Source organism: Oratosquilla oratoria, chromosome 33 (assembly GCF_046742065.1).
Source record: "Oratosquilla oratoria isolate Oo_2021 chromosome 33, ASM4674206v1, whole genome shotgun sequence".
Lineage (NCBI taxonomy): Eukaryota > Metazoa > Arthropoda > Malacostraca > Stomatopoda > Squillidae > Oratosquilla > Oratosquilla oratoria.
Window position 1 is genome coordinate 5,648,773 of NC_134809.1, and position 62,768 is coordinate 5,711,540.

A 62,768-nucleotide genomic window follows, 5' to 3' on the forward strand; every position below is an offset into this window, starting at 1 on the left:
TTTGTATTATGAAATAAATAATAGCTTACATTTGCTGCCACTGTGCGCATGCGCACATCGTAGGTAGAAAATACAACATTGGCGTCTTAACCTTGAAAGGTCGACAAAAGTTCATGGCAGACTTAGACAAATTAGTGTTAGACGTGACTCTGAGGTTACGTAATTCCCACAGAATATTACCAGGCCTTCGTCAATTCTTTCGTGTTTGCAAGGCCAGTATTAGAAATGCAAGAAATAGTAATAACACGAATAAAAGAAGAATGTGCTACCAGGAATAACATGAACTGCAAACTTTATTATTCTAAACATAATATATAACTGTTTCGTTAGCGAAAATCAGCGTTATTGTCCTAGGAGACAATATCATGCTAAAAAGTTTAGCATTCTTTTCGGAGAGGAGAATGATACGTGATTCTGATGATAATAATATTAATGATTTCATGACCACGAGTTTTACTTACGGGAACACCCAGGAACTGTTCTTGTGCATTCCATCTCTGAAGAAACATTTGATTATAGTCAGCGCAAGGAGAATTGGCCGATAAGGCGTGGCTAGGATATTTCCCGGTGTTGCCACATATGGGCATCCATGGCGAGAACGTGCGTGTGGATGCAATGTTTTCTGAATGCAGTGTGAGGGGGGCGGGGCCAGAGATTAGATGTAGTGGCAACGTCGCTCTCGCATGCACATATGCCATATCTACACTTAAAGAAACGAAACCTTTGTATAGAAAACATTGCTTTGATTTTTATCTCAGTGGTGGTGTGTGACAAAAAATTATAATATAATCATATGAGGCAACATTATAAAATTATAAAATAGAATTATATAATAAAATAAAACTATAAAATAATTATATATGGCACCACAGGGGAACTCCCAGTGGTCCGCCCTAACGGCCAGATCTCAGTGCATAGGGTATAGTTTGTTTTGATGTTTACTTGCGATTGAGTTCCAGAGTTACACTAACACAAATATTTAATAGGAAAATTACGTTGTACAATAGCTCCTAACCCAGCGTTTCTCAACATTTTTACTATTGCGTAACCTTTAAAATAAATTGCATGTTTCAAGGAACCCTTGCAAAAAAAAAAAAAAAAAAAAAAAAAATATATATATATATATATATATATATATATATATATATACCATATCTTTCTCATTTTATTTTCATCGTAATAATAAGTTAGATATGATGTCTATATTACATTATCACAATAGCCAAGAATATGTCGTGCGTGTTTAATTATATTGCGTATATGAAATTAAATAAAAAATCAAAAGTGCATTAGCTTATCTCACTTGTTCCCGCGAAACCCTTAGGGTCTTTTTGCGGAGCCTTAGGGTCACAAGGAACCCTGGTTGGGAAACGCAGTTCTAACCTAACCACTTCATAGAAAAAATCTTTCAAATGAAAAATTAATAATAATAATAATAATAATAAAAAATAAATAAAATAAAATAAAATAAAATAAAAATAAGTTTGCAATCTGTCACGTTGTACTATGAAAACAGACCATCCTACACTGACTTCTTTAGTTCTAATATACATCGAGGAGCCCACCTTCATGGTGATGAATTATGTTGAGTGAATTTGTGTGCGTATATGTCGGTGTGTATATTTGAATGAAATTATTGATTAAATTTGCTCAATTTTGATTTTATTTATTTATTCACTTGTATATTTTTTAATGAATAAAACAAGTAAGTATAATTATAACTGAACACAGGAGTTTGAAGCGAAGTCCAATGTTATATTGCGATATTTAAAGATGCTGTAACAGTATTTAAAGATACATCTAAACATACAGAATACATAGCAACAGGAGAGTATCTTGTGGTATGGTCCGATAGATAAGGCGCTTGGTACGAAAAAAGTACAGTTTAGATGTATAAGTGAATAAAATTAGTAAATAAAGTTAAGTGAATGAAATTAAGTGAATAAAATCAATTGGACCGCTACGCCATAGTGATTGCCGGCCGTTCCCGAAGCAGAAATGTAATCTAGCCCCAGTAATAACTATCCTTCTGAACTTATGTCCCTATCGTCTGGTGAACGTCGGAAGCCACACTCTGACATTTCTTTAACTATGGTGTTGATGTATGTGATACTGTGTTGCGTATACGGTCTCCTGCCTGTATATCAAGTAACCTCGTCTTAGAAAATGACGCGTTATACTCGAATTAACGCGAATCTTACCTCCAGTCGGTTTCCTATCCACCCGAGCAATGCTTTCGTCTGTCTAACCCCCTTGTATGTCATCACCTATCATAATCAAATTACTCAGATCGGGGGTTTCTAATTATCTATAATTCCGGTGTTATGGGACTACCCCATTTTCACACTAAAAATGCGGAATTTTTGTCACTAAACTAATCCATAGTTCCGTCTCTACGAACTCGAACTAGCCGATACCCACAGCTTGGGACACGCCATCCTTTCCCGCTAAAACGTGGAGGGTGTAGTAGGGGTGGAAAAGGTGGTCTAGTTACCAAAGAGGAAGAGTCACGTAGTAGTGCTGGGCAAATACCGCTAATTTCAGTACCGGAATTACCGGTAAACAACAATGCCGTTACCGGTATTACCGGTACTTTACCGGTAAAAGACTCGTGAGGTAGTAGTGACGTCCCAAGTTCGAGTCGCCTTTATGACTTAAATCTTTAAACAAATTTCATCCTACTATGGTGTGTACTGTAGTCACAACTCAATTTTTGTAACGTCGTCACTATAAAAATCCTGCCTGCATCACGAACGGGCGAAGGAAGCACTAACCTACCCTACATGCCTACCGGTGCTATAGGCAAAATGTAAAGGGAAATATACAGTATATACATGTGTGTGTGTATACATATACATATATATATACATATGTATACACACACACACACACACACACACACACACACACACACACACACACACACACACACACACACTTCAGCGAATGGACGGCTTGGATGACGTTCTGAAGAAAACTGAAGTCTGTGGATCCCAACGCAAAGAGAAGTGCCTAGTGTTTTTACAGGGTGGGGGGGAAATTGCTCGTGGAGTAGTGGGAAAGTAGGGAAAGAGGAAAAGGGGAGGGATTACTGAGGGAAATGGAAGGAAATGAGGAGGGAGTAGACTTGGCCCAGCCAGACAAGCGAAAGGTAAACAAAAGACTGAGTGATGATGAAATGTCTAATAAAAATGTAAAGATTAGAAGTATAGAGAGGAGCACTACAGTAGAAAGTGACGAGAATATGTTCCAGGGATTTAAAGAGGGTGGGGGGGACACAACCCCTCCCCCCCGACTGATAAGACTAGAGGAGAGAGTTGATAAGGTGATCGAGGACTTGGAACGTAAGTTAGGTAATGTTGACTCCATTTTCCAAAGAATTGAAAGGTTGGAACAACTAGAGAAGGCAAACAGAAACTTAACTGAAGAAATAGAGGACCTAAAAAGACAGTTAGGAAATGTAAAGGAGGAGAATGAGAAATTGAAGAAGAATAGTAATGAAAACAGAGAGAAAATAGCTACAGAAGCTAAAAATTGGAGAACAACCCAAGAAGGGAATAAGGTCTCATTCACTGACATAGTCAAACAGCAATTGAAAGAACATAATGAAGACTCAGTTATTAAAGTGATGAGACAGAAGGAGAATATAGTAAGAGAATTAGCTGACAAAAAGAAATGTATAATTATATTAGGAATGGAAGAGAAACATAACCCAGATAGAACCGCAAGAATCAAGGAGGAAAATGAAAGAGTAAGCAGTTTATTAAAATTAGTCCAGGAAGATGAACCAGAAATTATAAAGGAAATTGAGGAAAAATTCAGACTCGGAAAATATAGTACAGATAAGACCAGACCAATTAAGATTAAATTCAGGTCACAAACAACGGCAGAGAAAATTCTATCCAAAACAGGGAAACTAGCAACAAATGATCAATATAAAAAGGTATGGATAAAAAGAGAATTGAATAAGGAGGAAAGAGAGGCAGAAAAGCAGAAAAGACTTGAAGCTAAGGCAAAAAACGAGGAAAGAACGGAGTCAGAGAAAGAGAGATTCTATTGGAGAGTAGTGAACATGAAAATAAAGCAGTTCGACATACAAAAGAAAAACATAAGGGAAACAGAGAACACAATGGAAGTGGCAGAAAACTAAGAGCGTCTTACACAAATATAGATGGATTGATAACAGGATTGAATGAACTGAATGATTATTTGAAAGAAAAAGAACCGGACATAATGGGAATTGTAGAAACAAAATTAAAAGGCCCACTACCACCCAACAGTGTAGGACATGATGCATACAATTATTGGATTAGAAACAGAGAGAAAAAACAAGGTGGTGGAGTTATGTTCCTGACTAAGAAGGATATAAACGTGAAAGGTGTCATATATGGAAAGAATACAGTAGAGATGATTATGATAGAAGTGGAAGACCGAGATAAGAAGAGAAGAAAATTTGTGATCAATTATGTGCCTCCGAAAACAGCCTCATGGGAGGAGAGTGAACATAAAAGTATGTTAGAGGACACAAAGATAGCATTAACTAAAATAATGGAAGACGAGGAAGAATAGTTATGATGGGCGACTTTAATTGCAAAGAAATCTGCTGGGAAGAAATGACAGTAAAGAGTGGTGATGACTCATGGGGAAATGCTCTACTTGAGATGATTACTGACCATTCAATGACACAATGGATACAAGAGAACACTAGGTATAGAAATGAAGAAGAACCATCGAGGCTAGACTTAATAATTACATCTGAACCTAGAATAGTGGACAAGATTGAATATAAAACACCAATAGGTAAAAGTGACCACATATTGATTGAACTGGAACTTAATGAAGAAAAATATATGAAAATAAATGAACAATATAGAAAAGGAAGAATGATGTATGAAAAAACAAACTTTGATAAAATAAGAGAATTCTTTCAACAAGAAAACTGGGAAGAAATATACAAAGAAGAAACATCAGTGGAAGAGAAATGGAATATTTTGACAAAAATTTACAAAAAAGGAGTGGAAAAGTATGTCCCAAGACAAAAACAAGAAATAGAATATGTAAAATGCTGGTACAACAAAAGTTGTAGGGAGTTAAAAGACAAAAGAGACAAAGCCTGGACCAGATGGAAAAAAGACAGAAGACCTGAAAAATGGAAAATATATACTGGTTATAGAAATGAATATGTACAAAAGTGCAGAGAGGAAAAAAGAAAATATGAAAAAGATGTTATAGAAAAGTGTAAAGATCAACCAAAACTATTCTACAGATTTGTAAACAATAAACTGAAAAACAAACAAGACTTGGAGAAATTAAGACAAGGAGGAGTTGAATACACTGAGGAAATGGAAATGGCAGAAATTATGAACAAACATTTTAAATCAGTGTTTACAAGGGAAAATATACAACCTGAAGAGATTGAGTGGAAAGAAAAAGTCCCCCCTATGGAAGAAATAGAAGTAACAAAGAATGAAATATTGACACACTTGGGTAATTTTGATGTCAGAAAATCGCATGGGCCAGATGAAATAGCAAACTGGATTCTGAAAGAATGCAGGAATGAACTGGCAGACAAAATACATAGCATAATAAGCAGTTCCTTAAAAGAAGGAAAAGTTCCAGAAGATTGGAAAAAAGCAAATATAGTACCTATATATAACGGAGGAAATAAAGAAGAACCTACCAACTATAGACCAGTCTCTCTAACAAGTACAATAGCAAAAATATGTGAAAGAATTATCAAAAGTAGATGGGTAAAATACTTGGAAAAAAACAACGTACTAAATCCAAGACAATTTGGATTCAGACAAGGACGATCATGCGTCACCAATTTAATATGTTTCTATTCAAGGCTAATAGATATAATACAAGAAAGAGATGGATGGGCTGATTGTGCATTTCTAGACCTAAAAAAAGCTTTTGACAAAGTACCACATAAGAAGTTGCTTAAGAAATTAGAAACTGAAGGAGGTATACAAGGTAAATTGCTAAATTGGATGGAAGACTTTTTGCAAGAAAGAAAAATGAGAGTAGTGATAAGAGATCAGCACTCAAAATGGAATGAAGTAATAAGCGGTGTCCCGCAGGGAACAGTTCTGGCCCCAATAATGTTTGCTATATATATTAATGATATGGCTGAAGGAATTGAAAGCTATATGAGCTTCTTTGCAGATGATGCAAAACTACTGAAAAGAGTGAAAACTGAAGAGGATTGTGAATCACTACAGAGAGATATAAATAAAGTACAAGAATGGAGTAGGAAGTGGGAGATGGAGTTCAATACAAAAAAGTGTAGTATAATGGAGTTTGGAAAAAGCAAAAACAGAATAACAGGATCATATAATTTGGGAGAAGAAGGAATAAAAAAAGTAGAAAATGAGAAAGACCTGGGCGTCATTGTTATGAATAATATGTCACCTGAGAAACATATAAATAAGATTTTTGGAGAAACTTATAATTTAATAAGAACAATCAAAGTGGCATTTACATACCTGGATGAAGAAATGGTGAGGAAAATCCTAATCACCCTGATAAGACCAAGATTGGAATATGCAGCAACGATATGGTCACCAAGTACAAAAAAATGTATAAAAAAAACTTGAAAGAATACAAAGAGCAATTACAAAACTGGCACCAACACTCTCAAAACTATCATATGAAGAGAGACTAGAAAAACTTAAACTACAGACACTAGAGCAAAGAAGAGAGAGAGGAGATTTGATAGCTATTTACAGAATCATGAAAGGCATAGAAATTACTGATAGAGAGAATCTGATAAAATGGGATGACAGAAATACAAGAGGACACGGAAAGAAAATAAAAAAAGACAGCTATAGAAGAGATTTGAAAAAGAACAGCTTTCCTCACAGAGTAATAGACAGTTGGAACAAGTTAGATGAGAAAGTGGTGTGTGCAAAAACAATACATGAATTTAAAAATAGTTTAGATAAAATGAGATATGAAGACGGGACCCCACGAGCATAGCTCCCCTTCCCGTAAAATACAACTAGGTAAATACAACTAGGTAAATACACACACACACACACACACACACACACACACACACACACACACACACACACACACACACACACACACACACACACACACACACACACACTTTCAACGAACGGACGGCTTGAAGAACGTTCTGAAGAAAAGTGCAGATTGTGGATCCCAACGCAAAGAGAAGTGCCTTTTTGTATTTGCAGGGTGGGGGGAAATTGCTCGTGGGGTAGTGGGAAAGTAAGGAAAGAGGAGAGGGGAAGGGATTGCTGGGGAAATGGAAGGTAATGAGGAGGTGGAGGACTTGGCCCTAACGGGCCGCCGAAAGGTGGACAAGCGACCGCAAGACGAGCTGGAGGATGACGACATGTCTAATAGGAATGTGAAGATTAGAAGTATAGATAGGAGCAATACAGTAGAAAGTGATGAGAATATTTTCAAGGGATTTAAAGAGGGTGGGGGGGACACAACCCCCCCCCCCCCCCGACTGACAAGACTAGAAGAGAAGGTCGATAAGATGAACGAGGACTTGGAGCGTAGGTTCGGTAATGTTGACAGTATGATACGAAGAATTGAAAAATTGGAAGAACTAGAGAGGGCGAACAAAAACTTAACTAAGGAAATTGAAGAATTAAAACAACAGTTACAAGAAGTAAAATATGAGAATAAAGTCTTAAAGGAGAATAATATGGAGAACAAGGAGGGTTGGAAAAAAAATCATGAAAATAGCAAGGTTGCATTCACTGACATAATCAGACAGCAAATGAATGAACAAACTGAAAACTCAGTTATTAAAGTGATGAGACAGAAGGAGAATATAGTAAGAGACTTAGCAGACAAAAAGAAATGTATAATTATATTAGGAATGGAAGAGAAACATAACCCAGATAGAACCACAAGAATCAAAGAGGAAAATGAAAAAGTAAGAAATTTACTAGAATTAGTTCAGGAAGATGAACCAGAAATAATGAAACAAATCGAAGAGAAATTCAGGCTCGGGAAATATAGTACAGACAAGACCAGACCAATCAAGATTAAATTCAGGTCACAAACTACGGCTGAGAATATCTTATCCAAAACAGGGAAACTAGCAACAAGTGAACAATATAAAAAGGTATGGATAAAAAGGGAAATGAATAAAGAGGAAAGAGAGGAAGAAAACAGAAAAGACTTGAAGCAAAGGAAAAAAACGAGATAAGAACGGAGTCAGAAAAAGAGAGATTCTATTGGAGAGTAGTGAATATGAAACTGAAGAAAGTCGACATACAAGAGAAAAACAAAAGGGAAACAGAGAACACAATGGAAGTGGCAGAAAACTAAGAGTGTCTTACACAAATATAGATGGATTAATAACAGGATTGAATGAACTGAATGATTACTTGAAAGAAAAAGAACCAGACATAATGGGAATTGTAGAAACAAAATTAAAAGGTCCACTACCACCCAACAGTGTAGGACATGATGCATATAATTATTGGATTAGAAACAGAGTGAAAAAGGAAGGGGGTGGAGTTATGTTCCTAACTAAGAAGGATATAAACGTGAAGGGTGTCACATATGGAAAGAATACAGTAGAAATGATAATGATGGAAGTAGAAGACAGAGATAAGAAGAACAGAAAGTTTGTGATAAATTATGTGCCCCCAAAAACAACCTCATGGGAAGAGAGTGAACATAAAAGTATGTTAGAGGACACAAAGATAACATTAAACAAGATAATGGAAGAGGGAGGAAAAATAGTTATGATGGGCGACTTTAATTGCAAAGAAATCTGCTGGGAAGAAATGACAGTAAAGGGTGGAGACGGCTCATGGGGTAACGCTCTACTCGAGATGGTTACTGACCATACAATGACACAATGGATACAGGAGAACACTAGGTATAGAAATGAAGAAGAGCCATCGAAACTAGACCTAGTAATTACATCCGAACCTAGAATAGTGGACAAAATTGAATATAAAACACCAATAAGTAAAAGTGACCACATACTGATTGAACTGGAACTTAATGAAGAAAAATATATGAAAAGAAATGAACAATACAGAAAAGGAAGAATGATGTATGAAAAAACAAACTTTGATAAAATAAGAGAATTCTTTCAAAAGGAAAACTGGGAAGAAATATACAAAGAAGAAACAACAGTAGAAGAGAAATGGAATATTTTGACAAAAATTTACAAAAAAGGAGTGGAAAAGTATGTCCCAAGACAAAAACAAGAAAAAGAATATGTAAAATGCTGGTACAACAAAAGCTGTAGGGAGTTAAAAGACAATAGAGACAAAGCCTGGACCAGATGGAAAAAAGACAGAAGACCTGAAAAATGGAAAATATATACCTGCTATAGAAATGAATATGTACAAACATGCAGAGAAGAAAAGAGAAAATATGAAAAAGATATCATAGAAAAGTGTAAAGATCAACCGAAACTATTCTACAGATTTGTAAACAATAAACTGAAAAACAAACAAGACTTGGAGAAATTAAGACAGGAGGGAGTTGAATACACTGAGGAAATGGAAATGGCGGAAATTATGAACAAACATTTTAAATCAGTGTTTACAAGGGAGAACATACAACCTGAAGAAAACGAATGGAAAGAGAAAGTCCCCCCTATGGAAGAAATAAAAGTAACAAAGAATGAAATATTAACACACTTGAGTAATCTTGATGTCAGAAAATCGCATGGACCAGATGAAATAGCAAACTGGATACTAAAAGAATGCAGGAATGAACTGGCAGACAAAATACATAGCATACTAAATAGTTCCTTGAAAGAAGGAAAAGTTCCAGAAGATTGGAAAAAAGCAAACATAGTACCTATATACAAAGGAGGAAATAAAGAAGAACCTACCAACTATAGACCAGTCTCTCTAACAAGTACAATAGCAAAACTTTGTGAAAGAATTATCAAAAGTAGATGGGTAAAATATTTAGAAAAAAACAAAGTGTTAAATCCAAGGCAATTTGGATTCAGACAAGGACGATCATGCGTCACCAATTTAATATGTTTCTATTCAAGACTAATAGATATAATACAGGAAAGAGATGGATGGGCAGACTGTGCATTTTTAGATCTAAAGAAAGCTTTCGACAAAGTACCACATAAGAAGTTGCTTAAGAAATTAGAAACTGAAGGAGGAATACAGGGCAAGCTACTAAATTGGATGGAGGACTTTTTGCAAGAAAGAAAAATGAGAGTAGTGATAAGAAATCAGCACTCAAAATGGGATGAAGTAATAAGCGGTGTTCCGCAGGGAACAGTTCTGGCCCCAATAATGTTTGCTATATATATTAATGATATGGATGAAGGAATTGAAAGCTATATGAGCTTCTTTGCAGATGATGCAAAACTACTGAAAAGAGTGAAAACTGAAGAGGATTGTGAATCACTACAGAGAGATCTAAATAAAGTACAAGAATGGAGTAGGAAATGGGAGATGGAGTTCAATACAAAAAAGTGTAGTATAATGGAATTTGGAAAAAGCAAAAACAGAATAACAGGATCATATAAATTGGGAGAAGAAGGAATAAAAAAAGTAGAAAATGAGAAGGACCTGGGAGTCATTGTTATGAATAATATGTCACCTGAGAAACATATAAATAAGATTTTCGGAGAGACTTATACTCTAATAAGAACGATCAAAGTTGCATTTACATACCTGGATGAAGAAATGGTGAAGAAAATCCTAATCACCCTGATAAGACCAAGATTGGAATATGCAGCAACGATATGGTCACCAAGTACAAAAAAATGTATAAAAAAACTTGAAAGAATACAAAGAGCAATTACAAAACTGGCACCGACACTCTCAAAACTATCATATGAAGAGAGACTAGAAAAACTTGAACTACAGACACTAGAGCAAAGAAGAGAGAGAGGAGATTTGATAGCTATTTACAGAATCATGAAAGGCATAGAAATTACTGATAGAGAGAATCTGATAAAATGGGATGACAGAAATACAAGAGGACACGGAAAGAAAATAAAAAAAGACAGCTATAGAAGAGATTTGAAAAAGAACAGCTTTCCTCACAGAGTAATAGACAGTTGGAACAAGTTAGATGAGAAAGTGGTGTGTGCAAAAACAACACATGAATTTAAAAATAGTTTAGATAAAATGAGATATGAAGACGGGACCCCACGAGCATAGCTCCCCTTCCCGTAAAATACAACTAGGTAAATACAACTAGGTAAATACACATACACCTGTCCAGGGCTGAAATAATTTCAGTATCGCTGCGCTCCGAGTCGTTACCCCAACTCTCGTGGGCGGGGAGTTGGGGGGTGCATGTAAGGTCACAGCATTACCCATAGATCGGTCATACGAGCTCTGAGCTCTCTTCCGAGAGGGAAATAGCTGTCGATCACGAGCCCAGCGCGTGATCCAAAGACCAAGGTGAATACTCAAGGATATATTAGATTTCATTGTCAGCATTATTCTTATTTCCTCAATTATTTTTTCATACAAATTAGTTCATATTCATATCTAGAAACCGAAGCATATTGGCATTTTCATCACTTAGCGGAATTTTTCGATGAAACTTTCACAATTAATATAGTTTCGTATGCTGATCACAGAAATAACATTAATTATATTGATAAATTAAAAAAGTGCCAAAAAATTGTTTTAGTGGTAAAAAATTACCGAGACCTTAGCGGTACATACTTGCTTAATGGTAAAAGTTTAACCGGTAAAATTAGCGGGCCCGTCAGTACCGCCAAGCCGATACCCGCTTACCGAGACCTTAGCGGTACTCCCCTTAAAGGTATTTTACCGGTAAAGTTAGCGGCACACTGGGCCCGTCAATACCGCCAAGCTGAGACGCGCTTACCGAGACCTTAGCGGTACACCCTTTAACGGCATCTTACCGGTAAAGTTAGCGGCACACTGGGCCCGTCATGCCGCCAGTATCGCCCAGCCGAGACGCGCTTACCGAGACCTAAGCGGTTCACCCCTTAATGGTATTTTACCGGTAAAGTTAACGGCACACTAGGCCCGTGCCGTCACTGTGCCGCTAACTTACCGCTCTCTGAGTGTTATGGTATAGCTTATCATGTTATCGGTTAACGGAACCTTACCGATACCAGAATTTTTACCTGTAAAGTACAGTTAAGGTTGTTGCCGGTAAAACCGGTAACTTTACCGGTATCTGACCACCACTATTACGTAGGCAGAGAGGGAAAGAGGAAGTGGGGGTGATGTGTCTAATTGCAACTCCAATTTCCTAGATTCCTGATATGTCCCCTAAACCTGTATATATACTTAACCTAATAATAACATAATAAATACCCTGCACTACAGGTGTAGCGAACCACGCACAAATACTTTTGTCTTTCTTTCTTTGCACCAAAGAATGTTTGTGTGCATACAGGGAGAGAGATTGAGATGATGGTGTTATACAAACTGAGAGTAACTCTTGAACAAAAATGGTTTTATTCCCATGTTTTCTAAACTGGACCTAAGCTGAAAATGAGTAACATTCATACTTTTGACATTATAATTGATACTAATTTGTGCTATGTTGGCAAAAGATATTGTTTTTTTTTTTATATAAATTTATCACGTTCAAGGAGCGTTTACCTTAGTATAAACCTATTTCTCGTACCATAAACTGTCGGAATTATTTATATACAGTTGAACACCCGCCAAAATGAGGGTATTACAAAAGAATTACACCCAAATGATCATCTCCAGGCAAATATTTACAAACATCAAGGGCTAATATTGTCGATGAGGTATCAAAGGGGCTACCATGGGACACTCAGGACAATAGATCGGCCAGCTGTTGGCACAAGGGGCATCGCGCAGTCTGCACGATGGATACCCCGGTGCGTCTCAGCTCCCACCCAGAGCCCTTGCATGCCTAAGTTCTGCCCTGGGGCAAAGTTCTCAATGACGCCCCTCCCCTCCCCCCCCCTTCCCCCGTCACCACTTCCTATCTCCCCCATTCCTTACTGCCTATTATAGCTACTGACTTTGGCTTGCGAAATAAATTCCCTGAAGAAAAAAAAAAAAAAAAAAAAAAAAAATATAAAATTATATATATATATATATATATATATATATATAAAGTTAAGGCTGCATCTCAAAGAAGAACTCTGCAACTTCGGGCTTTACGGCAATCTTCGTCATTGCAAGAACTTAAGAACAGATCGCAGTAACATCAATGGTATGAAACTGGTCATCAAAATTGGTGTATTTACAGTCCGTACATTTAGCTAGAATACCTAATAACGTAGGTGAAATTACATTCCTTATTTCCCTTTCGAAATTGAACATTAGAATCAGGCCATAGACCTTTCCTTAACGTACTTATTTTTTCCTAAAAAATAAATGATGATGATGATGATGATGATGATGATGATGATGATGATGATGATGATGATGATAATAATGATAATAATAATAATGGTAATAATAATAATAATAATAATACTAATAATAATAATAACAATTGACTTTACCAACCCTAAATTCTTTTATGATATTACCACCAGCCGTTAAAACCAATGTGCTAAATGAAACTATACCTCAACAATTGAACGTTGCATTCTCGCTCTTGTTGACCAGGCTGGCCAGCTAGATTGACAAATCGTATTACACCAACACTAACAGCATCTACACTTCCAGCTACAGAAGAACCTACAAATAATGACCCAGTTACAGACCCACGGGGCTGAGTTAATCGGTAACAGCATCAAGATAGCGACGTTTTGTTGTCGGGATGATTGTGAGAACAGGGAGCGTAGGACGCGCTCACGTTACGATTATGTGCGTGGTGACTACCTCTGGAGTTGTCCCTGGCTGTCAGGCATGTTTGTGTCGCTTGCTTATTACTTACTTACTTCTTACTTCTGCTCTCAGGTAGGCTTTCAGCCTGTCAGGCGGGCCAGTACACTTCTTCATTTAGCCCTATCAAAGCTTTCTTCTTCCCTTAAATCCTCTATTTTTCCTAATCCATTTGCCTCTATGATTTCTTCAACTTCATCTCTCCAACTTTTCTTCGATCTACCTTCTGGTCTCCAATTCCATCTTTTCTTTGCAATTCTCTCTTTATCCATTGTCTCCACGTGCCCAAGCCATCTTGGTTGCGCCTTTTCTATTTTGCTTCTATATGATGGTTCTCCAATAATTTCTCTTCTTTCATCATTTATCTATTTATTCATTTATTTGTTTGCTTATTAATTTATTTACCTGTCTATTTATTCATTTAGTCGTTTATTTGTTTCTTTATCCATTTATTTATTTATTTTCGTATTTATACATTTGAACATTCATGTATTTATTAATTTACTTGCCTATTTGTTCATTTGTTTATCTACGTATTAAATAGTTTATTAGTTTACTTATTTGATTATTTATGTATTTGTTAAGTTTTGTGTCCACTTTATTTTCTTACATGCCACACAAATTCATTCAGCTACTAGGTGATCCCAGGATGAAAGGAATCGAAACCTGAAGTACACACACACACACACACACACACAAAATATTAAGTTGGAACAGTACATTATAAAAGAAGAAGAAAAAGAAAAAGAAGAAGAAGAAGAAGAAGAAAAAGAAGAAGAAGAAGAAGAAGCATAGGAGACGGGAGAAAACGAGCTTTGTTCCTTCTCTGTATACTACAGTTGGAAAATTAATTTGGGTAAACACACACACATACACCATACAGCCTCGCCTTGTCTTCTCTTCCTATTTCTCAACGGAAAATCTCACTTCAAAATTTCTGAAAAGAAAAAGAAAATAGTAAATTAAGAACGAAAAAGCCATTACTATAACATAAAATGAAATTTTTCCATTGAGTAACAAGGCAAATACAGTTGATTTATAACACTGAAAATAACTTCAAATATATGTTAGAAACGCCACACAAAATATTTCATTCCAGTTGCCTTGTGATACTCGCATCTTTATATTCAATTATTATTAGGGAGGGTCGCCGATTTAATGAAGCGGCCTTGCTGTGGATGTGCTGTGTCTTGCGACACTGTTTCTGACCCAGGACAGAGGGTGAGATGCAGGGATGACCCGTCATCCGGGAGGAATCAAAATAAGAGGGAGGAAAGGGGATGGACAGAAGTGGAGTATAGTGGGATTGAATGGGTGGGAGTGGAATTTATGTTTTTTTTTTTTTTTTTGGCTACCTCCCTAGTTAGGAGAAAAATGTCTGGTATATATATCACATTGTACTATTTTTCTTATTGTACTTATATTTATATGTCTTACCTATTGGTTTCTATCATTAGTAGTTGAGAAAACATTGAACGGACAGAATAAGACATTTGAGGCTGAGAGCATTACTGTCAAAACATATTAAGATTATTGTTCCCACAATCTATTGTGAAGGAAGATGCAAATAAGAGCATAGAATAGATGTAGCGTCGTTATGACCAACAGAATAAAATGTACTTTTCCGAGATCTCGATTACTGTTCGAAATATTTACCAAATAAAAACTACCTTGTCACCAATTACAACTCCAACGTCGTAGATAGTTATGTTTAAAACACTTTCTCAAAACAAAACTAGTGGAGGCGATCGCATCGGTAATATAATTCTTACAATTATGATTACGACGGTGTTCACATGATAATGATGTGTTTATGATTATATTTATTAGGATGATAGTTAATATCAGTTATGTCATGCTGGGATACAATTGATACGATATAGCTTTGGAATGCAATTGTCTCAGCTATTACATAAATTAACCATTGCTTTTCAAAAGTATGTTCTTAGGTAGACCGACTGAACTGTATGGACTATAAAGACACCAATTTAGATAACTAGTTTCACATTATTCATTAATATTACCAATAGGAGGAGTGTACACAACTCATTTATTTATCATACTTTTGCATTGAAAGTTGACATAATACAGGATCCAGGCGGTACTATGAATTGTCATACTGATGATAAAATAAGCAAAAAGAAATTATTACTTGGCAACTCGATACCATCTAAACACAGCATTCGAGTCATAGATTATTTCCTTTGATACGTATTTCTAAATTGGTCAAACCTTATCAATTAGAATAAAAACAAAAAATATCTTGATTTGTTGAAAATACTAATAATTTTTTCTACATTTGAAAAAAATGATCAATGGATTTGAATGCATCTGAGCGCGTCTCAAATGGCTGCTTTTGTTCGGAGAGCAACGGCTACGATGTGGCTTCGTTGAGTGTTTATTTCGTTTGTTTTTATTGAAAGCTTATTCGTCTGGACTTTCAGGCGATGGCCTTGGATTATTCGGCACTTGGGGAAGGAGGAGGCGTCATGGAAAATGAGTTTCCTTGTGAGTATTACCATCAATATTGGAGTTATGCATGAAGTGAAAATAGGACTACGTCATCGACCATGTAAATGGCTGCCGAGCGGACGAACAACCAAACATGAATCCGATTGCGTTTAGTATGGATTTACTAGATAAAAATATGATCTCTATATTGTACAATACACTGCCCTATTGTATACCAAATACGTCTATATAAGCCTTAGATTCAGAAAACATGACAAGTTTTTCGATGGTATGCTGGGAATTGTGTGATATTAAGCATAAATTGTTGGAAAAGTCGAGCTGAGGGCGGGTCCGACGCCATTGTTGTGATCACACGTCTCCCGATTGCCGAACGCGGCTACGCATCACAGTGGATGCACCCACACTTTCGAACAAACTAAACACTTCGTTCGATTTCCCTTGTCTACTCTCACAAACTGTGATTGTAGTCTGCAGTCGTGAAGTTTCAAGTAGAATGCTAATAAATACATGATTACTTTTATAACTTTTTGTTTCTAATTAGTAGTTGTTATATCTGGGGGGCTATCGAATGGGAAATTAACTTTGTTGTAGGTCACTGTTAGGAATGTAGAAACACTAGCAATGCGTGAATTGATGACAACCTGTTTCATGTCAAACTAAATTGCAATTAAATCAACATTGGGTTTTAGGTAATTAGTTTAATGCAGTGTTTACCTTAACTGACAGGGTAGATGGCATATGGAATTCCCTATCCTTAACGATATTCTGTGGCAGATGGTAGTCTTTGTGGAAATAATTTAGTAGTATTCAGAAACCAATTTGAATGAAACTACTTAACTAGTTCCAATTTCGACTGATTAAGGCTGAAGCCAGTAGACTTATTCTCAGTGTTTTAGTTAAAGTGATTTATTTCCCTTGGGAGTGTAGAATATAGTTATAACCTTAATCATGGGGTACAGACACAGTAATAATTAGGAGAGGTAATGTACAGTATTTGGTATTTCAATGGGAATACAAAATTTTAGATTGATTAGTGGGCAGAATATTTAAACTGGAGCTTGAGACTGCTTATTTTAGAATTTCTCCTATTAATGAATGAAATCATCAGGGATTTAATAATAATAATAAAATCCAGAGGGAAATCTACTGTATATACTCTGGTTGATTGAGTCATGTCAGGTCATTAATAATTAATTGTTAAAGTCACATAGTCAGACCCATGGATTTCTTTTGCGATTACTATTTTTGGACAGTATGAATCGGTAATCAGGAGTAGATGGATGTTAAGAGTGCAAATAAACATCATTATTAAGTATATGCGAGGTGGTATCTACATCTTGAGGCTGGATGTGAAATAATAGATATATGAATAAATGGATTAATTGAGAGAAATATCAAGATATTATATACGAGTTTATTTAATTGCATTTTAGTTGGAAGAAAGAATTAAATAATTTGTAAGAAGTTCATCAGAACCACTCATGTGCTTCTGTAGGCATAGCAGAATTCCATACAATCAAGAAAACATAGACACTACAAACTACACCAAAAGCATCAGCGATAACAGGATGCACTCAAACCACCCCAATAGAATATCTACACAGAAACCAAAATTGTTCACATAGAACAGCACATAAAATTGGTATTTATCTAAATGTTACAAAGCCATCTGTGAGGGGCACCGTCCTAGCCTCCTGATAGGGGGGAGTGTGTGACATTAAACCGTATCATCATCATCATCTAACTGTAGTGTACAGGAAAGAAGCAAGGCTTGTTGGGTCCTGTTTCCTATTCTCTAATTTTCTAACATACCTAGGCACAAATTCATGTACAGTTCCAACTTAATCTATATACTGTACTTGGTTTCTAATTATCATATTTAGATTTGAACTCGTGTGTTAAGCTTGGGCTATATCACCCTCTAAGCTGTTCCACTTATGTACATGGTTTAATGCAAAGCAAGAACCCTCAAACTCATTCAGTCTATTTCAAAACATGAGTACAACCATCTAAAAAAAGAAAAAACCCTGGTGTCATACTGCTCAAACATCTACAACATACTTTATGTTGGAACTGTACATGAATTTGAGGCTAGGTATGTTAAAAAAATAGAGAATAGGAGATGGGTATTGGGACTCAATGAGCATTGCTCCTTTCTTGTATACTACAACTTGGTAAATACCAACTGCACCATTGAATGTATAATGAATTTGAAAGTAGGACATGGGGCATTATGAATGTTGCTCCATTCCTGTATACTATAATTAGGAAAATACCATACAACACAACCATACAAAAACACAAATTCACAGATCATAAAACAAACAATCAAAGACCTGCCACTATGCTCCTTACTCCACCAAACTCTCCCAGATATCAACTTAATAGAGAATTCCTCCCATGAATAGTAAGAGCCACACAACTGTGACTGTGTTCAGGTCAGCATTGACCTCCAAAACAATGCCAACACTGAATAAGCTGAATATATGAAAAAATGATACTCAAACATATATAATGACCTATTACCTGTAGGTAATTTTATGCATCCACATAAAAACACATTGACACCCAGATCACAAAGTAAACCTTTCAAGACAGACCATAAAACTCAATCACCCCCCTCCCCACATACATACACACTGCATGCCACTATCAGCCTTACATAAATATATTTCAATAGAAGCAAGACTTACACTAGCATGACTGCATTCAGGACACCATCCAGTACCAAGACAGTACTAACACAGAATAGGTCTGGTTAAATAAACATACTGCCTTAGATGTAACCATCACATGGAGGATATTGAGTACCCCACACTAACTGTCTTTAGAGAACAACACCATATTTCTTCCATTAGTGAGCTGTGGGACTGTCTGGTGGTCATTGATAGTTACATGGAAGCTGTGGGTTGTCTACATGGTAGATCTAAAGCAATGGTTCTCGCCATAGGGACCATGGGGTCCTGAAGGGAGCTGTGACAAGAATATAGAGGTGGGGTGTGGTCCATGACCTGCTGTTACAAATTATACGTCTATATAATGTAAGGAATCTGAATTAAAAACACCTTCTGTCACTCTGTCCTGGCAGAAGATACTTGTGATTGTCAAATTTGTAATAGAGCAAGAGGTTTCTCTTCATTAACATTTTATTTTTTTATTAATTTTTTTTTATTTTATTTTTTTTGTGGGGTGGGATTTGGGAGAAAAATGAAGTGAAGCCACACAAATGTTAGGATTTGTGAAGGGGGAATGGGGTGAAAAAGATTTAGAACCAATGTAGGACAACAGACAGTTCTATTATTGACATATATAGTATTCTGTAAGGTGATATTAAGTACTTTTTTGTAATAATGCACTGTGGGCAAATTGTGTACACTTTACAGGAAAGGTGCTGCTCTCGTAGGGTCCATCTTTTTTTTTCTCCATTACTCATACATACATACATACATATATACATACATACATACATACATATATATATATACACCAAAGGCTTTTTTTTCCCATACAAGGGAGGTAGCCAAAAAACAAAGGCATAAAATCCACTCCCACCCATTCCATCCCCATATACTCACCTCCCATTCACCTCCCTCTTATCTTGCTCTTATCTTGCTTATCTTATTATGCTCAAACATAGCTTTATTTATTTGTTCCTTATCTTTTTAACTTGTATCTTTATTTATACATTTATATCTTGGTTATTCTGTGAGTTCATACACCTATTGAAAACTTTCTTGATAGCCTTCAGTTGGGTAGTCTTTTTCAATTTGTACCTATAACCTTGTGATGCCTTCCTGACTTAATCCAAGAAGTCTTTGTCAGTTTTATATGCTCCTTTTATTAACCTAAACAGTGCAGTGATTTCGCCTCTTCTTTCTCTTTGTCATCTCTTCTTCCTTTCAATGATAACAACCAAAACCTCTAATTTCTTTTTGTATAGTTTGTCTGCTAGGACAGGGATTAGCTTAGTGCTGTTTTTTGCATTTTCACAATTTTGTGTGTATCCTTTATTTTGTACTTAGACCACATTGTTGGTCAGGTGAGGCTTTCTAATTTTTTTTCATTAACTCTGTCCTTGTGGTGAAAGTCACTTTCATCAACAGAGTGTGTCTCACTCACAATATTACTGATATTTGTAGGGTGACAGAATTTAATCATCATTCCAAAAATTTTCTTTGCTTTTTAATGTATTCACCTCCCATTGATGATCTCCATACTTTTGCCTGTTTCCAATATTTTGCATTTAAAGTAAATTTTTCCATATTTAGCTTCAGTTATATATTCTGTGAAGATCTTTTTTTTATAATAATTTTAATTTCTTTTTCTTTTCATTTACTCACCTCATGATTTTTGCATCATCTGGAAACATGTTTGTGTAGTTTATTACTCCATTGGATGAATAGCAGGTGCTTGTATATTGTGACCCAAGATTGGCATCATACTTGTCTCTCTGTTAACAGAACCTGTTAACCACTTCCATACGGTGACGCCAATGTAGGCGGCATGAGGAGCAAGTGGGTACTCGATGATGCCGACGTCGGCATCTTGATTATATTTATTGTAGTCATACCTACGTAATCTCCATTCTCTCTAAACTGGCTTCATCAATTTTCTATGGTTATCAAAATACACGGGTGAAAGAGAACAAACGATTGAGCACTGACTATATTTTTTATAATGCGATTATTATGACGCAACATTGCACGTCGGACAGCTAATGCTGCCAGACATGTGATGTGCCCCGGAGTGAAGAGGTTAACATCTTTGCCTCCATCTGGAAGTGCAACCCTGGGAAGATACTGCTCTGTCTTTGGACTGGGGTCAATATCTCTTTGTCAACTTGAATTGTATTTCCTCCACTATTTCACTTGAGGAAAGCTGACAGCTTGTGGTTGCTCCCCTTGCATTGTTATAAGCCAGTGATATAGAAATTGGATATTGATGCATAAATGCTTGGAATAACTTAGACAGTGATATAGCCCAAGTTTGAACAATACATGAATTAAAATATAAATGTGATAATTGGAAAGTGAGGCTATAGAATAAGTTGTTGTTGTTCCGAGCAGTCCCATCTTCCCAAGGAATGCTACAGCAGAAATGGGGTTTTCCCACAAATCCCTTACGGAGTGTATGTTGTGTTGTTTGCGTGTGTGATTGTGTATAATGAATTTGAAGCTAGGTATGTTAAATTGGTTAATAGGGGAGGAGACCCAACGAGTGTTGATCCCATCCTGTATACTACAATTAGGTCAATAAATACAATTAGGTAAATACATAGTCCAGTGCTTCTCGGAGAAGTCTCTGGGAGGGACCAAAGACTGAAGACCTGTGGGTCTTCAGTCGGTGAAACTCAAAGTAACAATTATTATCATCTGTAGTATTATGTGAGAGGAGAAAACTGAAAGTAAATGTGGGCAGAAGTAAGATGGTGTAATTTACAAGGGGTGATGTGTTGGGTTGGAGGCAAGTTTAAAGAGTGAGAGGTTAGTGGAAGTGGAAAGTGAGTATTTGGAGTCACACATAGCAGGTAATGGATAAGTGGAGATAGATGAATTGTAAAGTAAGAGAAACAAGTAAATGTCTGGGGGGGAGTGATTCTATTCATGACACTGAATAGAACAGAAACTGTAAAGGATTTGTGGGAAAATCCTGTTCCAGCCGTGGCATTCCTCAGGGAGATGTGGCTGCTTGGCCAGACAGTATAGGGAACAACAAAAGAGACTTGCAATTTGAAGGAGGGAGATAAACTTTGTTTACATTTTTTTCTTGCCTCAATATGTACATAAACCAAAAATCAAACATTACATGGTTATTATATAAGATCTCTCTCATTACTCTTTTTGTGAATTATCATTACCCCATGTATGCACTGTGTATTTAAAGGGATAGTTACTCTGATTTTTTTTTGCAGGGACGGAGGAGCAGGTGTACCGCTTCATTCAGATGCGTGGGCAGATGAAAGTGGCGCCCAATGACACACCTGATTATATCTTTCAGTGAGTAGTAACTTGTGTTACTTCTTTTCTGTTTTCCAGCAATGTGAAGGGATGGTTTGGTATATATTTTGACATAAGGCTCTTATAAATCTGCTTATTAATGCTAGGTACCTATCTGGTGGGACATCTCCATAGTAAAAAAATTAAGTCTATGTTGATTAGTCCTTTTTACACAACTGTAAGGATAAACCAGAATGTCATGATGGACAGGAAGATCTGGTTTGTTTTTCTATTGTGTATATTTTTTATTCATTTGTCTTTTACTATTATTTTTTCATGATCCTCCTCAGGTCTATTATTGATCAGCTGGGTCTTACTGGCCAAGTCGCCCCAGAGCATGCCAGCAAGCTTTGGAATTCGTTAATGAATAAATTTCGGGTAAGTTCCCCATATTCCTGTGTTTATACCGTTCAGACTAGCTTGACAAAGATTTGTATGGAGTGTGTATCTTAGGCAGATAGTGTCTTGTAGAATGTTTTTGTGTTGATAGTTTCTCATTACTGTTTGGTGACTTAATCAGAGCCAGACTTATGTGACTTGCATGTCTCAGAAGTGTTTCCTTATCAATTAGAAATTCCCGTACACAGTACCAATCACACTTAAAAGACTGGTCCCTCAAAAACTATTACATTCATGCTTGTCACTCTGCCAGTATGCATCCTTCTTTTAGACACACATCAAACAATTTTACCAGCCATTCCACTACTTAACCCTTTGTCAGACATTCCACATTGTCAACCTTAACTCAGGTGCCGTTCCAATTTTAATCTTTTTCAGTTATTTCCTCTTCTACTACAGTAATAAGTATATGAAAATTCTGGAATGTTTTTAAGATTATCAGAAAGTCCATTTGTAGGTAACTTGTGTATTTTGTGCAGTAGTGACATGTAATTGTTTCATTTTTAGGAACTGAATGAATGTGGAGTTGATGCAGAGGGGTTGACCTCCCAGACGTGGCCGTTCTTCGCACCAATGCAGGAAGCAGTTATGAGTCTGCCTCAGGCAGTCTTCACTATGGAAACACTGGAAGAGGATGATGACGAAGACGATGATGAAGAGGAAGAGGAGGAGGATGAGGAAGATGATGATGAAGATGAATCCAACGAAGTTAATGTGTATGACCACGACATCGGGGAAGAGGAAGATTTGGAGTTGACCCTGGGGTGTGAGGATGCAGATGAGGAAGACTCTCAAGGAGATTGTCTCATGGATGACACAGATCTTCAAAACATCACAGATACTGATATATGTAAGACCCTTTAGCATTTGTTCCGAAGAAAATCGGCCCAATAAGGGGGAAACTGATAAAAACTAAATAGGTATAGTTGAGAGATGTTGACTTGTTGACTACCGCGAAGAGAATGGAGTATAGTGTGCGAGACTTGTGGTGGAGGGCAAGGGCCCCTTACTGAGGATAAGCATTGCCCAGACCCACAGAGTGAAGATTTTAATTTAGCGGTAGAAATATTTGCGCTAAGTGAAGTATCCTATTGTAAGGAGTACCTCAGGTTTGTATCAGGGAAAAATTAATTTTCCTGCGAAAATTACATTTTTTACTTCTGGCTGAGTGGGTTAGGGCGTCATTTCTTGCGGTGAAGATTGAGGGGATGGCTGTTCAAATTGTTACTGGTGAAGTTGAACCAAGGGCATGGTTCATTAAATCCCACACTAAAAGGTCCTCTGTGAGGGGCACTGTCCTAGCCTTCTGATAGGCAAGGGGGGGGGAGTTTGTGATGTTAAACCATATCATTATCATCACTTCTTTAGTGAAAACTGAAGGTTGGGAAAAAAGATTGAGGAGAAAGGATCATTGTGTAAATGAAGTGGCCCTGCTATGGATGTATTATGTTTTGCTGCATTGGTTCAGACCGGGGCAGAGGGCTGGAGACAGGGATGACCCTTCATCGATGAGAAGCTAAAATAAGAGGGAAACAAAATTTATTAAAATTAAATTAGAGTCAGTACCCAGATTTTGTAACAAAAACAGCCTCTGAACCCATGGTTTGCTAAATTTGAGTTCCAATCTCAGTCTATTCCTCAAGCTGTATCTCCCGATACAGATAAGGTGTTGACAGGTTTTTGAGAACTGGCAGCTGCACTCTCTGTCTTGTAGGGCCACCACACTCGGGTGCCTGTCATTTATCCCTTTCTGTCTTTATAGAGGGAGGGAAGAGGGTAGGCGAAGGTGGAGTATGTAGGTGATGGAATGGGTGGGAGTGGTTTATATGCCTTTGTTTTTTGGCTACCTCCCTTGTAAGGGGGAAAGAGCCTTTAATATATATATGTATGTATGTATGTCCTTATAATCCCAGGTTTGACAATATTCTTAATTTGTTCCAGGGACTGAAGAAAGAACTTTTCGTTTTATTGAACTGAGAGGGATTAAAGAGAATGATATGGTCACCCGGAGTCCAACTCAGGTGTTTTCGTAGGTTGCACTGGTTATTGTTGATGAAGGTGTTTGTGTATATATTTGATATACTGTACAATGCATTATTGAAATTCATAATGCATAAAAGGGGCAGGGATGATTTATGTTTAAGTGTTAACTTACTAAATTTTTGTTCATGCAGGGAGATTTTGCAAGAGCTGAGGATGCAAGAATTCGCTACTCCAACCCAAGCACGGAAGAAATGGAATCAGCTGGTCAAACGTTACTTTGAGTTGAAAGTGAGGTTCACTGATTTATTTCTTCATTTTGATTACAAAGAACAAGCAATTTTGCACAGTTGATGGGTAGACTTTGGAGACATCAAATTTAAAAACGGAGTCATGGATAGGAATAAGTTCATTATTCCAAGTTCCATTGTATTTGCTTCCTACACTTGAGAAATGTGGTGTAACCCTGTAAAAGAAAAGTTTGGAGTTTGGATAACATCTTATACTTCCATAGGTTCCTGAAGAAGAAGAGCAGAGTGAGACGCCAGGGACTGGAAATGCAGGCCTGGACTTTGAGCCTCTCACCCCCAAGGCTCCACATGTGTGGCCTTTCTACTCTGTCATGCACCAGGTCATGGAGAACATTAAGGCTACTTCTCCTGAGGGAGGGACAAAGACTCGAAAATCACCAGAATTTATTTGTAAGTATTTGATTTATTAGATTTTATTTTATTCTTATTTATTTGTTTTTGAATGTAGAAAGCAGTCAGATCTGTTGTCCCAGGTTGCTCTTGCAGAAGACCCATGCTCCTAAAGTAATAGGCAATATGGCCTCCATCCAGGTCCACATATTTTTTTTTTTTTTTTTTTTTTTTTTTTTTAATAAAAAAAATTACTTTCTATATTTCTTGAGTGCATGAAGTGAGAAGTTGCCATGTAATGAAGTAGTTGGGGTCAATAAGCTCTGGCTATTAGTCCCTGCTGTAGAAGTGCTGTGTCATGCTGCATTGCTTCTAATGCAAAGCTGGTGGGGAGAAAGACCTTATCATACATACATACATGCATACATACATACATATACCAAAGGCCCTTTCTGCCTTACATGGGGGGGTAGCCAAAAAGAAAAAGGCATAGAAACCACTCCCACCCATTCCATTCTCTAAAATTAAAAGGTGTATAGACAAACTCAAAGTTAATAAAACACCAGGGCCTGATGGTTGGCATCCAAGAATCTTAAAGGAAATGAAAAATGAGATTGTTGTTCCATTAGAAATTATTTTCAAGAAATCCATCATATCCGGAGATGTCCCAAGAGAATGGAAGCTAGCTAACGTTACTCCTATATTCAAAAAAGGTGACAAAAAGAAACCAAATAACTATAGGCCTATAAGTTTGACTTCAATCGTAGGAAAAATAATGGAAACTATCATCAGAGATGCTATCGAACATCATTTAGAAAGTAACCATTTGATAAATGATAGCCAGCATGGTTTCAGATGGAAACGTTCTTGCGTGACTAACTTACTCGAATTCTACAACACAGTTATCTCGAATTATGACAAAAGAAACAATATAGATTTAGTATATCTAGACTTTGCAAAAGCTTTTGATACCGTCCCACACGAAAGACTACTTACTAAATTAGCTTTGCATGGAATAAGTGGTAGCCTATTAGGTTGGACTAGTAATTGGTTGAATGATCGAAAACAGAGAGTTGTTTTAAATGGAAAAACTTCTGGATGGAAAAGTGTTGCAAGTGGAGTTCCTCAGGGTTCCGTTCTTGGACCACTTCTATTCATAGTATATGTAAATGATATAGACCATGGACTAAAATCTACTGTTTCCAAATTTGCTGATGATACAAAACTGTGCGGAGTGGCAAATGATCACTCAAACCAATTAGATATTCAAGAAGATTTAGATCAATTATAGCAATGGTCTGAAAAGTGGCAAATGAAATTTAACACAAGTAAATGCAAGGTAAGGCACATAGGTAAAAATAACAGTAAGTACGATTACAAGTTATTTGGAAATTCGTTAACAAAAGTGGATAGTGAAAAAGATCTCGGCGTAATTATCAGTAACGACCTCAAATCATCCAAGCAGTGTATTTCAGCCTCTGAGAAAGCAAATAAGATTCTAGGACTGATTGCGCGATCTTTTGATTTCAAAAGTCCATCACTCATTAACAAGCTATATAAATCGTTAGTTCGTCCACATTTGGAATATGCTGTTTCCGTATGGTCACCGAATCTCATTAAAGACATTGATAGATTGGAAAGAGTACAACGGCGAGCCACAAAACTGATTCCAAATATAAAAAATAAATCATACGAAAATCGACTAAAACATATGAATCTGTTTTCCCTAAAAAAGCGTAGACTCAGAGGTGACTTGATACAGGTCTTTAAAATTCTAAAGGGAATTGACAACATCAAAAGTGACCAAATTTTTACATTGAATGAGAATCAGACAAGAAACAATGGTCTTAAACTCTCCGGAAATAGATTCAATTTGGAAGTAGGTAGAAACAACTTTGCCAACCGTGTAGTTAATGAATGGAATAAACTTCCTGCACAGGTAGTGCAATGTAGTTCAGTTCAAAGCTTTAAGAATCATTTAGATGAATACCTAAGTAAGATGCTGTAATGATTATAATTTATCTTATATTATTTGTTTTTGTTTTGTTATCATTTGTCTGTCTGATTTTTATTTATTATTAGTTATGTGTCGGTTTATTATTATTTACTATTTACCTGTTTGTTTATTATTTAAGTATACCTATGCATTTATTTATGTATTTTATTTGTTATTTACATTATCATAGTTTTTATTTATTATTTTATTATTAATATGATTTTTTTTTCGCATCCGACCTAGATATGGATCAGGGGGTTTCCTGTTGGCATGCTCCGCCTTTGTAATCCTTTGTAATATTCCACTCCCCTCCACCCTCCTCTCTCCCTCTTATCATATGTATATATATTAAAGAAAAACTATGTTTTACATCCCCAGGGTCAAACGAGTTGACAAGACGCTTTATCAAGATGCGAGGAGAGAAACACAGCGAGATAGCTAATAAAGGCCACAATGCTGTATATCAGTAAGTAATACTACTTTCTGTTTGTCAAGGGTGTTGCAGGTAGTTTGGATTTGGCAGATCCATTTATGTAGAAATGTCTGTATCTATCTATATACCAAGGGCTTTTTCCCCCTTACAAGGGAGGTAGCCAAGTCAAAGCCACGGACCTACTTTCACCCATTCCACTCCCATCCACCACCCTTGTTTCCCTCCCATCTTAGCTCCTCATGGATAAAAGGTCATCTCTCTCTTCTGCCCACTACTCTGGATCAGTAACACTGCAGCAAGACACAGTACATCCACAAGGCTGCTTCATTTAATTGGTGACCCCCCCCTTCTCCATCCCCTCTTGCAGAAAATAGATAAGACAGGGAGAAATCCCTTTGAGCTGCACAATATCATCCGCACATAACCACTCTCCCCTCCTTCCATCAAAATATCATCTATACACTGCCATTCTCCACTCACCCCTATCTCCTATCTTCTCTCTTCCTTGTTCAACAGACATTCCCCTCTTGTTCAAAGCCCCTTTCACTCCATTCATGCATCTTATCCTTGGTTGCCCTCAAGTTCACTCCATCTACCTCTGCTTTCCACATCTCTTTTACTAATCTTTCGTCACTCACTCTTTGCATGTGGCTGAAGCATCCCAATACTCTTTCACCAACCCTATCTCCCAAATCCCTTTCCACCCCTGCTCTCCTCCTCACCTCCTTGTTTCTCACTCTATTCAGCCTAGTAACCCCTACCATACTTCTCAGGCATTTCATCTCAAACACATTTAAACTTCTCTGCCTCTCTTAGATTCCAAGTCTGCTCCATACAGTGTTGTCAGCACAATCACCCCTTCTTATAATCTCCTCTTTATATTCATTAGTAAAAGAGGTGTGGAAGGCAGAGGTGGAGGGAGTGAACATGAGGTGGTGACCAAGGATGAGATGGATGGATGGGGTAAAAGGGGCATCAGGAAAGAGGGGGATGTCTGTTGAGGAAGGAAGGGTGAAGACAGAAGATAGGGATGAGTGGAGAATGGCTGTGTATGAATGATGCTGTGATGCATGGAAGGGAGTGGGTGGGGGATGGGAGGGTGAGGGAGTATGTGTGAATATTTTGATCCAGCTTGAAGGGATTTCTGTCCATCTTTTCTTTTTCTGCATGAGGGGACAGAGAAAGGGGTTTGCTGATTGAATGAAGCAGCCTTGCTGTGGATGTGCTGTGTCTTGCTACATTGCTTCTGACCCAGGACAGTGGGCGAGATGCAGGAATGACCTGTCATTCAGTAGGAGTCAAGAAAAAAGGGAGGGAGGGATGGTGAATAAGAGTGGAGTATGTGGGGATGAAATGGGTGGGAGTGGATTTATGCCTTTGACTTTGGCTGCCTCCCTTATAAGGGAAAAAGAAGCCCTTGGTAATGTATGTAAGTACATTCATTCCCAGAAGTCTATTTCCCATGACACATTTTGAATCCCCCAATGCATTTATTTGTTTTTCTCAATCGATACTCATCCCTTTCCTGCCACATGCAACCCCAAGTACTTAAAACTGTCCATTTCTTCCAGCCTCTCTCCTCCCCTAGTACATCTCATCACCTTATTTTTACCCACATTTACCTTCAACTTTCTCCTGTTGCATACCTTTTCAAATTCTGTTACTAACTGCCTTAATCCTTCCCTCAGACACTGCCACAAGTGTTGTGTTGTCCACAAGCAACAACTGGTTCACCTCCCACTTCTCTCCATTTTCTTTGACCATCTCCAATCCTTTGCCCATTACCCTTGCATTTACCTTCTGTACCACCACATCACATACATAGTGAACAGCCATGGTGAAATGACACAGCCCTGATGCTCTCTAGAAATATAGTATGCCTTTTTATAAGCCTATCATCATGCTAGCATAACTGGTAGGTTTTGTTCAGGCTAGTATCAGCTGAATTATAGATCTTGGACTGAAGGGTATCCTCACTAAATTAAAGGCCCTCAATCCAGGGTTTTGTTCTTGAGCCAAAATAAATCTGGCATTAAGTCAGAACACTATCTATAAAGTAAAGTTGTCTTCAGTTATGATGTATTTTTTAAATTTTATTATGTTGGTGAGCTTGTGAGGTATTTTTCTTGATGACCATAGTCTTAGAATTTTTTTTTTCTTTCCTCTGTTGGTCATATTGTACCTTTATTGTGGCATCTAAAAGCTAATTACATCTGTCTATATACCAGAGGCTTCTTCTACCTTATAAAGAGGAAAATTCTTTGTTGATATTTTACATTACCATCTTTAAATGATTAAGAATATTTGTAGAGGTTTGTTAAGCATGTTCTTTAATAAGAATGTTTGTAGAGGCTTGTTAAGTATGTTCTTTATATATATAAAATTTAGCCACTCAAAACCAACAACAAATGGTGGCCCTGCAAAATAGATATCAGAGAGAATTATTTCTTTGCTGCTACCACAGTTACATATATTTATCATTAGTGCCTGTATGAATTCACATTGTATTAAATATATATATTTTTTTTTCTCTAGGGAAATTTTGGAAAGGATAAATATAGCCACTAAAGTCAGTGTCACCATGGCTAGGAAGAAATGGAATTATCTAGTCAAACGCTATCAGGTAAAGTTGTCTCTTTTCTGTAGTATATTTAACAGTGTCATAGAGCTGAGTGAAATAGCTTGGTGGTGGCCAAATTAAATAAAGTAGCACCCTGTTAGGCAGGGAAGAAAGAGCACCAAAGATCGGAATGAATGAGGGAAATTGTGTACCTATGAAAGAATAACATTATCCAAAGGAGTATTCTCATCTGCTTTGCAATTAGTTTGATAAGGAGAGGGATCAGCAAAAATCAGCTCTGTCAGTTGACTCCGGCTGTGGAAGGGCTTTGTCTTGCTTTATTGCCTTCAACCTGAGTAGTGTGTTGGGGACATAGATGAACTTTCATCCCTGAGATGCTGTGATGGGGTTTCATGTAAAGATCAAGGACCTTGTTTGAGATTAAGTGCCTGAGAAGTATGGTAGGGGTTACTGGGCTGGATAGTTGTTGCTGTTGTTGTTATTATTTATTTATTATTATTATTACCAAAATAATAATAATAATAATTTAATGAAGTAACCTTACTGTGGATGTGCTGTGTCTTGTGACACTGCTTCTGACCCAGGGCAGTGGACAAGATGCAGGGATGACCTGTCATCCAGGAGGTGCCAAGAGAAGAGGGTGGAGGGGAGTGGAGTGTGATAGGGATGGAATGGGTGGGAGTGGTTTTTATGCCTTTGTTTTTTGGCTACCTCCCTTATAAGGGGGAAAAAGCCTTTGGTATGCATGTATGTTAGGGTGTTGTTAGTTGTTACTTGCGGTGAAGGTCGAGGTGAGGGTGGTTCGAATCCTGCTACCAGCAAAGTTGAACCAAGGGCATGGTTCATTAAATTCCACGCTACAAAGCCCTCTGTGAGGGGCACCGTCCTAGCCTCCCGATGGGGGGGGGGGGGGAATGTGTGACGTTAAACCATATTATCATCATATCATTATTATTGGCCAAGCAAGTTAGAGCATCTTTATTTGAACACAAGATTGAAGCTGAAATTATTCAAGACTGCTTGGATGAGTGTGTTTATAGCAAGGGCATGCTACATTAAATTCTTTGCTTCAAAAAGGTCCTCTAAGAAGGAGAGTTCATGACATTAAACCAAATAATTTATATAAAATAGTACATGACTGCTTTTTCAGTCATGTACTATTTTATATATATTATTTGTGAGCAAAAGTTTGACGCAGCCCGAAGGGATTTCTCCCCGTCCTCTCCTTTATATGGGAGGATGGAGAGGGGGGGTCACCGATTTAATGAAGCGGCCTTGCTGTGGATGTGCTGTGTCTTGCGACACTGCTTCTGACCCAGGGCAGTGGACAGGGTGCAGGGATGACCCGTCATCTAGGAGGTGCTAAAATGGGAGAGAGGGTGGAGGGGTGTGGAGTGTTTTCGGGGATGGAATGGTTGGGAATGTTTTTGTGCCTTTTCCTTTTTGGCTACCTCCCTAGTAAGGGGGAAAAAGCCTTGGTATATGTATGTATGTATGTATATAGTACATGACTGGTGATCTCATTACAGGATGAAGAGATGGAGGGAGGAGAACGAACATGGGCCTTCATGCGAGACATGGCACAGGTAATGAAGCATTTCCGTGGAGCTAATGCCAACAAGCTAAAGTCCAGAGCATCCCCAGAATTCCTATGTGAGTATTACAGTGAGGTAAATGTATGGGTAATGGGCAGGGGATTAGAGATGGTTAAAGAAAATGGAGAAAAATGGGAGATAAGCCAGTTATTGTTTGATGATGACACTGCACTTGTAGCAGAATCAGAGGAGGGATTAATTAAAGAAGTTGGTGATGCAGTGTGGGAAGGTGTGCGAAAGAAGGAAGTTGAAGATAAATGTGGGTGAATGTAAGATGATGAAATATACAGGGGGAAAAGATGGCAGCAAATTGGAAGTGAGTATTAAAGGGAAGAGACTGGAGGAAGTGGATAACTTTAGATATTTGGGAGCACGTGTGGTGGGAAAGGGAGGAATGGAGGTGGAGGTAAAATGTAGATTGAGAGAAGCAAGTAAATGCCTTGGTAGATTAAAAAATGTGATGAGAAACAGACATTTGGGAATGGATACTAAGAGGAGATTCTCTGAAGATGCAGAGATGATTCGTCATCCAGGAGGAGCTAAGAAAAGAGGGAAGGAGGGAGGGGTGGTAAATGGGAATGGAGTCGGTGGGGATGAAAGGGGTGGAAGTGGATTTATGCCTTTTGACATTGGCTACCTCCCTTGTAAGAGGGAAAAAGCCCAGGTATAAATCCTTCTCACCTTCTCACCCTCCTCCTATTAGACCTGATATGTCTGTCAGTTGCCACGTTTCGTTAGCTCTCTCCATTGTTGACATTCCTCGTATTTTGTATCCCTTTCAACCTCCTCCAGTGAAGGTCCACCTCTTGTGCAGGGCCTGCTGGATATTGGTTCTCCATCTCATTCTTGGGCGTCCCACAGGTCTTCTTCCTTCTGGTTTCCATAAGTAGTACTTCTTTGGATATCTTTGCTCTTCCATCTGCATAACATGTCCGTACCATCTCAGCCGTCCTCTCTCTCCACATAGTCCAGTACATTCTCAACCCCTAATGCTTCTCTTATAACTTGATTCCTTATTCGGTCCACCCTTGTACATCTGTAGATAATCCTTTGTGCTCTCATTTCTGTGGCTTCTATTTTACTCCTTGTCCTACTGGTTAATTTCCAGGTCTCACATCCGTAACACAGTACTGGTCTTAATATAGTTATATAGATAGTTTTCTTCACTTTCCTTGGTATTGCGGGATCCTTAAGAAGTGGGTATAGTGACTGCAGCTCTATATTGTACTTCCTGATTCTTTCATTTATTTCCGAAAGTATATCCCCTCCGCTGTTAAAATCAGCTCCCAGATATTTGAAGTTGTGTACTTTTCTTACTTCTTGGGTATCTATTGTAACTCCTCCATCTCCCGAAATTCTGCTCACATTCATGTATTCACATTTTCCGACATTTAACTCCATTCCCATTTCTGTCAATTGCTCAGACCATCTGTCCACAGCTTCCTGTAAGGACTCTAGATCATCAGCTATAAGTGCCACATCATCAGCATAGGCAAAAGTGACCGTGTTATCCTCCATCTGAGTTATTTCTTTCATTATATAGTCCATGTACATAATAGGTATATATATGTATGTATATTTGAGGGGATGGAGAAATGTATATTTGAGGGGATGGAGAAGGGGACGGAGAGTGGGTTGCTGATTAAGTGAAGTGGACTTGCTGTGTCTTGCTGCATTGCCTCTGATCCAAGGCAGTGGGCAGGATACAGGGATGACCCATCATCCATGAGGAGCTAAGATCAGAGTGAGGAAAGTGTGGGGGATGGGAATGGAAGGGGTGGGAGTGGGTACTTGCCTCTTGACTTGGCTACCTCCCTTATAAGGGGAAAAAGACCTTGGTGTATGTGTATACATATATATGTGGAGGTGAGGTGGCAAAATGAAAAGGCTAGAGTATGGAGTTTTATTCAGAATCAAATGTTTCGACCTCTTGGGTCCCAGTGAACAGATTTACATTTATGAACCATAATTCACTTTAATTCTAAGCCATCAACATCAAGGAATTCAATGTTGATGGCTTAGAATTAAAATGAATTGTGGTTGATAAATATATACATACATATATATACATATATATACATATATATATATATACACATACATACATATATATATATACATACATATATATACATACATATATATATATACATACATATATGGGAATGGATGCGAAGAGGAGACTGTATGAAGGAGTGATTGTGCCAACAGCACTGTATGGGGCAGAAACGTGGAACATAAGAGAAGAAGAGAGAAGGAGTTTGAATGTGTTTGAGATGAGGTGTCTGAGAAGTATGGTGGGGGTTACTAGGCTAGATAGGGTGAGAAATGAGGAGGTGAGGAGGAGAACAGGGGTGAAAAAGGATTTGGGAGATAGGGTTGATGAAAGAATATTAGGATGGTTTGGACACATGGAAAGAATGAGTGAAGAAAGACTAGTAAAAGAGGTATGGAAGGCAGATGTGGAGGGAGTGAACATGAGGGGACGTCCTAGGATGAGGTGGATGGATGGGGTGAAGGGGGCTTTGGGGAAGAGGGGAATGTCTGTTGAGGAAGGAAGGGAGAGGACGGAAGACAGAGGTGAGTGGAGAATGGTTGTATATGGATGATGTTGTGACTGCATGAGGAGGAATGGGCGGGGGGGTGAGGTAGTATGTGTGAGTAAATTTTGACGCAGCCCGAAGGGATTTCTCCCCGTCCTCTCCTTATATGCAAAGGGGGACGGAGAGGGGGGGTCGCCGATTAAATGAAGCGGCCTTGCTGTGGATGTACTGTGTCTTGCGACACTGCTTCTGACCCAGGGCGGTGGGCAGGGTGCAGGGATGACCCGTCATCCAGGAGGTGCTCAGATGAGAGGAAGGGTGGGAGGGGTGTGGAGTGTATTTAGGGATGAAATGGGTGGGAGTGTTTTTATGCCTTTCCCTTTTTGGCTACCTCCCTTGGAAGGGGGAAAAAGCCTTGGTATATGTATGTATGTATGTATATATGTAGATATAAATATATATTTGTATGCTTTGATTATACTCATGACACTATATGAAGCAGAGACTTGGAGTTTAAAGGAGACAAAAAAGAAGAATCTGGAATTATTTGAAATGAAGTGTTTGAGAAGTATGGTAGGTGTTTCAAGGATGGATAGAGTGAGAAATGTGGAGATGAGGTAGAGAAGGTGGATGGAAAGAGCTGGTGGATCATAGTGCAGAGGTGGTTTGGTTGTATGGATGAGGAAAGTCTCGAAAAAAGTGTGGATAGCAGAAGCAGATGGAATGAACATGAGAGGAAGACCAAGAATGAAATGGATACTAAAAGGTTCTCTCCTCCATGTAAAGGGGTTGGCTGAAACGGAGTCAAAATATTGGTATTCTAAATCCAGGGCCAGTATATACTAATAGAAAACTTATTCTTATCCACAGGGCCAAATGACCTCACGAGGAAGTTTGTCGAACTAAGAGTGTCACGTCACATGGACTTCTTGGAAAATGGAATACAGGCAACTTATACGTAAGTTTGGCAACCCAGTGTTCGTCCCCACAAAAATACCATGTATAATAGTAATAATTGCTGCCTTGAGTTTCACTGACTGGAAGCCTGCAACAGTCGTTGGGCCCTTCCAGACCTCTGGGAAGAAACTTCGGACTTTTTGATGTATTAGTGTGGGGCTGTTTCTGTGTCACCAACTGAAAGTAGTGGAAGGAGGGGAGTAGGCACCTAATGACAGCTGTCCATATGTGAAAAGGAAGAGGAAGTACAGTTGAAAAAGACAGAAAGAGATCTTTGGTCCAGTCCAGAGATCAATTAGCAGCCCCTCAGAGCCACACTGAACCTCTAGGTAGACATGGGATGGTGATGTGTTGTATAAAAGGGGAGCAAGTTGATGATTCTCTGTGGCGTCCATCTTACAAAACCACCACAATCTGATTCAGTGCCATAAGTCAGAATATGTAGTATATTGACATATGCTTTTCTTGTATTATGTCATTTAGAAATAATTACCGGTATATGACAGTATGCGTGAAATAATTTAAATTAGAATTTTTCTTTTTAACTGCCTTGACCATCCACTGTCTTTCTTTTGTATTTAATTTTATATTATTTTTTTTTATTTTCTTTTATGTATATATTTTTTTCCTAGGGAGATAATGGAGGAGTTGGGCCTGGAACATATTCTCAACCCCAACCAACTTAGGAAGAAGTGGAACTATCTGGTTGCCAAGTACAAGGTAATTGCTAAATTAATTATGTCATGTTAATTAGCATTGTCAGATATTGGTTTCTTAGGGGTCACACCTCATATCCTAGTCATACATACATACATACATATATACATACATACATACATACATATATCAAGGGCTTTTTCCCACCCATACCTATCCAAAAATCCATTCATTGTCTCTCCCATCTTAGTACCTCATGGATGATCTCTGCCCCCCACTGTGCTGCTCAGGTCAGAGGTGACCCAGCATGACACAGCAGACACAACAGGGCTTGACTGCTGAAACTGGTTTAACCCCACTACTTCATTACATATAAACTACCTCAACATCCACTTGAGAAATATATGAAGCAGATGAGAAGACCTATCACTTCATCCATTTATAACCACTCTCCATTCACTTCTATCATTTGCACTCTCTCTTCCTTATTTGAAAGACATTCTTCCTCCATTTTGGTACATCATGTTATTATGCAAGGCAGTGGGCGAGGTGCAGGGATGACCCAGCATCCCGGAGAAGTCAAGATAAGAGGGAGGGAGTAGGGTGAATGGGAGTGGAGTATGTGGGGATGAAATGGGTGGGAGTGGATTTTATTTTGTGTATTTTGAAGGATGTCTGTATTTTCTTGACTCATTGCTCTGAACAACCAAATAATCAAACTACACAAAATAAAACATTGAAAATAGCAGGATGCACCAAAGTCACCCCAATAGAACATATGCATACAGAAACCAAAATACATATAGAATGTCACAAGACAATGATTGTTACACAGTTTAATGCAAGAACCCACTGCCCTAATTGCCCATCTTGTTACAATAAACAATCTCAGCCAACTGATTGCAACAAAATTCTACACCAACTGTAAAGCACTCAAACATCTACAACCCACTTGTACCTCACAACACATCCATACAAAAACACGTCCATGCTCGGATCTTTTCAAGGCTTACCACCAAACTCCTTACTCTGTCAGACCCCTATGAACATCAGCCCCATAGAAATATCCCTCCCAAGAGAAGTAAGAACCACATTACAGAACTACATTAGTCTACATGCCCAGGATGTAACAATTCACCCCATACTATTCAACATGTCATGGAAGACTGTATTATACACAATCATGCATGCAAACAACACAACATATGCTCCATAAAGGATATGTGGGAAAACCCCATTTTGGCCGTGACATTCCTTGGGGAGATGGGACTGCTTGGACAGACAGTCTAGGGAACAACAACAACTACATTAGTCACCATCCAACACTAAAACAATAACATCACAGAATAGGTCAAGGGTCACCATCCAGCAATAAAACCATACCATCCCAGAATAGGTCAGGCTGTAGAAATAAACTGTCCCAGATGCAACCATCAAACAGAAGGCCCCACACTAGGCATACCCAGACAACACAATATTTCTTAAGTGACTTAAGGACCAGTCTGGTGGTTGTTGTTGGGTCCTCTGCAAGAAAGGTCTGGGGGCAGTTGATTGATTGATTAATTGATTGCTCACATATACTTTCAACATCCTCCTCTCAGTTACCCCTTCCATATGCTATCACTAACTGCTTCAGTCTATCCTCTAACTCAGTTGCAAGTGCAGTATCATCTACAAACAGCTGGCTCAACCCCCATTTCCCTCCATTATCATAAATTCCAAACCTCTGTCTGGTACTCTTGCATTTACCTCCTTTGCCACTCCATCCACTTAAAGTGACAAAAAATTGCTTACATCCTGAATTGTATAATAATTCATGACAAGTTTGGATAGAGAAACTTAGATCATATCAACATATATACACCAAAGGGCCTTTTTCTCCTTGTACACCAAACCTACACTCATCCTACACACCATCTTAGCACTTCATGGACGAAGGGTCATCCCTGCCCTCTGGCACATTGCTCAAGTGAAAGGCAGTGCTAGGAAACCCAGCACTGGAACTGCAATATAGCATATAGCAGCCAAAATAGGACATTGATTCAGTAATCTGGATATATGTCTGACACAAAACAGGATGTATGCAAGTCCTCAGTGATGATAGTTACGTATGATTACCTTGAATCTAAGAAGTACCTAGTTGTCAGATTAAATGGACAACTTCACCCACAGACTAAAAACCTAAAATATTGGTGTGGGGAGATCATGTGTAGGTTGGTGATTTGGTTTTGGACTGGGCTTAGTAACTACTGTTTCCTTCATCTTGACATATAAGAAGAGCTGACAGCTGGTGACAGCTCCCCCACCTTCTATTACTATAAGTTGGTCACAATTTTCCACATTAACTCAATACTGGCAACAGTCCAACACTTTCCTTAATATATGAAAGGGCCCAGGAATCATTGCTAATCTTTGTGGGACTGCAGATTTACAGGCAGTGAAACTTGAGACAGTACTTTTTATTATTACTGTGTTCTGCTTTTGATTCCTGTGTTTATCTACACTTGTGTCCACAGGAACTTTCTTGCACGAGCGGTCCTGATGGTAGCTGTCCAGCTCCTCATTCCTGGCCCTTCTATGATGACATGCATAAGGCACTTCAGCAGATTCCAGAGAATGCTATACATGGGAACATCAGATCTGAGCGTACCAACTTAGACAATATATGTAAGTAAAGAAGTTAAGAAGGGTATAACTGTGAAGGGGTGATTGTGCCTACAACACTGTATGGGGCAGAGACTTGGAATGTAAGGGGGAGAGAGGAAAGATTTAGATTTGTTGTGTTTGAGAAGTATGGTGGATGTGAATGGATAAAGTGAGAAATGAAGAGGTGATGTGGAGAGTGGGGCTGGAAAGGGAGCTGGTAGATAGCGTTGATGGGAGAATATTGGGTTGGATTAGGCACATGGAAAGAATGAGTGTGGAAGGCAGGATTGAATGGAGTAAACTTGATGGGAAGTCCAAGAATGGGATAGATGGATATGGTGAAGGGGGCGTTAGGTAATAAGGGGAATGTCTGTTGAGTGGGGAAGGGAGAAGGCATTAGATAGGTGTGTGTAGAGAACGGTTGTGAATGGATGGTAAATTGACATGACCCAAAGGGTTTTCTCCCTATCTTTTCTGTTTACTTGTGAGGGGATGAGGAGGGAGGATTACTATGTAAAGGAAGCATGAGGGGTAAACCAGCTTAGGCTGTTGGGCTGTACTGTGGAGATGTTTTGCTGCATTGCTTATAACCCAGGGATTGGATAGGGGGCTGGGGTGGCCTTTCATTCACGAGGAGCTAAGATATTTTTTAAAAGGAAACAAATGGATGTGGGATGTGTGGGTGTGGGATGGCTGTAGGGTGGGTGCATACCTTCGCTAGTTACCTCCCTTAGAAGCGGGAACCTTTTGCTATAATGATAAATGGACATTTGTGTATATTTTCTCAGAAGTTTAGTTTTGCAAATTAATGTTCTTTTTACAGTGAGTGTGAATAGATATTAAAGATTTTTAGACTTACCCACTCTGTTGACTTTTATTGTTTCACAGGGACAAAGGACATTACCACCCGATTCATTCAGCTCAGAGGGTCTCGGCCTCCTGATAACTCCAAGAAGGTGTCCTCCATGTTTGCGTAAGTCTTGCCACAATTCCTGGTACTCAGAAAAGTTTTACCTCTCTAAAATCTTTCATTTTTTGTTAGAAATAACCAATGCTTTTATCTTTTAGGACATTATTACATGAAAGAAATGAGGTCATAGAGGTGGTGAGAGATTGTGTCTTATGACACTGCTTCTGACTCAGGGCAGTGGGCGAGATGCAGGGATGACCTGTCATCCAGAAGGTGCCAAGATAAGAGGGAGGGAAGAGGGTGGAGGGGAGTGGAGTGTGATAGGGATGGAATGGGTGGGAGTGGTTTTTTGGCTACCTTCCTTATAAGGGGGAAAAAAGCCTTTGGCATATGTATGTATTACTTAAGGCTCATCCCCCCTCAGAAGTGAGGTAACTAGCTAAGGCATGGATCCACCCTCCTCTCGTCACTTACCCATACAACACCCATTGTTATCCTTTGAAAAAAAAAAATCTAAGCTCCTGACCCAGGCAATGGGCAAAGGGAAGGGATGGCCCCTTGTCCACAAAGAACAACACTGCCCCCTCATCTATTGAAGATATTACAGAGCAGACAAGAATAAGTCCCTTTAAGTCACATGACTTCCTCATGTATACTCATGCTAAGGTTTCTTCTTAAACTCTTTTTCACTGTCATCATTTCTTTTTCAGTACTAATCTCCACTATTGTTTCTGTTGCTCCATTCCTTCTTACTACTTCATCTGTTGGCTCATTTCCTACTGTAGCATTAAGGGCTCAAGTACCACTACATTTACATTTCATAAAATAAAATTCTCTACTCATTTGCTTAAATCAGTCTATGTTGCTTCACTCACTTTTCGCACCATCAAGGTCACATGCATTTACAAATGTCCTGATCTTATATTCCAGTCTTAGCTTTGCCCTTATCATCCATGAGGACACTTACCTGATATTTTTCTCTATTCCATCATGCACTTACCTATCTCATTGCTTATCAACAGTGCTACTCCTTTCCTCCCCTGCCTTCAGCACCCTAACCACTAAACTCTTAAATTCCAGCTCTCCCCTCCCTTTCAGTTTTGTTTCAGTCAGTGCTAACACATCCATCATTATTCACACAAACTTTCTTACACAAACTTAATACCATTTTTTTACCTTTTGCTCTGTTCTATTTATATACCAGGAGATTTTTCCCCCTTAAAGGGAGATAGCCAAGTCAAAGGGATGTACCCACTCCCCTCCACCACCCCTTCCTCCCTCACATCTTAGCTCCTCATGGATGACTGATCATCCCTGCATCTTACCCACTGCCCTGGGTCAGAAGCAATGTATCTTTGTTGGACAGTGAAAAAGAAATGCAAAAAATAGGAGTGAATGGAGATTGGTTCCAGATGGATGAAAAATGACATGGCCTAGAGGGATTATTTTTTGTCTGTTCATTGTATTTCTCAAATAGATGAAGGGTGGGGGCACCATGTAATGAAGGAATGGGGGTAAGCCAGCTCCAGTTGTTGGGCTCTGCTGTGGTGTTGCTGTGTTTTGCTGCATTGCCTGAGATCAGAGCAGTGTGACAGGGGACAGGATATGACTCTTCATCCACCATGAACTATGATGGGAGGAACAACAAATGGGTGTGGGATGGGTGTAAGTTTTGACTGCCACTCCTTTTATAATAAGGAAAAGGCCTTTTAGGATGTGTATTTATATATGTGAAGACTTTCATAAATATTCATCTCATTTCTTGTATACATAATTCTTACATTCAACTTCATGAAAATGTTTTATTTAAAAAATGTGAGGGGAATGTTGGTTGAGGAAGGACGGGAGAGGACAGAAGACAGGGGTGAATGGAGAATGGTTGTATATGGAAAATGTTGTGATGCATGAGGTGGATTGGACGGGGGAATGGGGGTGAGGTAGTGTGTGTGAGCAAAAATTTTGACGCAGCCCGAAGGGATTTCTCCCCGTCCTCTCCTTTATATGGGGGGACGGAGAGGGGGGGTCGCCGATTTAATGAAGCGGCCTTGCTGTGGATGTGCTGTGTCCTGCGTCACTGCTTCTGACCCAGGGCAGTGGACAGGGTGCAAGGATGACCCGTCATCTAGGAGGTGCTAAGATGGGAGGGAGGGTGGAGGGGTGTTGAGTGTTTTCGGGGATGAAATGGGTGGGAATGTTTTTGTGCCTTGTCCTTTTTGGCTACCCCCCTGGTAAGGGGGAAAAAAGCCTTGGTATATGTATGTATGTATGTATGTATATATATATAAATATATATATATTCTTAATATTTGAATTTATATGTATATTGCAGAGACATCATTGATGAACTTGGTTTAATGAATGTCATAACACCCAATCAAGCACGCAAGAAATGGAACTATCTCATGAGTAAATACCTGGTGAGTCATTACACAGAGTGATGTAATTTCTGGTAATATAATTTTGAATTCCTGGTAACATTTTTGGTAGTTTTTATTCATAGATGTGTTGCGAAGGATAACATAGAAAAAAATGTATCACATTTTCATAAAATGTAGATATCAAATAAATTTGTTACTACTCTAATTTCATGCACCCTTCGGCTCTTTAAAATGTTAATAGGTGCCCACTTGGTTTGAGAATGGTAAACTTGCTGTAGAGTTGGTTATACAACCCTTCTCTCACCTTTTCTACACTTCTGTCTTTACTACCAAACTCTTAGCTCTTCTCACCACCTTTCACTTTATTTCCTATTCCCTTTTCTTTTCTTTCGTAATTATCTGTCTTGCAGAACACCCTAGAACAGGGGTGAGCGGCAATTGATGCATGTACAAAACCTGGTGCACTGATGCTTTGTTTCCAGTACGTGGAACTCAGAGCTCGCCTTAAAAAGAAGAAAAAAGGGGGGGGAAAAAAATACACACACACTAATAGATCTCCAAAGTGCATACTGCACTGGGCAGCAGATTGGGGCCCATACTTGTATGGAGGCTTATAATTTTACTCTGTTGACACTTGAGAAAATGTATCAAAGATTTGGCTGATTTTGGCATCCACCCTTGCCATAGAAGCTGTTTCCACCCTCTCTTCCTGTTATTGATCCATGATATTCATCTATGGCTCATCTGATTTCCTTTCTGCTTTAAATCTATGTCCTTTTCCTGGGTACCTTCTCATGTCAACACTTCAAGCAATGAAGGAGGCACCAAAGCAGCTAGAGATTCAGCATTGAATTGTTCTGATGCTTCCACCCCTCTGCCTGCGTCAGACTGTTCACCCATTCTTTAAAACACACTACATATTTTGTGGCAAAAACACAGAGGCATTGGTAGTAATACTCAATAGACCATTGGAAGACCATCCAACTTTATGTTTATCCAATGCCCCTCTTCCTACCAACAAAACCAATATTTTGAGAGCATTTGTGTACTTAAGAAAAAGACATTTTTGTCTCACTCTTGATTTCTCAGGTCTGATAAGACACTTTGTACTTGTCCATATGGTGCTCCTCTTATTATATCCCTTATTCTTCCCACACTATAGCTCCCTTGTATACAATAAATGTATCAATTTTTAAATATCATGCTTTCATATTTACCCTGCACTTGACTATCCTGTCCACACCTACAACTGAACTCTATAGCCCCATTATAATCTTGATACTAATGTAATATTGTCCACAGGGCTAGAAACATATTATTGTCTGAAGAATACAATACAATATAATCCTTCATCTCCATTTTCATAACCTTACCTTTTCTTCTTGAACCACTACAGGACCTAAGTCATCCAGACATAAGCGAATTCACCCGCCTCTCATGGCCCTTTTACACAACCATGCAGGCTGTTGTAGGAACCCTTTCCTTGCCACAAATTCTCTCCAAGAAAGGTAAGTTGTGGTCATGTGTTCGAGTGAGAAAGAAAATCCAAATCTAATTAATTTGGTTTTTACTTTTCTTTGTTCTAATTACATGCGAGTGGATGAGGAGGGAAGGTCATCAAGTGATGTAGTGGTGGGGGTAAACCAGCTTCAGTTGTTGGGCCTTGGAGTGGAAGAACTGTGTCTTGCTGTATTGCTCTAACTAAGGCAATGGGTGGGGGCCATGAATGACTCTTCATCCACTAGGAACTAAAATAAAAATAAAAATATATGGGTACAAGATGGGTGAAGGGTGGGCGCATGCCTTATCTGCCTGTCTCCCTTATTAGGGGGAAGAGTCGTTTTAGTATATAGTTAGAATAGATATTATTTAATTTAACAAATTGATAAGTATATAGACATAGAAGGTAAGGATGTTAGGCTTTTGTGGACTCGGAGAAGGCAAATGATAAAGTTGACAGAGCAGGTTTTCGGTGTGTGTTACAAACATGGAATAGGGGGAAGAAAAACTTGCAAAAATATTGTTGAATGCAGAGGTGGAAGGAGTGAACTTGAGGAAAGATGTGGTTCTTGTATATCATCAGTAGGGGTGGTGAGAGTACAAAAATAACAAGTAACTACCCATTAATCTTCTCTTCTCTCCCTGCTAGGGTTGACAGATGAAGCTGAAGATGAAGAAGATGCTCAAAAGAAGGTTGTCAAGCGTGTTCGCCAGTACACTTGCTTTGTATGTGGAAAGACAGGGAAGATCCTCAACGACTTTTTCATCTTTGAGCACGACCAGCGCCTTCTTCATACGCAGAAAACTGTCCTGGACATCATCAACCATCTTGTTAGTCGCAAACTGCAGAACATGGAGGCAAGTACTTGCCTCTGCAGCCGTTGCACTAACCTTGTTAACGCAGCTGACTCGGTCATCCACAGACATGACAAGCTCAAAGAGGAGGTTCAGGGTCTGTATTATGCTGGTGTAGCACAGGCGAAGATGGAACAGCAGGAGCACTACGGAAGACGACCAAATGCCTCGAGCTCAGATGAGGAAGAGGAGGAGAAAGTTGCGGTGACCATGTCTCGTAGAGGAAGAAAAAGGAAGATCGTAGAAATGTCACCTGATTTCGTTTCGGATGTGAAAATAAAATCTGAACCTGAAGACGGTTTTGATAGTATAGAGTGTGATGTGGACTTTGATGATGACTCCGAAGACGAAAGGAGAAGAAAGAGAACCAGAGGAAGAGGACGTGGAAGAGGAAGGGGTAGAGGAAGAGGGAGGGGGAGAGGGAGAGGGAGGGGAAGACCGGCAGCACGATCCACATTGATTGGTAGAGGGCTTGGTGGTCAGTATCCTACTACTAATAAGAGAAAAATAGTTCCTTTTAAAGGCCCCAAGATATACAGATGCTCGGAGTGTGATTCAGAATTCAAGAAGTACACAGAGTTGATAACACATAAGAGGGAGATCCACACAGTGGTTGATAGCACAGTGTTAGAAGTAGAAGAGACAGTATTAGACAATGGTGTCATTACATATTTCAATAAAGGTAAGGCAAACAAATCGGAGACAAGTCATCCTTGTCGGGACTGTGATAAACAGTTCCTGAGGAAGGAGGACTTGTGGTACCATCAGGAACTTGCACACACGGATGGGAAGGGGAGATCGAAAACTGCCTTCAAGGACCGAACCTATGCTTGTGAGGAGTGTGGTGAAACATTCCTCTTCAAATACAAATTGAAAATGCACATCAACAGCAAACACCTTAATGATGCTGGTCAGAATGCCAACGATTTCACGTGTGGCGAGTGTGGATGCAAACTTGGGAGTCTGCCGGGACTCACCTTTCACATGCGAAAACACCACAACAAGTCACTCTCGTACCGCAAGACGACCGAGTACCTCTGTAGTGACTGTGGCTTCATGGCGCCTTCGAACAAGAAACTTCGGGAACACCAGGAGGCTCATTGTGGTGCTTCGACCAAACCCAAGGTGCAGTGCGAAGTGTGTGGGAAGACAGTGCTCAAGGTCTCTCTCAAGATGCATAAAATTAAGATGCATTCCGAGTTCAAAGAGCAGTGTGATAGGTGTGGTGAGCGTTATGCCACCAAAACTGATTTGCTACGCCACATTAATGTGGTACACCTTCGAATTCTTCTCTATAATTGTCAGTACTGTGGTGAGCGGTTTGCCACGTCTGATGCTCTAAGGTACCACCGGGTTAAAATGCATGAAAAACCGTCCTTCTATTGTCAGATCTGTGGTAAGTGTTACAAACGTGTTGGGGAGCTCAATACTCACATTAAGAGAGCACATAATGATAGGAGAAAGGCAGAAGTCTGTACATATTGTGGAAAGGAGTACTACGATCGTAGCAAGCTGCGTAACCATTTGGTAAGTAAGCACAATGTTCCTCAAGAAATGACCTATTCTGAAAACTATTTGCGTAAAAAACGGGTAGATGGGTTGCCTTTGGCAAAACACATGGAAAAGAGGGTTCTTATAGACAAAGAGATGACAGTACATGTATCACAGGCAGCTGTTGTACAACAACAGCAGCAACAACAACAGCAACAACAACACTCTCAGACACAGCCACATGGGCAGCCTCAACCACATGGGCAGCCTCAGCAACATCCACAACAGCAGCAGCCACAGCAACAGCATCCACAGCAACAGCATCACCAAGTTGTACAACAGCAACAACAGCAGCATCCTGGAATGCGTGGAGGAGTGGTGGATGAAGCAGCGGAGGCTGCAAGAAACCTTGGGGCCTATCAGGAGATCAGCACTGCCGAGGAGGATAATTCCTTGGTGGTGACAGAGATCACTGAGGCCCCAACAGCTGTGGAACAGACGGTCCTAGTGGACCCGCTTTCACAGGGTATGATGCATCACCCCCAAATGGCACATATGCAACCTCCTATGCCCATGCACCACCCCATGCACCCTCAGATGCACCATCAGGCAGCCATGTCTCGGTTAGGGGTTCTTTATCAGATGAATATGCACCATCCAGGGCCATCCCACCTCAATATGTAGTGGTAGTAGGGACCCCTCCCGTCAGGATCACGTAGGTATAGGGACCCGGACTCGCTTTGACCTATGGTTTTGGACCCCTCTCTGTGGTAGAATGTGACAGGAGGAACCCCTCATTCCAAAATGATGTGGTAGTTTAGACCTACATCCCATCAATGTACCAGCATGATAGGTACCCATCAGTAACGGTTAGGGTAATGCAGGGATTCATCTAAGAATGGCAGAATGAATGATAAAGAAGAAGGATCACCCCCTCCCCCAAAATTAGTAGAGTGTCAAGTGGGTATTTGTATCCCCTTCAGCATATTGATGTACCTGTTAGACTTTGTTCTAACCAGTGCCAAATTATTTTATTCTGCACAGGGGAAGATTCTGGCCTGAAAAAGGCCCAGATCTTCAACATGAAGTTCTCCTTGTAGCTGAATATAATTGTTATTTTAGATGGAACAAAATCTGTTAAGATTACCAGTATGTTGAAAGGGTTCTCAATCTTGCAGTGGACCCTCATCTTGCATTGACAAATTGCATTCAGTTAGTTGTCTCCTTGCTGAGTCACTTCTTTGTGTATGTATGTGAGAACATAGTGGCCAAGCAGGCCGGAGCAACACCTCTGGAAATAACCAACCAGAAGGAGAATGTTTGGAACCTATCCAGCATGTGGCAACATAAAGGGTTCATATTCTTGAATTATAACCTTCAGCTATTGTCCATGCCCATGCCATATGGGTTTTAGCATATGAAAAGGGTATGTAGGAAACTTTTTCATCGCAGTAGTTCAATTTTAAGGTTTTCTTCTTTCTAAAGATGATTTTTCAGCTTAGGGAGGGAACATGGGGAGAATGGTCTTGATTAGATGAAAACACATTGGGTACTCGGTGAACCCATCAATTGATTGTGGTATTAATCTATCTATGACAGTCTCTAATAAGGATACCACTATGCTGAAAGGGTTTTTCCTTTGTTATATTTGTTTTTTCCTTCTTTATTTTTTCTCTTCTTCCTCATCTGGGACCAGTGATGGGTACCTAGTTGTAGTTGTCCTTCAAGGCGGACAGCAGAGTTGTCCTAACAACACCCTCTCTTAGGGACTGACACTTTGTTTCCATACTGGGCCCAAGATATCTTTGTCATCTTCAGCCATATTTCATACACCTTTTCACACATGGAATGCTGATCACTGGTGACTTCTTCCCTTCTTCTACTTTCAGCTAGTAACATAGAAACAGTCCTATACAGTGAGTCTTCCTTACATGGTAATTATTTATCCGGTAATTACTACCCTCGATTCTGTTTACGGTAAGAAATATTCACAGATATGGTATCCACTCGTGTTTTGGAGGTAAAATTAGATATTTTGAAGAGGAAAGAGCAGGGAGAAGGTATGTCTGCCATAAGTCGAATCTTGGGTTCGGTATACAGTAATTTAAATTTGCGGTAAGGTTTTCAGGAACGCATATCTACTGTATAACGAGGACTCACTGTACCAGTATAACACATGCAACAGTCCAAAGTTTATTCCCATAAAGACTTGTGGGAGGGCTTTGGGATGCCAACCACCTTGGGACTGTGGGTTTTCTTATTAGTGAAACTTGAAATAACACCTTTATATTACATCCTCATCTACACTGGGCCGGGTACCTGTTAACTGGTTACCTCAGGTTAGGTAAGGAAACTATCTTCTACTAAGGGGAAACAAAATTCTGATTAGTCTCGAAAATTTGTTGTACCATAACCCACATATGTTGGAAGATAAGTTGTAGGCCAAACTTTTTAAAATTTCCATCTTGGCAGATCAGAACGGTATCAAAAGTAAAATTTGTCACACCCAACTTTTAGTTTCTTGCTATAATACTAGGCAATTCATTTTTAGAGTGGTAGTAAATTGGGGTTAAGTTGAAAAGAATTTGAGTATAGTTAGCTACTGAGATGAGATTGTAAAATTTAAATTCCTAAAGAAATGAAAATGTTTAAAAATAGCCTCTGTCCACAAATATGGCAAGGGAAATATAATGTAAGGATGAAGCCTTTATTATCTGTACTTTTTGCTCATTAAAGCATAAGTACAAAGATGTAGGTTACAAACTCTGTGTATATTTGTACATTATGCCTCAGGGGAATGGGGCACACTGTACACACTCATTTATAATCTGCATCTTTGTACTTTGAGAAAGCTTAGATTAGTGAAAAAATGTACTACTATTAAAGGTTTAGATTTAACGAAAATCAGGATCTTAATATTTGTGTAAAGTAGAATTGGAAGTGGAAGCTCGCAGGCTGAGCAGGTTAGGGCCTCGTTACTTGTGGCGAAGGTCGAGTGGATGGCGGTTCGAATCCTGCCACTGGTGAAGTTGAACCAAGGGCATGGTTCATTAAATTCCATGCTACAAAGTCCTCTGTGAGGGGCACTGTCCTAGCCCTCTGGTGAGGGGGAGTTTGTGACGTTAAACCATATCATCATCATCATCAATATTTGTGTAAATACAGGTCCTAAGGAGATGATAATGAAAGGTCGTAACCAAGATTTCAGAGACTGGGATTATCTGTATACTTGGGGATGGAGGTAAAGTTGAAGGAGACAAGGAGAGCTTGAAGGGGCAAGGAGGATGAGGGAAAGGTTTTGCTACATGGAAAGTGGGGTTGGGATTTGTTTTGGATTTATTTGGGTTTGTTTTGGATTTAATTGGGTTTAATCTTTACTAGATTATAGGATATGACATGGTGCAGCTTAAGTTTTTGTATGAAACTGGTACAGTATATCTGTACCTAGATAAATAAGTGTTTGCTTACAGGATTCACATTTTTATTTATGGTTTCCATATAGAAATATCACGGTGGAGCTTGTTAAGTTTTAGGAAGGGCATCTTGTTATCTAGTGAGGTTTAATATTACCATATATTGAGACAGCTGAGGGGTCTTCAAGCTGAAAGTTTGTCAAAGATGTTGAGTCAGGTCAGATGGGACTAGATGAGGGGTCTAATGAAGAAAAAGAATCGGAAGGGGGTTAGAAACAACCTTTGTATCCATAGCTGAAAGTCTGCTTGCACAGGAAGGGCTGAGAAGGCATAGAATGTAGTTTTGGTGCAACAGTGGTGCCATTTTAGTAAGATCTAAGGTGGGTGGGAGGGAAGATGAGGTAATGGAAAAATTACTGGTAATGAGAGTACATATGTTGTACAATTGTGTATAACTCGACAAATATGATTGCAATGTGTATATACAGTAAAAAAAATAAGTACACCTTTGTCACACCTACATTCTGTTAGAAGGGAAATTTGAATACAAAGAAGCTTTGTGTATATTGTCGTATCTATTATCCGTGCAACAATTTTTAATGTTTTATTGGATTCAGATTTGCTAACTGACAGAACATAGGTGTGGAAAGTGTGTGATTAAATTTTATTGTATATACATTTGATTAACACTTGACAAAGCAAGAAGCAATGTTGTCTTTCCGAGTACACGTATGTGTATGGAGACAAATAATGTATATACATTTACATGTATATGCATATGTGAATATATGTGCATACATTATCCTCTCAATAATTTAACATCACTGATTTGAATATAATCTTAGTTTAGTTAAATGCCCATTTGAGTTGCTATTTTTTTAAATATGAAATATAATTTAAGATGGTACAAATATTTATTGAATAATATGAGGCTTTCACACTAAAATTAAAAGGTGAAAAGGTGCTAAAACCATAAACATCATCACAGCAGTTAGAATAGGGAGGGATTTAATTTATGTATGTGAGTATATATATATATATATATATATATATATTTATATATATCCGTGTATATATATATATATATATACATATATATGTATATATATATATATATATATATATATATATTTGAATATCTAGGGAGCAGATTCTCTTGTATGCATGCGTTATTAAAGTTGACAGCATTAAGGAGGTTGTTAATCTTTGTATGGGTATTCGCAAGCTTTATAACCAGTATTCTGCCATTTGGAGGGTTTGGGCATAAACCAGATTGCCAAAATGATTCATTTAGTCAACGTTTCGAAACGTTGAATAAATTAATCATTTTGGCAATCTGGTTTATGCCCACCCTCCAAATGGCAGAGTACTGGTTAGAAAGCTTGAGAATACCCATAAGAAGATTAACAACCTCCTTAATGCTGTCGACTTTAATAACGCATGCATATATATATATATATATATATGTATATATATATATATATATAATATATATATATATATATGTATGTATATATATGTGTATATATATATATATATGTATGTATATATATGTGTATATATATATATATGTATGTATATATATGTGTATATATATATATATGTGTATATATATATGTATGTTTGTATATATATATATGTATGTATGTATATACATATATAATATATATATATATATATATATATATATATATATATATGTATACACACATACACAAAGTCAGGAGAGTTGCTTGTATCCAGGCTTAAACATGTGTCGTAGTCCAAGTACGAGAAATTGAATTGTCATGATACAAATTTAGGCTTGAGGTGTCAAGGGAACAGAAATTAGTGCCAGGATTAAGAACAAAAGTCTTGTGACTGATGAGAAGTAGGTGATTTAAAAGCCATGACCCGACTTGACAGGCTGTATCTTATGCACTATGCAGTTACCTTCATTCATAAGTGCTACAGTGGGTTGCATCTATAAAGCTGTAAGAAGAATATTTTTTAATGTTGAATGTTTGTGGTACAGTCTTGGGTCATTAAAAACTTATTTATATCCTCGGTATGTGACCCAAAGACATACCTTTGACAGCTTGGTAGAAGACATCAGCCACTGTAGTAGTTTGAATAGAGGCAACTGAACCATGCATGGTAAGAAAGGTTAAGCATGGGTTTGATTCATTTATTCCTTTTTGCAATTAACTAGCTCACAGCTATAGTGCCCTCAGGTCACCTATGTGCACCATGCCAGCCTCATCTTAGGTTTAGTAGCACCTCAGCCTATGATAATCTAATGGCATGGCTCCAGTTGACATATGTGCATATATATGTATCTTTTGCCATGTACTGTATATACATACATACATTACATTTAATGTATTTAGTTTATGTTTGGATGAAAAAAAAATGTTCAGACTAATTCATGTTTTTCCAAGTTATTGAGGAGATAATATATCCACACACACATGACACACATACACGACTCAGTGGCACAGTGCTAGCGATTGCAACCACCACTAAGGTGGTCCAAGTTCGAATCCTGCCCAGGGCTGAAATAATTTCAGTATTGGTGCGCTGTGGGTCATTACTCCAACTCTTTTGGGCGGAGAGTTGGGGGTGTGTGTGCGTGTGAGGTCACAGCATTACTCATAGATCGCTCATATATGAGCTCTGAGCTCTCTTCCGGGTGGGTAATAGCTGTCGATCATGAGTCCAACACGTGATCCAAGATCATGGTGAACCATGGTGAATGGTGAATCACACACATACATATACACCTCAAATCTCGAGCGGAAGAAAAAAGTTATACATGAGGAACTTGTGCTTATGGGAAATGGGGGTGTAGCCCGGTGCGAGTCAGAGTGCTGCTGGCCACAGCGGAGTTCCGAGTGCAGACTTCTACCTCTCTTGCAGCACCTATGCATCAGGCAAACAATTATGTACAAATTCATTGTGTGCCACTTTGTCTGGGAGGAGTTATTCTTTGTATCTAAAGGGGATGTGGGCAGGGGTGTCTTCTTTACAGGAGTGTGGCCCACAACATTAAGTTAAGGTTTGACCATTCCCATCATGTAAATGTTTGCCTGCCCACCAGACTTCACCAATTTTTTTTTTCCGTCAATGTGTGGGAACGGGTTTTCACCGAGACAACCCGATGAGGAACCATGGACCAGAAGTTTTCGATGACTTGATCTTATGGACCTTTATCAGGGGTACAGTCTTCACAAGAAACGTATAATTTTGCATCTTCCTATTTTCTGTTCATTTTGATGTACATTGATGAAGTTTTCTGTACAGATCTGTGCCCGTTTTGTTTTTCATTTTACAATAAATAAAGATCATCTGTTTCTCATACATGGTTGTGAAAATGAGGGCATTCCTGGTGTAAGTCCATTCTTTTTTCTTTGTTAGGATGTTAAAAAAAAACACCAAATGGTTATTATATTAAACAATTTCATTCTAGTTTAAATAACTGAAATATCACATGCCAATACTGAAAGGAGTAGTGACTAACATCTCTTTAAATTATTGACAGTATTGAAACTGGTGAATCCAAAGTACGGGATTCGTGTAAAAAACACAGACATCTAATAAATTATTGTCTATGCCGAAGTTTTCTTAAACATCTCCTTTCAAATATCTTATCCCATAATTCTCTTTGTCTCTTTCCTAACCTCCCTCCTTCCCTTCCTCATTCTCACTCTCCTTCCCTCATATCCACCCTCCCTCCTGAGTGAAGGTAGGACATGTCAGTAATAAAAAGAAAAAGAAGAAGAAGAAAAAAAAAAGGGGGTCTCTGAAGATTCCCCACAATGTGAGGAATGGACACAGGACAGAGTAGGCTGCAATAAACTATGTTCCCTCCCTGTCTTGCTACTCCCTATCTTCCCTCTCTCTCTTTCTCTCTCTCTATAACTCCCTCTAACTCTAACTGTACCCCCCTCTCTCTCTCTCTTTCTATCTTTTTCCCTCTCACTCTCCTCTCTCTCTCTTTCTCTCTCTCTATAACTCTAACTGTACCCCCCTCTCTCTCTCTCTCTCTCTCTCTTTCTCCCCTCTCTCTCTCCCTCCTCTCCTCCCCCTCTCTCTCTCCCTCCTCTCCCCCCCCTCTCTCTCTCTCTCTCTCTCTAACCACTCTCTCTCTAACTACCCTCTCCAGCTAACCCTCTCTCCTTAACTGCACTCTCTCTCTCTCTCTCTCTCTCTGTGAATAATGATAATAGTCAGTTTATTGAGATAAGAGTGGTGCACTGACATGGTAAAATTTGAGCCAATTCTCTTACTAAAACTGAATGATGTGTACTCTATACGGAATAGCTCTGTTCTTGTAGCGGTCAGTCCTCGGCGATCCGATGGGCATAAGTTTGTTGTTATGCCTATTGGGGTAGCGTGGTAGAGGACTGTTGGGTGGAAGATCTGTGTGTGTGCGTTTACGTAATTGTATTTAATTACAATGTGGAAGAAAGGAGCAACGCTTGTGCGGTCCTGTCTTAAATCTCCCATCTATCATACCTTTGATATCATGTATGATTCCAACCTTAGCTATATTATATATTTTCCAACAGACGGGCCAGATTAAATATATAAGGCATCTTCAAAAACATTTTAGGTGTGTAATTGCCTAACTGCAGTATACAGGAAAAGAGCAATCTATGTGGAATCCTGTCTCCTGCGCTACAAATTATCGTACCCAGCTATTAATGTATGGTTCCAGCTTTGGTGTGTGTGAGTGAGTTTACCTAGTTGTATCTTACGGGAAGGGGAGCTATGCTCGTGTGTCCCGTCTTTGTATCTCGCATTGTCCAGTTTGCTATTAAATTCGTGTATAGTTTTTGCACACACTTGTTTTATCCAGTTTGTTCCAGATATCCACCACCCTGTGTAGATTTTTTTTCAGGTCTCTTCTACAGTTTCTTATCATGTCCCCTTGTATTTCTCTTGTCCCAATTTATTAAGTCCTCTCTATCAAGGACTTCCGTTGAATTATATCGTGCGTGTGTGCGCGCGCGCGTGAGTAGGAAAGGCTCTCTCCTTTCAAAACCCCGGAAGCCGTAGCCGGCCCGGAAGTCCAAGTGACCGGCGCCATTGCCCGAGGAAACTGCAAGGTGCCCCCGTCCGGCTGCCTCGCAGCTTCACCTGCAGCTGAGTCTACCTGTTGTACGGAGAGCGAAGATTGCTTGGAATTAATATATGGTTGATAGTAACGCACACACACGTATATGTATGTAGATATGTACGTGTATATGACTATTTTTTATGTTTTAGTACCGTTGTTATTTCTCCTGCGATTGATATTACTATCATCACTATTGTACTTTTGTTATTGTTATTGTAGTTCATTTTATCGTAGCGAAAATTGGTAGAAGTAAAAATCTTGTCGAAGTGCGTATACTGGGCATTATATATATATATATATATATATATATATATATATATATATATATATATATATATATATATATATATATATATATATATACACGTGTGTGTGTAAATATGAAAGGTAGAAAATATAACTTCAGGATCGATATTCATGATAATACCGGCTGTGTTGAGTGGGACATTACTATTACTGCTGCACCTATTACTGTCATTGCAACTTCTACTGTTGCAACTGTTGATGTTGCAATATTCGAAGTTCAAGAAGGAACATACATATATATATATATATATATATATATATATATATATATATATATATATATATATATATATATATATATATATATATAATGTGTGTTTCGATGGAACAGACATTATGTATAAAATTGGTAAATATCTAGTTTATTTTTCATCTTTCTAAGCTTCTCTGACCAACTATAAGGTTGTGAAGAATTTCTCTAAACTTCATCGAGGAAGTTGTAAGTGTAAAACAGGATTTTATTTTCTATCAATTTTCCAGCTGCAGGATATGGTTGAGTGTATCGTACATTAGGGTTCAAGGGTTCTTTTGTAGAAATATACTTAAATCATGATCATTGGTAATGGTTGTTTTATAGTGAGGATTTGAGTTTGCGTATACATGAACAGTGAGCGTGGCTATGGTAGAGCCTGTTATTATCTATTTTTCTACAAAACATTGTATTTGTAACATTTAGTCTAACACTCTCTCCTTAAAACAGAGACAGCGTTGTAGAGAAAAAATTATTTGTTTATTTAAACGATTAATTACAACGTAAAAAATGATAATTATTTTTTTCTAAACCGTAGCCTCATAGCTCCCACATATCCTGTTTCTCTAAGATTTCCACTGCCGTTGGCGACTCAGGCCTATACGTTTCATCACTGACCCTCAAAGGATAGGCATTTCTGGTGTACATATACACCATGTGAGCACATGGGACAGACTTTGTGCACATGTTTACAGGCAAGTGTGTACATTGGACGACTCTCCGTATGTGGCGACACTGGTGAACGCTTGTGTAGGACCGATTAAAAAAATAAAACGACTATGAATCATAGTATTTCCTATATTGTATTTTTTATACTGCCTGGCAGATTACTGAATGTTGTAAATCCATTGAAAAATATCTTACTGAGACTGGTTAAAACCGGGTAAAATGAAATGAAAGCATAAATTTCGAAGCGTGCATATATTGTTCATGAACATGAGAGCTGACGGGTGTATGAGAATGAAACGCGTGACAGTTTTCTCGTGCATTTCGTATTTTGACGTTCTTTAGCCGGTCACTGTACCTTTGAATTACATCGACAAGCATCCGCTAACTACTCTAATTTTCTATTTGTGGAACATCTGTCTGTGGTCTTTATTGTTTTGTGGACCCCAATTTGAAAACGGTAGGCCATAGGAGAAAGCGAAACATGGCGGCCATCATGCAGATATACTCAGGGCGGCGTTTGCGCATGCTTACAAACTACAGCGTCTCGATAATCCTCTCATTTGAATTTGGCCAAGATTTTCTTCGCTAATGCAGCTGAATTATTGTTTTAAAGTTCTCAGTTCTCGTTATTATAAACTTATCTTTTCGTTATTTTTCAAATTTTCGGTTACATGGTCATTCCGCTAATGGAGAAGTTTGTGTTCCCAGATGAATCCATGCCAAGTGAAAGTGTCAGAGACAGACGAAGAGATAAGGGTCAAGTTACGGGAGATGGGATTTACCGGACTCAGGAATGTAAATAAATGAAGGCGTGGGGTGAGGAAAAGGAGAAGGAGGAGGTTGAAGAAGAATATGAAGAGGAAGATGAAAGAAAAAAGGGAAACCGACGGGAAATAAATGAGGTAGAGGAGGATGAGGAAGTGAAGAGGAGGATGAGAAATAGCAGGTGGTAGGAGTGGTTAGCAGATGTCCTGGACCGAAGGGGGAGGAGGAGGAGGTGGAGGGGAGGGGAAGAGGAAGGGGAAGGAAGGGACGAGATAGGATGGACAGAGGAATGTCATTGAGGAAAAGGAAGTGGGAAGGAGGGTGGGAGATGGACTGAGGGAGGGAGGAAGGGAAGGAAGGAAGGAGGGACACGTGGGGAAGAAGAGGTGGGTGGAGGAAGGAATATGGAGACGTGTGAAAAGAAGAGGGAGAGCAAGAATGTAGAGGAGACAGGAAGGGAGGGAGGGAGGGTGGTGGATGAAAGGCAGCTGGAGAGAAGGAGATACGCGAAGATGGATACGGAAAGGGACAGTATTTCACCATAGTGTTGAATCATGTGCTGGTCCCGTGACGGACAGCTGTAACACTCATGAGACTCTCCCCACCTTATATTTATGCCCTCAGGGTTTCCCTAGGCTGAATAAAATCATCTGGCGACAGGGAGGGGATTAAGAAAAGAGACGTTAACTACACAGCTTCGTCAACATCATGCGAGTGACCATCATCAGTGTTTATCACCTCACGATACTATTATCATTGTTGTCGCCATTACACCCGTTATTATTATGTTACCGATACGGCCACTGGTTTCACTGTTCACCATTGCCATCACCGTTATCACAGTCACCATTACCACTGTCACTATTGCCACCAACACCGACACCACCGTCATCATTATCATAATCATTGCCACCATCATCATTATCACCATCACCAGTGACAGTGTCATCATTTCCCTCATATCCAGCACCATCACTATCACCATCACCATTACCATCATCACCATCCCTATCCCTCGCCTTCTCCCTCACCTTCACCTCTCCCCCTCACCATCACTATCACCATAACCTTCACCTTCACCCTCACTATCTCACCATCACCCTCACTGTATGAATGAGTGTGGAGAAAGCGAATAAGCTTACTCGTGTACGGGTGAGACACGGGTGGGGGGGGGGGGTCGTGATGTCCCCACTGGTTAGTACTCTCCTCATCCAGTTCCTTGAAGGTCACGGCTTGGAAGTCTTCCTGGCGGAGTTCCCATCTCTGCAAGGACCTGGTTTGACCTTTGTCGCTCGCCTGGATCGCTTCCTCGTGCTGAATGACCTAGACTCATTGAGGTTAGGGCTAAGCTCCTTCTTTGGGTTGTACTTGTAGAACCTTTAGACAGATTTAGGGGATGGTTTCTGTCACTAGAAAGTAGAATATCTACCTGGTGTCCTAGTTAGGTTTGTGTGGCTTATTGGCTTATTTATAACATCTACCTTTGATTATCATAAGTATGGCCAAGTTAGCAAAATCCTACTTTCTACTAGTAGAGAGTGTTAGGGAGAGTGAAAGGTTTTAAATGTACGGGTCTTAAGATATCCTGTGAAAGTTTCCGACTTCCATTTTATTTTGGCTGCTCCCAAGTCATATTATTTGTCTTCGTGGTACCAAAATCTTCCGAGAGGTGCCGCTTTTCCTCTCTGCAAATCGTCGAACAAGACACAAAGACATAAAGAAACAGATCTACGAGTATGTCAGATGGGACACCCAAAATGCCTCCCCATTCTTAACCATCAAAAAAGGTTGATCGGTTCAACATGATGACGTCAAGAGCTTAATCCCTTCGGTGAGGTGACGTCATGGGGTTAACCCCTTCAGCATTGTGCAGGATTAATGCAACTGATCGAAGAGCATGCGCACTTCGACTGAATAAAAGGGATCTTGACCTCTTGGGAAAGTTGGTCATGCAGCCTAAGTTACCTCGTTCTGTTGTCCCAAATCACTTAACCTTCACTAACTCGGTAAATAACCATTTCTTTCTGATTATCCACTTTCCTTATTCGCTGGGGCTAGGTGACTAGATTTAGCAGTGGGTCAGATTTCAATCGCTTATTCACCTTGATCTCTTAAAACCAAGAAGAGGAAGAAACATTCGGATAAGGATGTCGCTGTTCTAAGGGGGGTAGTTTGAACCCCTAGTCCCTCACCCCTCACAATGGAAATAAGCTCACATGCTTTTTTGTGTTATCCTCGGCATTTGTAATTAATATTTCGAACTACTATGTGTTCTTTCCATTATCTGCAATTCATGTATATTGATTCAATGCCAAATAAAATTATTATTATCATTATTATTATTATTATTATCATTATTAATAATAATAATAATATTAATACTATTATTATTGATACTATTGATATTGATATTATTGATATTATTAATATTATTAATATTATTGATATTATTGATATTGTTATCAATATGATCAATATTATCAATATTACCAATATTATTATCATTATTATCATTATCATTAGTATCATTATTATTATTATTATTATAATAATAACCACCATCACCCTGGTGGAGGCGAGGGACTGACTAAGGTATGTCCACAGGCCACGGAATGTTCTGGAACATCTGGCAAAGGCGAATTGTAGAATGGACAGAAAGAGCCTTGTCATCTCGGAAGGGTCTGGAATGTTTTCCAAAAGAGTGTCCCTGTAATTCGTAGTGGTGTGTCTTACTCATTCTCAATATCGTTTCTTATATAAGATGTGTGTGGTTCACCTCAGTCTTGCATCACGTGTTAGCCCCGTGATCGACAGCAATTACCCTCCCGGATGAGAGCTCAAAAGCTCGTATATGGGCCAATCAGTAAGTAATGCTGTGACTCCCCCCTCCTCTCTCTCTCTCTCTCTCTCTCTCTCTCTCTCTCTCTCTCTCTCTCTCTCCCTCTCCCTCTCCCTCTCCCTCTCCCTCTCCCTCTCCCTCTCCCTCTCTCTCTCTCTCTCTCTCTCTCTCTCTCACACACACACACACACACACACACACACACACACACACACACACACACACACACACACACACACACACACACACACACACACACACACACACACACACACACACACACACACACACACACACACACACACACACACACACACACACACACACACAAACTCCTTGTCCACCACAGCTGGAGTGCCGGCTCGCAGTGCAGCGATGCTGAAATTTCAGCCTTGGGCGGAACTGAACTCGGATCGCTGAATTAGTGGTCGAGAGTGGTACCACTATACCGTCGAACCATGTGTGTGTGTGTGTGTGTGTGTGTGTGTGTGTGTGTGTGTGTGTGTGTGTGTGTGTGTGTGTGGAGGGTAGAGTGTTCCTTCTGCGTGACGTCACGAATCAGAGTCCATTTCAAATCACACTGGCCGTTACATTACTGTGTTCCGTCACGCCGCGTTTATTACGTGACCTAATATACATCACGTAGGTCCTTTCTTTCCCATGACGTCGCGCGGGCGTTGCGTGATATGACAACGAAAGAATACGTCACTGTACGTCACGGGGGTGTTACGTCGTGTCGCGCCGGTGGAGGACCTCTTCATTGCGTCATTCCGAGTGACGCACTTCCCCTTCTCCGTAATCCGGAATTTCCGGATTCGGGGCTGTTCCGCGTACACCGATGTCCGGAATTCATCCGGTGTCTGGTGACGAGAAACTCGTCCGGGTAGGTTGTGCAACACGCCTTGAGGCGCCGCAGAGCCGCGAGCACCAGGCAAGACAGTTTTTCCTTGATTATGGACAAGTGATTCATTCTCTTGAATTGCAGTTGACCTAAAAAATGCGCAGACGGGTTTCTTTAAGTTGACCGAAACCCCAGTGGTTTAGCCGGGGGGGGGGGGGAAGAGGGGTAAAGGGGGGAGGACCACAGAGGGGGATCCGACCCCCCATCCCCAAAATTTTAATTCATATTCAAAAATATAAAAGGAATATTCTATGTCGAATACCTATTGAATTCATTATGCCATACTCGGTATGTTACATGTTTGGTGACTTGAAAGAATGTACAGTTCTTAGTAGAAAGTCTTTTGTATACTTTTGTACTTTTAACAACTTAATTTACGTTAAGTAAGCGTCGGATATTCGAACTTATGCACGAGGAGCCATTGTTAAACTCCCTCACCAAAACATCCTTCTCCCCCCCTTCCCTACTCCCAAATTATCTTTTGTTACGCCCCTCTAAGAACTTTTGGTGTTAACTAAAAAAGAATCTTGAAAGAATCAAGATATTTTTTCAGTGTTAGAAGTTTATCTTTTTAACCCATTCAACTCCGATGACAAGATGTCTTGTCATTTGGTCAAATAAAACAAAAAATCATAAAACACCAAAATGTTTGATCAAACACCAGAAAAATATGACGTCAGTCCTCGCTTCGCTGCGAGCGAAGCGAGGATTGACGTCATATTTTTCTGGTGTTTGATCAAACATTTTGGTGTTTTATGATTTTTTTTTTTATTTGACCAAATGACAAGAAATCTTGTCATCGGAGTTGAATGGGTTAATCCACCAAACCGCAGAGGAAACTAGATATATTGTGACGAAAAAACATCTTCAAACGGGGATAATTGCTCTACTCTATCAATGTGTACGCTGGTGGCGTAATGGGGGAGCGTGCTAGTCTCGTATACGCTTAGTTGTGGGCTCGAATCCCGCACTTCTTTCCGATTCCCAGTGATGATTGTAATCTGCCCAAATTCATAGGGCAAAAACGACGGATTTAGATGAAGCTAAGCGCCTCTTGGCGTGGGCCACTCACCCAAAGGATTACAAAGGGTTACAAAGGAGGGAGGAGACAGGAGACCTTTTGGTCCAAAACTAGGTCGGATGCGAAAAAAGGATAACAATGATAAATAAACAAATAAATAGATAAAAAATAATGATATAAATAATAAGAAATAGAATAAACAAGTAAATAATTAAATAAAGTTGAATAATAATGCACATCCTCTTGTATATATCCACTTTTTTGTTGTATGAGAAATGTATTTTATGTACCAAACATACTTATGTACTTCACAAGGGGGCTTATTTTCTAGATATTTGAGTACACACAATTTTATTCAGGCGAGAGTTGTACGTCTTGAAGGGTCCTCGTGGTTAATGTCCCTACCTCTAACGCGGGAGTCCATAATACGGTCCCTCGGAGGTTTTAATTGGAAAACCTTCAAGTCGCATTTTTGGTGGCTTACCAACCCCTCTCTGCAGCTGTGGACATCAAAGGCGCCGTATACCAGTGTTACATTTCATATTTGACAGAGCTGGGCGCGCTCCTCTGTGCGTTCCTCGATGCGTTCCGCTTTAGTTTGGCCGCGGCTAGCGCTTCCAAGCTATTAAAGCAATATAGGTGTTGGTATAGTATGACAAGGCCTACCTTTTGGATGTGGCCTACGAACATTTTCTTAGGTATGATATGTGGCCCACCGGTCTTTTATTTCGGTGTGAACCTGCTCCCTCTTAAGCTTTAATAATTTTGGAGCGCTAACCGCGGTCAAATTAAAGCGGAACGCACCGAGGAACGTATCCAGGAACTCCCCGAGGAATGCGCCCAGCTCTGGTTTTCGCTTCATCTAATCAACTTGACTACGCCGGGTTAAGTGACAGAGGCTGTATAGTCCCACAGGGGATAGGTGGGTGGTTCTGCATTGGACACTTAAGGTTAAACACTTTCAAATTCGTATCACCTTGATGGAAGGATCAAGTGGTCAGAAAGGAACCTTGCGGCCTCTGATGCAATCATTGAGCAACAGCCGTGATGATGACGACGATCGTTTCCACGATGACGACTATGTCGACGAAGACGGTGATGATGATGACGACGACGACGAGGACGACGAGGATGATAGCAAGAAGGACGATGACGACGACGAGGACGACGAGGATGATAACAAGAACGACGATGATGACAATGATGACGAGACCGGGTGTAAGTTAGGCGGGCACTTGGTGAAGAAGACGTTGGAAGAATTATTATTTATTGATTCTAACATTTGGCAGATCATGAGGCGCTCGGTGAAATGGTACTTTTACTTGTAGATGTCCACATACACAGTTCATGAATGATAAAGAAAGAGATAGTGGGAGGAGAGAAAGAGAGAGATATGGCGAGGAGGGTGGACAGAGACAGAGAGAGAGAGACATGGTAGGTGGGAGAAGAAGAGATGGAGAGAGAAAATTATGGCTAGAGGTGGAGTGAGTGTGAGAGCGATAGAGAAAGAGAGAAAGAGAAAGGCAGCCAGAGAGAGAATGATTGTGTGTGTGTGTGTGTGTGTGTGTGTGTGTGTGTGTGTGTGTGTGTGTGTGTGTGTGTGTGTGTGTGTGTGAGAGAGGGGGAGAGAGAGAGGGAGAGAGAGAGGGAGAGAGAGAGGGAGAGAGAGAGAGAGAGAGA

General features: G+C 39.3%; 1 protein-coding gene across 1 annotated transcript; it reads left to right on the top strand.

The window, feature by feature from the left end:
• Nucleotides 1–16,149: 16,149 nt before the first annotated feature.
• On the top strand, nucleotides 16,150–50,295 carry LOC143017724 (uncharacterized). Its single transcript, XM_076172510.1, has 17 exons — nucleotides 16,150–16,301; nucleotides 22,177–22,261; nucleotides 22,552–22,639; nucleotides 23,168–23,510; nucleotides 24,602–24,689; nucleotides 24,835–24,931; nucleotides 25,155–25,341; nucleotides 27,656–27,743; nucleotides 30,246–30,333; nucleotides 31,821–31,944; nucleotides 35,300–35,387; nucleotides 36,019–36,106; nucleotides 38,560–38,710; nucleotides 39,578–39,662; nucleotides 41,929–42,016; nucleotides 43,374–43,485; nucleotides 44,127–50,295. Exons 1-17 carry the CDS (start codon nucleotides 16,241–16,243, stop codon nucleotides 46,505–46,507), a joined length of 4,242 nt encoding a protein of 1,413 aa, XP_076028625.1. The 5' UTR covers nucleotides 16,150–16,240; the 3' UTR covers nucleotides 46,508–50,295.
• The last annotated feature ends 12,473 nt before the right edge of the window (nucleotides 50,296–62,768 follow it).

Excerpts from the sequence above, each read along its gene's own strand:
- LOC143017724 (XM_076172510.1), top strand. The coding sequence starts at position 16,241 with ATGGCCTTGGATTATTCGGCACTTGGGGAAGGAGGAGGCGTCATGGAA. Across the intron at positions 23,511-24,601 it reads CATCACAGATACTGATATAT|GGACTGAAGAAAGAACTTTT; the intron begins GTAAGACCCTTT and ends AATTTGTTCCAG. Across the intron at positions 43,486-44,126 it reads ACAAATTCTCTCCAAGAAAG|GGTTGACAGATGAAGCTGAA; the intron begins GTAAGTTGTGGT and ends TCTCCCTGCTAG.